This window comes from Mya arenaria, chromosome 16 (assembly GCF_026914265.1).
Source record: "Mya arenaria isolate MELC-2E11 chromosome 16, ASM2691426v1".
In the NCBI taxonomy this organism is placed as follows: domain Eukaryota; kingdom Metazoa; phylum Mollusca; class Bivalvia; order Myida; family Myidae; genus Mya; species Mya arenaria.
Genome location: NC_069137.1, coordinates 33,247,508 through 33,308,455, shown reverse-complemented (window position 1 = coordinate 33,308,455; position 60,948 = coordinate 33,247,508). Strand labels below are relative to the sequence as shown.

The following is a 60,948-nucleotide window of genomic DNA, read 5'->3' as shown; positions in this document are numbered from 1 at the left end:
CAGTAACTGCTGACAAAAATAGATCTCAGACTTTTTTAAGTTCAAAAATTGATGTTTAATGCATTTTTCTTAAACCGTTAGTAATGGCTTAAGCTATAAAACATTTATTTTCGAAGGAAATATGAAAATATGTAATTTGATCTTTTATCACTGGTTTGAAGATGTTTACACAAAAATTAACTCTTTACAAGACAAGAATTAAAAAAATGACAAAAACCATTTATCTGTGAGAGTGCAGCTCTAAAGATGCACTCTTACTCCCAAATAAGATGTACCACAATTGATACAATTGTTAATACAACGAAAAGGATGAGTTTAAATTGAAAGAAATGTGCAGAAAACATGATATTTCTCTCTCATTAGACAATAAAAGATCATTGTAAATCTTTTAGCTCTCACTAATCTTTTAATATTGTTGTGTGTTCACCTGTTTAATGAACTGTTATAATCCTGTTATCTGAAATTAATATTTTCCATAACTGCATTTTTTGTAAGTCTATACAGGTTTCTCATTCTTTTTCACACCCTGAGCTGTCTCCGCTTCCTAATTTTAAGGTTTGAAACCTTCTGGTGGGCCTTCACTTGATGCTCCGTAGCTTCGAGTAGGGTTGTTACCAGTTCAAGAGTGGCTGTTTGTAGACTAGGCTGCTGTGTAGGCAGGTCATTCACAAATGCAACACTGGGCTTGGTTGTTTTGCTGGCATCTGTTAAAAAAAACCCTCCACCATTCCACTGCTGAGCTTGGTAGTTTTCCACAGGTTTGCCATTTTGGAATGTCTGTTGCCATAAACTCTGCTTCCCTATGAAATTTGCTGTTGACTGGCACAAGTTCTTGCAAATATTCTATTGGAATACTTGGTGTCAAATCAATGCTCTTATCTGGAGTGTTCCGGCCAGTCTCTGTACCGCATCTTAACACAGCCATCATCTTCTGCTATTATGAAGTGGTGTGGTACAGAGATGCCTTCTATCAGACCTCTCTGACCTTCCATAGTCTTCTTGTAGTCAAATATTCCTTCAAGGTGAGTTGTGATCGGGGATGGGTGCTGGGAGTCTTGCATCTCCTTGTGCAAGTTCGGCAGGGTCAAGACTTCCTGCCTTCTCAGATGACTGGACACACGCGAGAAAACTTGATCAATGTCCTCGTGCGTATGCCCAACCATGAGGAAACCAATTTTCACCTGAAAGATGAAAATAAAAAAAATGTTTCATATGCAACATTACTAAGAGGACACATCATTCAATACCTGTAAGTAATGGATATCTTAATTAGATGTATGAGTGACCTTCCAATTCTTACAACTTCAGTGTCAAAGGAAAAACATAGGTGTAGATTCATAATAGTCTTTTTTCTACTTTCATGTTAAAGTACTATCACAATGACTGCATTATGTCCTATTTATACTTTTATCTAAACTTTCAATGTGTCCATTTTATTAATAATTACTAAATTAAGGTTATCAAATATAAAAAAAAATGTCGAGCTTCCTTTGCAATGGCATCCAACTATAATTGACTGACAGGGATGTGATTGACCCCAGGCAGCTGGAGGGCTGAAACCATTTCGACCATGGGTTCTTTGGGCACTTATGGGGTCAAAAGCACACTGTCGTAGAAGAAAAACTGCCTTTTTAAAAGCTCTTTTTAGGGGTTCTTCTGACTTTAAATTTGAATATCAACTCTAATAACCAAAAGAACTGTGGTAACTTTCTAAATCAGTAAAAAAAGAAATTTTATTTTTATTTTTTATTTTATTTTTTTTTTTGGGGGGGGGGGGGGTCCCTGGGGCCATTAGATCCGCGGACAAATCACATCCCTGACTGTAAATGCATTCCAATAGAATGCTGGAAACATAATCAAATGCAACTTCCACAAGCTTACAGTATATTACATATCAAAACAGATCATAGCTTTGATAATTACCTTCCGAAATACTCTTCTTCTGACAAGCCATGCCATAAACAAAATTATGAACACATTTTTGTTGTCCTTTCCGGAGTTATCCATCTGGATGTACAAAACTTCCGGTAGTCTGCCCGTTTCCTGAAATGATTCATACCACCAGTAAGTAACAACATTCATTGACAAACATTCTATGATGAAAATAATGTTTGTATACCCTTAAGTTAACCTAATTCATTAAAGCTTTAGCACATGCTGCCAGGTCTTCTGGCATGGATGTTTTGAAACCTGACTGATAAATAATTGATGATAGTCAAATGAATTCCTTCATTCTTTCACATATTAAACTTCCAAACAGTAAAAAAAATGCACATCAAAAACATCTCCAAGCAATGATTATTTTTAAGCATACCTTAAATTTTCACCACTTTTAGCTTTAATGCAGACAGCTTTATATTGTTACTCATATCTGTTTCCAGGAAACCAGTGCTACTGTCCTTTTTGAGAGGACATTACAAACTAGAGCTGTCACAGGAGTGACGAATACCCCCAAATGCCGCCTGGACACAGGAATGGCAAACCATTCCTTTGAAAAGAGGCCATAACTCCAAGGTTACTGCACACTGCATCTTCTTTTATCATGCATGTATTGTTTTATTTAAATCTGTTGAGTAATTTAGAAGTTACACTGCTGACAAGAAAAACTAGCCTTTCATGAGTTATCGTCCGGAACTGTTTTTCTACTTTTAGTAACAGTGACCTTGAACTTGGCCCCACCAGCCCCAATATCGAACTTGACCTGTATCTTCTGATGTTACACCTGTGTACCAAAAATTGTTCAAATCTGTCTAGCCTTTCATGAGTTATCGTCCGGAAACCGTTTTTTCTATTTTTAGTAACAGTGACCTTGAACTTGGCCCCACCAGCCCCAATATCGAACTTGACCTGTATCTTCTAATGTACACCTGTGTACCAAAAATTGTTCAAATCTGTCAAGCCTTTCATGAGTTATCGTCCGGAAACCGTTTTTTCTATTTTTAGTAACAATGACCTTGACCTTGGCCCCACCAGCCCCAATATCGAACTTGACCTGTATCTTCTGATGTTACACCTGTGTACCAAATTTTTTTCAAATCTGTCACGCCTTTCATGAGTTATCGTCCGGAAACCATGAAAACCGACAGACCGACCGACCGACAAGCTCACTCCTATATACCCCCTCAAACTTCGTTTTGTGGGGGTATAAATATTCATGGTAGGGATCAAACCAACAACCCTTTGGGTGAGAGAGCAACACTATTCAATTGGAACACTTTCATTCCATTGGAACAATAGTTACCCTTTTATACTGCACATATAAAAAAACTATAATGAAATTTATTTGTTCATAAACTTACTTTACTAATGTCATGTAGAACATGGACAAGGGCATTTATTGTCACATTGGCATCTGGATGAAGTGTATCAGTCCATGTCATCAGGTATGTCTGGTTTGTGTTGTGCACCTTGATGCCAGTAACATGCTGCTGCATTTTGTGAAGATGAGCATCGGCCTGAAAAATATGTTTGATATAATTAAATATTTGGAAACAATCATTAAGGAAGGATAGTTTTAGGTATTACCACTGAGCCAAGAAGACCACAACCTGTGTATGCTGAACTCTCTTCTGATTCTATTCTTCTTTTATGGTTCATTTATTTCATTTGTTACATTTGATAGTTTACAGAAATAACAAAGCTTGAAAGTAAAAATAACAAAGCTTGAAAGTAATAGCATTGATAGGTTGCTAGTAAGTGACCCAAGCACAACACTAAAAAATTCAAACTTGCTTAAAATTCAGTCCATTATTACTTATAGAACTTTGTGAGTTGAATGTGTCGCCTGACCAACTATTTACTGTCAACATAATAGCTGTTAGATTGACATTTTATTCAGTTATAGACAATGATGTTGCCATATAACCTTCAAGTGTAGGTGGCATTTAAGCTATAGTAAACAATGTTAAGCAGGACAAAATTTAAAATGAAAATTAAGAAAGGGCAATAACTCTAAAAATGGAAGCAAGAGTTACGGTTCTTGTGAACTGCACTTGCCTTCAATGCGATCTATCTACATATTCAGTTTCATGTTGAGACCCCTTTTATGCGTGTGACAAAATTTAACCTTGAAAATTAACAAAGGGCAATTACCCTAAACATATAGATGTAAGAGTTATGGTTTTTTGTGCACTGCACTTGCTCTCAATGATATCTATCTAGCTATACAGTTTCAAATTAATATATTTTATATTCTTCAAGATATGCCCTGGACAAAACTTTAAGCATGACAATTAACAAAGGGCAAATACTCTAAATATAAGTAAGCAAAAGTAACAGTTCTTGTGCACTGCACTTGCCCTTAATGAGATCTATGTAATTTTCAAGTTGTTACTCTAATAGTTAGAGATATGCCCTGAATAAGTGAAAACAGGATGCAAACGCCAACAAAGGGCAATCACTCTAAAATATTGAATCAAGAGTTATGGTTCTTGTGCACTGCACTTTACGATCTTTTGCATTGCACTTTCCCACAATGAAGACGCCCAATTCTCAAAATCAACCAAACCCAATCAAAGATTTACCCAAAAAAAACAGACTTAGCATCTAAAAAGGGAGCATTGTGAAGAGTAACAGATTACAAGTTCCTCAAGTGTCAAAGTGATAGCTTTAATAGTTGCTATGAAAGTGACCTAAACACAAAAAATAAGCAACAACAGTGACAATAATCAAGGAATCTGACGATAGCTATTCATTTTTTCTAAAAATCAGATGAGCTTAAAATTAATATGACACTACTATAAGGCTAGCACATGTATTTATAGTTATCAGTGGTCTTCAAATAAAAGTCATGTGTTTAACCCTATGCTCTTATAATTTAAACCCATCCAACTGTTCAATTAACCCTCAACCAGAGATACCAGTAGCCATATTCCTTCCAGCCTATCAGGGTTTTTTTAAAAACCAACAAACAGCTAGTCTCAGAGGCCGAATCAGAGCATCTTCGGTTACTAAAAATCAAACCAAAGGTTTAAAATACTTATTCATTAAAAACAACTTCTTTCTCATTGATGAGATACTTGATACGAACTCGTTTTTTACAAGGCTAAAAAGTAAAAATCATATTGTTCGGACAGCACGGCATTAATCTGTTCTATTGAGAAAATAAACCCTGTTTTATGACTAACTGTGAATCCTTTTCATGAGACAGCTCTTGGCAATCTCTTGGGTTTGAATCCCTGAAAATAACATCTGCTCAATTGGGTACGTTCCATATGATGGTGCCCCTGAACGAATCAAGAGCATATTTATTTTGCCTAATTCAATATTTTGGATGGCATTCGTTCTTAACACTAAGCTTTCAGGTTAATGGAGTATGACAAGTTATTAAAAATTTATGAGAATATTTGTTGTATGTATTCATTATGCATACAAATTAATTGTAATGTTACCTTTGAGTAGACACTGAAACGGGGCAAACGTGTCTTGGCCTGGTCCATACCGTCTATGATCAGCGATAAGTGGCGCCCTTCCAGTCCATCTTTGGCAGCCTTTCTTATGTGTTTGTAATATTTCTTGCGACATCTCCTGAAAATAATGTGCTACTGGATATATATTGCCTCTATTGTGTTCTTAATTTGGGAATCTCTATGATTTGACATTTGACATAGGTGTTGAGTTTTGACCAAAATTTGAACTTCCTGATACTTTTCTTTTGAAAATAAGATTCAGCCCCGTGTCCTAATTTCTGAGCCCATATGTCACCTAGTTTCAAACTTGTCACTGATCTTATCAAGGAAAATATTCTGATTAAGTTTCATGAATATAGAACAACATCTTTACCTCTTAAAAAGCTGTTCATAAGTTCTAAATTTCAAAACTTTTAAAATGTAAATTGTCCAGGGGTCAACACTTTCAAATAGACAGGATTGTTCAATAGGCACTGAGCTTTAAGTGGCAAAATATTATTTGAATATACTTTTAGATGATAGTTAAATATTTATTTGAAACATACGCTTGCAATTCCAGATGAGTTGATCTCAGATTTAAGAATTTCTCTCGATCTTGTTTGCATGGCAACTGCATGAGGCCGGTCTGTATTGTGGCACATGTCTGGCACTGTGGTAGATCATCTGGATCCTGAAAATGATGGAGGTTCTTGTATGAAACATTTTTGTCGCAATCTTTTTCTAAATGAGAATTAATTTCTTTTAACTATACTATACCAAAGAATATGAAGAAGTAAATGAGGGCAATAGTTGCCCGGGACTGCTGACCTGAGGCCTGTGGGGTACATTTAGGATCTTTGAAAAAGATCTCTACATGAGACCTCACTCCTTTAATTTTCACAGTCAGTTATTTTATACTTGCTGTTTTCAAGTTACAGCTATGACAAAGAAAAACAACATTATTTTGACCTATGTCCCACACATATATGACTTTAATCTACAGACCTAGAGACTTATCAATGTTTGAGTGTCTTCTCATGGTTAACATTTTTGTGAATTTAATTCAAAATTCCATTGAAATGCCAATGTTACAGCCTGAACAAGCTGGTTATATGGAAATAAGACTGCATTCAAGGCATTAACCTTAAAAAGCCTTTATAGTGAGCAATTGAGGGAAATTATAGGAAATTCATAGTCCATGGTCAACTTTCAGCCCGATAGACAAATCAACACCTTTGCCCAACAGAATTGAAGCATTCTACTGTGGTGATTGAAGTCAAACTATTAGCCAATCTAATTTGGCAATAATCAATCATATATAAACATTACCAAATATATACATACGGTGATACCAGAAATACTTCTACACAACTAAACTGCCGAATTAAATACCTTTCTGATTTTTACATTCGGCATCTGTTGCAACCAAATCTCGTGAAACCGGCTCCTTGAGACAGGTCGAATTTTGCCTTGCTTCATCTCATCTTCGTATGATTTGAACAGCATGTCTTTGGTCAGACATGCAGGAAGATGCAGCTCCTCACGGTCTGGCTGTCTGTCAGCAAAAAACCTGATGTAGTCCTCGAGCCATTTAGCTGCATGTACTCCTGCCTCAGTTGGTCTTCTGACTCTGGGAACTTCAGAAGCAGGAGCCTCTTTGCCTTTCTTTAGATTCCAAAACCTGAAACAATTAACATATCAAAAGTGAATTTAGAATTACTTGCCTAAAAAAGTAAGTCAAAGACTGTTACTATATTTCTACTTTTAGCAACATTGACCTTGACCTAGACCATATTTCATGGGGCCCAAAACACAATTTCATAAAAGATCTCTATAACCCCTTCCTCTATACCAAGTTTGATCACAACATGTCAATTCTAACTTGAGTTAATCAATACCAACCATTTATCTATAAATAATAATTTTTACTGTAACCTTGATCCTATGGGACCTAAAAGTTTGGTCACTATAGGTCAACCCAGGTATAATTTTTCTAACGGAAGGTAACTTTGGTGGTGCTGTCCCACCAGCCTGCCCTGACAGTGACACAAGTCATTCTAATAATTGATTTCCTGTTATGAAAACCTTGATAAGAATATTAAAATGTGCCTGTCAAAAACACAAACAAACAAAAATAATCAAGGGCCATACTTTGAATTAAAGGTTAAAATGGGGTTCTGTGACCATATCGTAAGATAGTCGTAATTAAATGTGTGAAGTATAAGATCCATTCAGAATGGTATATAAGTTTGTTTTTTTATCAAATCACAACTTTTCCTAATACTTTAATCTAGTTTTTTTTTAAGTCAATCAAGGGCCATATAAAGGATAATAAGGATTTATGTAACCTCATTGTGTGATGGTCCTAAACAACTGTGTTAAGTATTAAGTCAATTAATTTTAATTGAATTGATGTATAAAGGTTATTAATAAATCTTTAAAACTTAAGATCCATTATCAGGAGCTATAATTTGTATAAAGGATAATAAAATTATGGAGTTTTTGAATGAATCACCTCATTATGTGATGGCACTGTGTGAAATATTAAGTAAATTCAATGAAGGGTTCAATGTTTTTTTTAAGAAAACTTGATAGCCGAATCAGGGCAAAATAAGAAAAATTAATTGATCAAAAAAGTAAAATTTGGGCTCCATGTCTCTGAATGGACAAACACACAATTCAAAACTCATCTATTGATTTGAATACCATTTTGCACTGGAATGTTGAATAAGACATACATGAGGATATACAAAACTGTTTTTCATATAGAGCATTAAAATATCGCGTCAATTTCAATAATTAATTTAATAGACATAATGATTATGTTCTTCTCTTACATCTTGTACATCTATTTCTGCAATTAATGCCAATACTAGTTAACACAAACATAATCTTAAAATAACTAAATGCTGATCCAAACATTTAAACATAACTGTATTTAATTTTTCCTATTTCACATTTATAACAACAATTGAGTGCTGTATAACTATTACCTTCTTTTTCCAATCTTATGGATGACCAAGAATCCCTCTTCACAAATAACATGGCCATGGATTTTGTATAAGCCCTGTGCATCTCGAATTGTTTTTCTCAGCCACTTCCGCTGATCTGCTTGCCGTAGTGCCCAATATTCTGTCCGGCTTTCCTCGACTTGTTCAGGTGTGAAATAGCTGCAACATCTTCGCTGGCAGCAATCTATTTTCATAACACTGTGCATCTCCTGGGATGAGATTGCTTCTCGAGAGCGTTTGTTCCCTAAAGTTATAAAGATTGTATTGTATTTAAATGTGGCAAACAAACTATTGTCAGCCTCCTTTGACTTCTTAGTTGTTACATGTTCTGAGAGAACAGATAAGAATGTCAACAAGAGTTCTGCATGGAATTCATTTCTTTGAAGAATTTTGAAAAAGCACTGACTATGGATCACTCATATAAAGTTTCATAAACAAGAGGCCCAAAAGGGCCAATGCTCTACTGGGGTTTGTGTGGTCAACATCACTGTTGTCGAAAAGAACCAACCCTTATGGGTATCTGAATACTCAAAACTGAAGACTGTATCATGTTTGCAAACTTTTATTACACAATTATAGCATTTTTTTTACTATCAAGGCCCATGATCTAATCATTTCAAGGCCCATAATCTAGGCATGCATGGGCAGATCTAGCTGGTTTTTGAAAGGAACCCAGCTCTAATGGATATCCAAATACTGTACAAGTACGATTTTTTTAACGAGCAATTGTTTACTGACATACTCATTTTTTTACTATCAAGGCCCATAATTTGGCATGCATGGGCGGATCTGGCTTTTTTTTTAAAGGAAACGAGCTCTTATGGATATGTAGATTCTGTACAAGTTTCATCGAGATACAATAAAAACTGAAGGCTGTATCGTGTTAACGAGCAATTGTTTACTGACACACTGATTTTTTCATACTATCAAGGCCCATAATCTAGGCATCCATGGGCGGATCTGGCTAGTTTTCGAAAGGAACCAAGCTCTTATGGATATGTAGATTCTGTACAAGTTTCATCGAGATATAATAAAAACTGAAGGCTGTATCGTGTTAACGAGCAATTGTTTACTGACACACTGATTTTTTATACTATCAAGGCCCATAATCTAGGCATCCATGGGCGGATCTGGCTAGTTTTCGAAAGGAACCAAGCTCTTATGGATATGTAGATACTGTACAAGTTTCATTGAGATACAATCAAAACTGAAGGCTGTATCGTGTTAACGAGCAATTGTTTACTGACACACTGTTTTTTTATACTATCAAGGCCCATAATCTAGGCATCCATGGGTAGATCTGGCTGGTTTTCGAAAGGAACCAAGCTCTTATGGATATGTAGATACTGTACAAGTTTCATCAAGATACAATCAAAACTAAAGGCTGTATCGTGTTAACGAGCAATTGTTTACTGACATTATTTACCACTGATCATGTAAGTTTACAGCATCAGCTAAATCCTCTGTATATGTATTCATGTAACTGGGTTTAAAGATCAACATTAAAAAAAACCCACTAAAATATGTGTGTTTGAAAGCAGGAAAAGCCAGTGTAATTTTAGATGGACAATTAATGACGAAATTGTTGAAGTGGTGGATAACTTTTGTTACTTAGGTATTAACTTTTCTTATACTGGGAATACGGATAACGCTGTAAAAATGCTGAATGAACAGGCTTTAAAAGCATACAACCATCTACTATCTGTTTTTAGTAGATTAATACTAGATATTAAAACTAAACTATCGTTTTTTGATGCTCTAGTTGTACCAATAATTTTATATGGATCGGAGATATGGGGAGCATATGATCATAGCGAGCTAGATATACTCCATTTTAAGTTCTGCAAACATATTCTTGGTGTTAAACAACTGACATCTAATGTCGCAGTTTTAGGCGAGCTAGGACGGTTTCTATTGTCAGTTATATGTAAAGAAAGGGCATTAAAATATTGGATAACAAGAGGCACATCAGTGCCTGTGCTCCACTGGACAAAAGGTTCAAGCAAAGACCACCTAACGAACATTTTCGTCAAGTTTCATAGAAATACAATCATCAATTTTTGAGGAGAAGTTATTTAAATATTTTTTTACTTTAATAGCTCTGGCTGCCATGTTGTGCAGTGGACCGAAATGATTTGGGCAATTTGAGTAAAGGAGCACCAAACAAACATTTCTGTCAAGTTTTATCGAAAAAAGGTCATCGGTTTCGACGACAAGTCGTATAAAGTTTTTTTTATTTTTTAGCTCTGGCAGCCATGGTGTGCAGTGGATTGGAACCATTTAACAAATTTTGGTTAATGACCACCCAAGGAACATTTCTGTCAAGTTTCATCAAAATCTGATCATCGGTTAACATTTAATCTGAATAGATTATGAAGCAAATATCTAACCTGAACAAGAACTGACGAGATAGAATCGACTTGGTGTTTCACTTACACTTTTCGGCCATTTAAGTTACTAAAAATAGCTGTTTCATAAACTTTCAGAATGTCACTTAAACGAAAATTAATGTTCAGTCTATATATACTTTCCTATGTATAAATGTAAGGTTTTTAAATTGATCTTTTTGTGAGAACTTTATGCTTATATGTTTACTCATAAATTATTATTGTTTAAAAATTATTTAAAGATGCTATATGTGAAAAATTAAGACATTATTTTTTTTTTATTAAAGGGAGGTAATTTAGTAGTAAAATGTAATCAAAGCTATTAAAGCATGGCATTTCTTTTCTAACCATGTTGATATTATTACAGTCTATTCAAGCAAGATGCCTTTTGTTTTTACATAGTACCCATAGGTTCTGAAAAACAAGGAGCACTATTCCCAACAGAAGGATGTCACTCCCTATCACTGCATGAGCATCATAATAAAGAAATGTTTACTCAAACTGCAAGCTGCTCAATTGAAATAGGTATTTACCTCAAGCATACAGTTTTATAATGTGGCAAAATATCGGACTACTAGATTGTCATTCGGACTAGTAAAATATGCCATTATGCTAGTCCAACTGGCTAGTAGGTTAAAATGTTTTTCGTGAAGACTGCGGACGAGAAGTCCTTAAAGGTTTTCTATTTTTAACTCTCGCAGCCATGTTGTGCAGCAGACCGGAACCATTTGGGCAATTTTGGTTAAAGGGCATCCCGATGAACATTTATGTAAAGTTTCATCAAAATCTGATAATCGGTTTCTGAGAAGATGTAGTTTAACGTTTTTTTCTATTCTTAGCTCTGGTGCCCATGTTGTGCAGCAGACCAGAACTGTTTGGGCTATTTTGGTTAAGGACTACCCAAGTAACATTTCTGTCAAGTTTCATTGCAATACGATCATCGGTTTCTGAGGAGAAGTCGTTTAAAGGTTTTTCTATTTTTACCTCTGGGGGCCATCTTGTGCAGTGGACCAAAACCATTGAAGCAAATTTGATAAAGGACCATCCAAGGAACATTTCTGTTAAGTTTCATCAAAATCTGATCATCTGTTTCTGAGAAGATGTTCTTTGAAGGTTTTTCTATTTTTTGCCCTGGCAGCCATGTTGTGCAGCGGACCGGAACCATTGAGCAATTTTGGTTAAGGACCACCCAAGGAACAATTCTGTCAAGTTTCATCAAAATCTGCCTATCCGTTTCAGAGGAGATGTCGTTTAAAGATTTTGCTATTTTTAGCTGTGGCGGCCATATTGTGCAATGGACCAGAACCATTTGAGCAATTTTAATAAAGGACCACCCAAGGAACATTACTGTCAAGTTTCATCAAAATCTGCCGAACCGTTTCAGAGGAGATGTCGTTTAAAAAGATTTTGCTATTTTTAGCTCTGGCGGCCATATTGTGCAATGGACCGGAACCATTTGAGCAATTTTGGTAAAGGACCACCAAAGGAACATTCCTGTGAAGTTTTGTCAAAATCCGCTTATCAGTTTCAGAGGAGATGTCGTTTAAAGTAAAAGTTTACGCACGCACGCACGCACGCACGCACGCACGCACGAACTCACGACGGACAATCTGTGACGACATAAGCTCCATGGCCTTCGGCCAGTGGAGCTAAAAATTAATATGAATCCAAATTCATTAATGCACCATGGGTTAACAAAACAATCCAATATTTATCATAATAATAGCATAAGTCCTGCTAGTAAAAAAATATGGCACTCAGCTATGTCTGATTTGTTAAACAGAATGGGTTATGGTAACTTGTTAGTTGATTTTAATACAGGTTACAATTATTTTCCTTTGTTAACCCAAAGAGTACGGGATCAATATGTTCAAATGTGGTATAACTTAATAACTTAACTTAACATCCCAACCAAAAATGGAATACTATTGTAGATTTAAAAAATATTTTTTTTATTTGAAGAATAATTAATGTGTGTCAAAAATGATAAACACCGAAAAGAATTATCAAGATTTAGACTGTTATCTCATTCACTGGAAATAGAGACTCACTCAGACTGGTTGATATACAAATATTAACAGAGAAAACAGAAAATGTAAACTTTGTTCACATGATACTGTTGAGTCTGAATACCATTTTCTACTTTGTTGTACAGACTATTCAGACCTTAGAAAAAAGTATCATATTCAATATAATTGGCCAAATATGGCTAAATTTAAATATTTGATGTCAGTAAAGAGGGATTTATTTTTACAAAACATAGCTAAGTTTATATATAGTGCTATGAAATTAAGACAAGAAAAGCTAGAAGTTTAGCTGCTTCTATTGGTTATAATTTCGTATATATTATTAGGATATTGCTTTTGTAAAATATATATATGTAATGTTATCATATAATTGCTTTATAAATCAATATACTTTTGTGTCTTGGCCATAAGTAGATAGTTTGTAAATGGCCAAAGGCAAACATGCCGATTCGCCAATAAACTTAAATATTGAACCTAAAAAACTTGATTATTTTAAACATTTATAATGTTGGTCCCTCAATCAACTTTTGCAACGCTGCACAACCTTAAAGGAAACTTCTCACAGACTATTGCAAAAGATAATTAATTTATTAACCAAAGTAAACATAAACTATATTTGACCCTCACTCACAGTGAGACTCATGCTTAGTCTTTTGAAACCTGAGATCTATGTTACTTATCCATTTGCATAGTCTGTGAGTCTATTTTTGGTTATTAATATTGATATATGTGTGTACTAACCATGGACTGTATGCTGGCCATGTAATGCTTGCAAAGGGCCTGGCTCCCCTTCCTTCATTGTGCCTTCTAGTGTAGGTCTGAAAAAATGAGCTATCTTTAATAATATTTGCAATAAATTATATAATTTATTATATTATATACAATACTTGTTAAAAAGTAAGATCAATTTCTTTTTATTTGAAGATCAAGCATAAATTATGAAAAATGTAATTATTTTAATTACTTAAATCATGTTCATTATTAAGAGCATTACCTTGTGTTCCACAGGTGAAGCTTAAATAATATTTCCAAATATGAGTTCACTAATTAAGCTCAACTAATTATAAGCAATAAAAACATAAAAAACAATCAGAAAACAGTTATTCTCAACATGCCATCTCCATAAAAGCTGAAGAAATAGCCATGTCTGTGGACATGTTTTGTGAATGATACCATGGAAATTGAGATCAAAGTCCAAGATAACAGCATGATGCTTATGAAAGTTTTATCTCCATTTTGATCTAAGGCACTTGATCTATTTGAAAGAGGTCATTTATATCAATTGAAATATTTGAAGTTTTTTCTAAACAGAGTTGTATGAAACATATACATAAACAATAAATAATATGGTTATAATACAATAAATATATAATAAGAAAATACAGAAAAACAACTTGAAGTTAACAGTTTGTTATTAAGAGATCTGATCGAAGAATCATCCATTAAGATTGAAATATAGATGATTAATCATTTGATTACAGAAATTCTGAGCTATAAGTTGGTAATATAGTGATGCTAAGCTTAAATGGAAGAATAAGATCGAAAAAGAATTCTAGATTTCAATTACAATTTATTGTAGTAACACACAAAAATTAACCAAAAATTATAGGAAGTGCAATTATAAATTCATGCATTATGATGCAAATTGCAATCAAGCAAGTTATAGAAAGCTTAAAAGTAAAAATCTAAAACATTTTAGATATATTTTTTAATCTGCATGAATTAATAAAACCAGTAATTATATATCAAACTATTTATATACTGTAAGGTTTTCAAACATGAAAGATTATCTTCACAATGTTGATTGACAGACTTTTGATTAATTGATTTGAAGTATTGATAATTGTTGCTATTAACTTTAAATAATTTAGAAAGTAAGTTTAATATTGAACTTGTATAATTATCAATTCAAAAATTTAATTCTTATTCAATCCCCAAATCATGTTATTAATTTATTTATAGCTTTAAAAATATTAATTGAAATTGCCAACAGGTTCAGATCTAATAAAAACTGTAAGAAAATAACTTGAGTTGATTTGTAACACTGGGCAGCTTTAAGGTTGGTTTTAGGTTAAAAAACTGTAAACTTTCTCTTGAGGGTAAAACAGATGGATCTTAGCTAACTTCTTTTAGCAATGTTCACAGGCGCAAGTCACAAAATAAAAAATCGGCCTATATATATGTTTATTAAGATATTATAGTATATAGCCCATATAGAACATTAAAAAAAGTTTGTGTCAAGTACCTGTGGCAATGTTTTTTATGAACTTGTAAATGATGATAATTCTTATTTGCCGTGGTGATATCTGAGCTATATGATATTGAAATATTACTCTTATTTTATTCAGATGATAAATGGTACTTTTTGCAAAATCAGCTCTAAATCTCTAAAATTTATTCTAAATGATGTTAAAAATTACTGGGAAAGCGTGGGATTAAAAATAAATGCAACAAAGACGAAATATTACAACCATGACCTGTGAAAATTGGAGGGCAACACATACAAACTTACAGATTTATAATTTAGTTTCCCAATAGAATTTTGAATTCCTAATCAAATACTTATAGGAATACATTTTGAACAAATGGCAAATTCAATAACTCTCAAAAACTGATTGCTCATGCATCTTTTTCACTGAATGAATTGATCATCAAATAAATTAACAAAACTGACATTTCCAATAATTAGTATTATTTTGATGTGTTAGTGGGCTCTGAGTTCTGTTGTAAATCTGGGATATGTTTTTCTGATACTTGGCAAACTGAGGTACGGATAATATCCCCCCCCCTGGATGATTGCCCCCCCCCAGACATTAGCCCCTAGGACCATAGCCCTCCCGGAAGATAGCCCCCCCCCTTCTTAGTGAAAAAACGGACGATATCCCCTCCAATATTAAAATGCATATTATAACCAGTTTATTTAAGCAAATTTGCAAAACATAAAATGAAACAACCCAAAGGCATAAATCAATGAAAAAAAATCATGAATAGTGAAAAATAAATGGAAAAGCATGTGATTTTACAATGAAACATTTATTATTTTAAAAGTTAATTGTTTTCTCTGTTATTTGTTGACTAAGCACTTATTTAATAATCTTTGATCAGTAAGTTCTCACCTTTAATTATCATTTGCATTGACTTTTAATTATTTAATAGGGTGATAATCCTTAATGCGATAATGACATTATATGTTTTATTTGTTTTGAAGATGTTTTAGTGCAATCCAGTTGATAATTACTGATTGACCTAACACATTAATTCATAATAGTATACAATTCACATGGTGGAAACATCAAAGTTGTTTGCCTAATTGAACGTCAAATAATACTTAAATAAAGGGTATTTATCATTTGTCCAGTTTATAATTATACTTTGAGTCATTTACATTTCACAATCCAATGCTAAATGAAGATTTTGCTTGTCGCCCTATATAAGTCAATAAATATTGATAGCATTATTCATTTTTAATTGATAATTACAATACGAAAATTATAGACACATGATGCCAATTTAAGCTGCTACTCCAGATATCAATAATTTACCTAGATTAAGAACATATACACATTATTTAAACATGCTAGCTTTTATTACAGAAAAACACTTGAAATAAATTTCAATATGCTCTAGCATGTTTTACAATTTCCACCCATAACCTTGGAACCAAGACGAGCAGGTATATTACTTGACTCATCGGTAACTGAAAGGATACATGTATAATGCAATATGCGTTTGAATGTTATTTCCAACTACAAAAGGGGCACACAATATAGGGAATTAGAAACAAGTTCTTCAAGAATTATTTTTTCCACTCTGGCTCACAAATTTGTATTTGTGTTAAGTTGCATTTCAAGACATTAAAAAGACCACATATAGATTAGCAAAACATATTTACTTTGCTATACAGCTAAGAAGGATTTCTCATAACATAAGGCACATATTTCCTTTAATACCTGATTGAGTTGCTGCTATATTTCATGTTACTTTTCTAACAAATTTTTACATTTATAACCTCTTGCAACATTAGGATACTTTATTGTTCATGATAAATTGCAACTAAAAAGTGAATTCCTACACTTATTCAATCATATATAATTAAGGCATAGCTGAAATCTACAATAAAGTTATTTTTCTGCAAAACAAAAATGTAATCTTTTGATAAATCACTGTTGGCTTTCTTATTGTTTAAATGCAAGTTAACTTAATTGCAGCATATTCCATCCGAGGATATTGTAACCATTCTTTTATCAAAATATATGCCAGTAAAGTTTAATTTAAAAATAAAGAGTACATGTTGATATTCATAACAAGCTTAATGAGGCCTTTTGTTTATCCTTTCTATTGGGTTTTGCATTGTTGCATATATGTACACTGTACAACAGGTATAATTTAAGTACTGTAAACCTGTGTTAACATTAAACATTAATTCTGTTCATATTTTTCGAAATAAAAAAGGAACTTTGTTTTGAATCTTTCAACAGAACTAAAACCAAGTTTCTATAATAATATTATAATCATGCAAAGCATTGACAATGTTCTTGTAAGATTTATGGCATTTCCTGAAAATAAACTGGCTTCATACTTCAAAGCATTTATGGCCTGTTTGTATGGCCCTTAAAGTGTGATGATGGTGACACCATTCTGTGTATTAGTAACATTCAAAATCAACAGGAAATGCCCTTACACCAGACATGATGGTCATAAAAATTACTGTTAAATTGGTAGAATTTCAAAATTATGGTTTTTACATCTCATTAATATACTGTCAATTATAAAATAATAAATTATAATATTATATATATTTCCAATTTGCAGCAGCAGCGTTTTCATTTGGGAACATACAAGTGATAAAATAAGTCCAAAACAAATAAGGATAATAAACACTAATTTTCCTTCTATTTCAAAATTTTATTGACTAATTTCCTCACACCTACACACATCCAGTCACCTCATGTTTTTCATGATTTTATTTTTTTGGGAATAAATTAGGAATGTTGTTTTGGCTTGGGTTAACAGACAATACTCAGCAAAATAAAACCAACTTAAATTACTAATTTTTATTTTAAATGAAATATGATATAACATAATTTTAAATTATTATTCAAGAGTGCAGCTTAAAGAGTGACAATATTAATTTTTTATCTATTAAAAAAATCCTTATTGAAGAGAAGTTCAAAACATTCCACCCAAATCTGTAAATGTTTTTCATATAAAGATATTTTTTTAACATTAATACAGAAAAACAGACTCTGAATACTGTTTTCTTCATCCTAAATAGGGTGATGTAATAAAAAGAAATTCTGTTTCAGTCGTAATAAATTGTAGCTTAAATTAGATCTTTAAACAATTTTTGATTCAGTTCAGGCTACTTACAACTTAAGGTACTACAATTTTCATAATAATTATTGTAAACAAAGATATGTTGATTTTTCATATGGTAATTTAAGGGAATTAAGGAAAGGAGGAGAGTTTAAGTTGTCACAATGATAATGAATACAATAAGAATTGATTTTTTTTGTCACTTATAAACTTTAGGAATTCATTGATCTGAATTTTGTCAACCTTTAAGTGATGATTCATTCAATGATCATATTTGTAATATGAACAATTAATGATCACAAAGAGAAACTGGATTTGTTATAATTTAAAAATTGTTTTTGCATAAAACATTATTTGTTACTAAAATCTCCCCGCCTCCATTTAGTGTCAATCTTTACATCAGATAATCTGGTTGGCTAAATTTCCTGACCAAGAATAAAAAGCTTTCGGAGTTATCCAATCAACATCCTACAACCTAATACCAATAAATCACACCCACTTGTGGGTTAGATAAATATCTAATGAAGTGCCTTAATTAGCATTTACATCTACATTGTACAATCATTTGGTATGAAATAAAGTGTGATTTATTCCTACATTTTTGTTAGGAAATAGTATTATTGATTTGGATTAATAATTTGGTTTTAAACTTAATAAGTGTTAACATATTATATACTCATCAAACAAGAGTCCTGTTATTATCAGTGAACGAAAGATGGAACAAGATGATTCCTGGTTCTTTGAAACAGTAGCCAACCCGTGCCCAGGGAAGAAAGTTCTAGCAATGAGGTTGTTATTTTTCACAATATATTTACATCGGTGTTATAAATTTTGTATTAAAGGGTGAAAAGGAAAAGGGATATCTTCTATATTTAATAAGGAAAAGGGTCTATATCTTCTATATTTAATAAGGAAAAGGGTCTATATCTTCTATATTTAATGTAACTTCGTTGAACCTTTTCGCATTCCTCCTTCAATATGCTGTTTTTATTTTAGTGTTATATTTCAAAAGGATATGTGTACCATTGTTGATATTGTACTTATAATGTACAAATGTAGCTTCTGAGCTGAGAATTTACAATTGCCTAAAACATTGAAAAGGATTACGTCATTTTAATTCTTGCTAAGATAAATATATTCTTTATATTTAGAAACAGATCATTTGGTATTGAATAATGATAATATATATGGTTAATTCAACCCTTCATCAATACGGTCCTATGTCCTAAGCATGACCTTCACCCTTTCGGCCCCACTTTCCATGATTTTAAAAATGACAATCATATTCAAATTCAATACATACACATGTATAACATACATGAATTTTGAGTAATACTCCTAAAATGACTATTTCCATTTATGGAAAATAACAAGAACTACATGCATATTAAAAAGCTGAACACACCAAAAATTTTAAATGATTACTTGTATACTGCTTAAACATGCTGATATGTTGCAACTTAAAATTAAATGATGTTTATGATCAATTCAAAATAATGATACCTTCAATTTTAATATATTTACACCAACAGTCTTATTACCATATTGCATTCTTTGAGAACTTTATGAAAAGGGACTATTATTTATTTATTTTTTTACTCTTTGATATCACAATTGTAAACAAATTTTAAAATGTAAAAAAATGATTGTGTCAGTGATTAGGTTCAAACTGGTGTTGTCAAAATTGCAGTTTGTCCTAAAATGTATCCACAATGCGTAACCAAGGTTTACCCTTGTTGGAATATTTAAGCTATTTACCTAACTTGGTAATATCACCTGATAACATTGACTAGTTATATAAGTCACTCAGCTGATCAAAAATTAGATAGCATATTATTACATTTAAGTTAAAAAATTGATGTTAGTAACAGTTTAAGCCATAAAACATTAATTTTGAACTGAAATATGAAAACCTGTGATCTGATCTTTTGTCAGCCACCTTTCATCAATGGTTTGCAGATATTTACGCAAACATTAGCTCTATTTCAAAGACAAAAAAAAGTTGTAAAAATGGTATATCTGTGAGAGTTCAGCTTTAAGGTTCGGTTCATTGGTACAAATCATTTGTGTAAGGACTCATTATTCAAATAATACTATTTAAAGCTGCACTTTCACAGATATAAGATTACAGTTTAAGAAAAATGCATAAAAAATTTGAACTAAAGTATATAAATCTGCGATCTAATTTTTTGTCAGCCGTTTTATATTTATAACGGGTTTCCATGGATTTTCGCAAAAATTGGCTCGTTCCAAGACAAAAAAAAAAAGTTGTCAAAATGTTCAATCTGTGAGAGTGCAGCGTTAAAACAAATATATTATCGGATGATTTCTTTCGCTTAAGATTTCAAGAGGCGCAAGCTGAATATGACATACCAGATCAAAAATTAGTCCTAATAATCCTTTTATTATATACATTACTAGTTTAAAGATCACTAGAAAGCCACATGTTTTTATATTAAATTTTATGTCTTCAATATTTTTTTGCATAGTAATGTTATGACATGAAATCACAAGAGTGTAATTTTAAATATAGGGTTGGGCATGAGCCTATTGTGAGAAAGGTTGCAGAGATTAAACCTCAAGGAGAAGACAGGGTTGCAGTAACTGCATATGTTGTGAGTAAATAAAACAGTTGGTTTTTTTATAGTATTGACTTAACTCTTAACATGTGAAATTTGATTATTATTGTGATTTATTCAAAACTTATGTCAGAAGTGTATATTAAACCTTAAGAAATCTGTTATTTTTTTCTTCACAAATTTAACAGTAAAAGTAATTCACAAAGTAAATTAAAAATATCAATAGATCTTTCCAGCATTATGTTTAATACATGTCTAAACATGGGAAAATGTGAAATAATGATTTTCAGGGCATGATGGCAGAGATCTTTTTGCTGCCAATTTCAACATTTCTGCCAACAAGCTTCATCTTTATGGCATTGAGCCACATCTCTGAGTCCTTGACCTTCACAAAGATGATTAAGCACATCATGGATGAGGCTCAACTGACTTTTTTCAGTCATGGTAATTAAAAAAAATATTGTTGAAAATAAGTCCTTTGTATAATCTCACTATAATATCACTAACTAAGCAGGCCGGAAATGTGATTTTTTTATTTAATATTGTTTTGTGTTAAGGTACAAATACAATTTTATTCTAGACTAAATCTAAGAAATTCTGATATTATTGGCTTATTGGAAAAAATTGCAACAGTTTGGTTCATGGACTTTGGCAATACAATTTAATGATTATAAACAGGTCATTTATAGTTTGGTTTTTAAAGAAATATTTTTATATACTATGACTAATTTTCAGATGCCGAATCTCCAATCCCACGACCAAAATACAAGTGTCCATTTACATTCAGCCATCGTGTCAGGGTAAAAAAAACATGATGAACTTATATAAATAAAACAAAATGAAACCCTATCAGATTTAGTAGCATTTAGATTATTTATATAGAAATGTTTAAAACATAATTTTATAAATTGAAATTTGGGTAAATGATGTATATACATGTTTCAAATTATAAACATGACTTGGCACCAATTAATCACGAAGCACAGAAACACCTTATCCTTCATCAAAGAAGGATGCAAGTTGTTAATATAATAATTGACACATTTAAAAGCCAATGTGTCCCAACATTTAAAAGTCCATGACAAAAACTTGCAATGAGTGTCAATGACCATGGTGTCTGCAATGTTAAATATTCAACATTTTTTTCTAAAAATTCAAAAACATTATATATTGATAGAAGAATGAACATGTTACATTTTCAGATAATGAGAAACCTTCATCCTGATGTGGGCAAAGCAGGGGATTCAGAGATACTTCCTACAAAACTGACAAAATGGCGACGGCAATGTGAGCAGGCAATGAATTACAATGTATGAACTTAATTGAAAATTAATATATATATAGCTTGAAATAATAAGTGTAAATCCCCTTTTCTTTATTGAAAGGATATGAACCTCTAAGCTATTGAACTTATAGAGAAACTACAGTTCATGGACTTATGTTTTGATGAATTCTGTGCAAGAAAATTGATGTTTTTATCATTATAGCATAAGGTTCATGAACTTCTTTTGATGAACTTGATGAACAGTTCATGAAAAAATCATCAACTTTGTTTTATGAACTGTTAATTAACTAGTATATGTTGATGATTTTTTTCAAGAACTTGATGGACAGTTCATGAATGTTCATAAACAGCTCATTAATGTTCATGAAAAGTTCAACAGTTCATGAACAGATTCTCAACAGGGTTACATTGGAAACCAAATTGTTTTAAACTTTTTAAATGTCTATTTCATACTGACCCTATAATTTTATAGACTTATTGATAATCACTATTATAATATTAAACATTATTCGATTGATATTACAGGGGTATGGAACACACAGCCAGTTTGGAGGGTTGTTCAAGGAGGCTCTCTCTTGTGCTTGTCTGTCACGCCGAACATACAAGCTTCTGGACAATATCATGACCAAACACAAGTACTTAATCTTATTAGCGTATAGCAACATAGAGTTCATATATAAAATATAGTAAAACAATTGCAATTCCTGTCAACTTGAATGCACTTCATGTAAGGTTGAATATATGAGTAGTTTTTCAATAAACAAGATAATAACCCAATATATAAACAATAAAGCTGCAGTTCATGAGTAAGTTACTAAATTTGTCACATATGACCAAAATATATGGTTAAAAGACGAGTCCATAATTTTGTATATAAATTAATATATATATACCTTTCTGTTTGTATATGTGCTTTAAATAAAACAGCATTTATTGAACTCTAGGGAGGTACAGTAAATTATTTTATGTTATTTTCAGTGATCTTCACATATCCTTTAAAGGAAATATGATACGGGGAATATCAGGCTGCTATGATGAGTTATACATCTTCTCTGTCCTGCGACAGGTTGACGACGGTGTTATAGGTCTCCAAGAGATGAACGAATCTCTGATAAAAGAAAAGGTATACTCCCAAAATAAGACAATGAGTCTGGAGATTAATTAAATAATGTTGATGATGATGGTGATGAAATTTGTCTTAAAGTTTCTTACAACTAAATGAAATAGGAAGAAGACAACAGTGCCGTACCTGAAGGAGGTACATTTTTAGAAACCATCATTAATTTCAATGTTAGTAAAAAAAAACTTTTTTTTTCAGAAGAACACACGAGAGTGTCGACCGAGCCCAGATGACCCTGATGCCAAACAGGAGCTGGCAGTTCTTAGAGCTGAGGTGGCAAAGCTAAGGAGGGAGTTGGTATGTCAAGAATAATTGCATGTCTGCTGAGATTGTTAATTAATTATATTTTTTACATTTCTTAACACTTTCTATAAACATGTATAGTAAAGATGAAATCAAGCAAATGGAACTGCAGAATACCACTTCAGCTGGTACTTGTAATATTCTACTTAATTATTACGCGAGAACAATACTTTACTTAAATCTGGAAGAGAAGGTATTATAAAAACACTGCTTTGAAAGTGAAATATCTTCCATATGAATCCATTATGATCTATTTTACAGCCGCAGAAGGCACAGAAGGTGGCATCCCTAGAAGAGGAGCTTGCAAAGAGAAAGCAGACTGGTCACAACGGTGAGGTTAGGACTGATAACAAATTGAATTACTTTTTAGATGGAATGGTTTTAATTGTTATTCACTTTAATTGGTCTCAAAGGGAAATTAAATCTCTTTTTTTTGCCAAATTGTAACCCATATTGATATGAGGCAAGGCATTTTAACAATAATGCTACATGTAATACAATTAATGAAATATTTATTTTATAATTATACCTAAAAACAATTATTTTGCCATAAAACTTACCCTATCACTCACTAGATACTGCTATAAGTAAAAAAGTGATTTCTGATGAAATTCAGAATGGACAATGAGTAAAATAATGATAAGAAGATTTCATTATTATTAACTAAAACTGTTTCAGGCCCGAAGAGACATCTTCAACTTTGAAAGTCCAATTCCTGGAAATCGGACTTGTCGGTACAGCCGCCCGCCCTGTATTTGCGGTAAGTTTTTACTGTCCAAGTTTTTCAACCTTCTTTGAAAATTTAAGTCAAATTTTATGTGCATTAAAAAATCTTGAATACACTGTATTCATGTGGGAATATGCCATAATTTGGAAGGACTGTTTTGATGGATCCTACATGTTTTCTTTGGCAGCCTGACAGTGACAGTGATGATGTCTCACTTGGGGCAGGGTCTTCCATCTCAGATTTGGAAAATACTAATGATCTACACGCAAACACCTTCCTTCAAGACAATGACATCTTCACCAACAACTCTCTACCAGATATTAACATGGAGCCCGAAATGTCGTCAACACCCACCAGCAACTCTATTATTGATGAACATCACAATGAATCTTTAACAACAACCAACTGCAACATGATCTCCAATCCAGAACTTGATGACATCTTCTTAACCCCGGAAGCCACAATCCTTAAGCCAATACCATCAGAAACTGTTATCAGAGGACAGGCCGAAAGCAATACAAATAGCAGAACCAGACGCTCATCAAAAAAAAAGGTAACTTAAAATTGGTTTACAGTGTTTAGAAAAGAAATAAACAGGTACAATCTAAAGGGATAAAATATTATGTAAATGTTAGATACCTTGGTTGTATTATCAGACTTGTTGCAATAGACCAACCCAGAATGGAAGCTTGTTATTAAAGAGATATTAATAATTTCCAAAGCTAAGCTATAGGCAAGGTTATTTTCAGAATAGTGTGAATGATGTTTTTTCTATGACACTCGTGAAATAATATCATGATCTTACACTGAAAAAAAAATTACTTTAAGGAAAAATTCAACGTCGGTGACTCAGTCAACGCCTTGTTTAAGAATAGGGCGCCAGGGGACAATTTTGAGGAATTTTACCCAGGAAAGGTTCTTGCAATCCTCATGTCTGGTATGTCATTTTTATTTAATTCATTGATTCTGTGCTAAATCATTTATTCTTTGTAGACAGCCATTAAAAATATTTCTTAGATACTCAATACTCAAAATTGTTTATAGATTAGATTGTATTAGTTTTAAAATGTAACCGAAACTAGAGTTATTTATGCAACATCATCAAGTTCCTTGTATAACACTTGATTTGGGTCAGTGTTATAAATTTGCATCAATTTATAAAAAAACTTGAGCAAAATTAACTATGACTGTGTTTTTTCCCTTAACAGGTGATATGCTGAGAATCCAATTCGAAGATTGTACAAGGACAGTTCCTAGTGATCATGTTCAACCTAGATAAATGACACTGAATATTATAAGCACAAAACATTTACATGTAAAACCATGCTCCTGGTAATAATTTAGGACATAGAAATGTTTAAGTTTCAACATGTAACATTTTTCATCCAGTATAAGAATTATTCTTGATTATAATTAATCATATAATTATAATTAATTATTATAAATGTGATAGCCAAACATTTGCCTAGTTTCTTTCGCTTTTGCCTCAATTAGGCAAAATGTGAAACTGGCACTTTTACACTTTTAAACCAAAATAATAGAACTTAATAATATTGTTTTAATATCATAGAATGGATGGTATACATATCCTTGTCTAATTATTTTGATTTCGGCTCAATTAGACACTTATTGGCTTCAATAACAATTATAGTTTGATGTTAGGATTGTATGCACTTCTGTTATAAATTATATATTAAGGTATAATTGAACTCTGTTATCAACATGAAATAACTAGCACATTTCTTTTACATGAATCCATATTAAATGACTTATAGAAGTTGAGGTTTCATTTCTTTTGTCTTTTCACAACCATGTTCCATGTACATATGTACATATTTAATCTCACCTACAATTGTTATGTGAAAGTATTTAATGCTTTGTTCAAATTCAATTCAAGGGAGGAAATAATGAAATATCGGCATTAAAAATCTTAAAACATTTTGACATCAAACTACATATGATGTGTTTAATGCATATGAACTGGTTTTATTTGAGACTATACAAATAAATCAAAACAATGATTCTGTGTTGTTTTGAATGTTAATTGATGGCTTAAATAAATGTTTGTAATAATTAAGTAGAATAATTGTAAACAGATGGCCAGTTAGCAGTGCCGTAGCTACACTGAGGCACACCGAGGCAGCTGCCTCGGTGTTTTTCGGGGCAAATAGAAATTAGCTTGAAAAATAACTCTTTTCGAGAATGCAGGAAATCGCTTCTTGCAAAAAAAATCAGGGGTGGGGGGATGGCCCCGGACCCTGGACCGTTCTGCCTCGGTGTTTTTTTTTAAGTCTGGCTAAAGCACTGGTTAGGTTTAATTGACTCAGCTGGTGGATATTTTGTATGTTTAAGTTTATGTCTGGAAGATGCCACATTAACCAAAGATGTTTCATACGAACTTAATAAAACAAAAACTCTTCAAGATAATTGTATAAAAACTCGAAAAGTGTTCGGATTTGTGACTTTTAGCCAGTACAATTCAAGATGCAATTCATCCTCCATAAGTGCTGGTGTCAAGTAAGGGTCATACTGATGTATATTTTTCAAGATTTAAACTCAGGTGAATAAATGATATGAAACGCTACGTACCTGTTCATAAAATGTGAACAAACAACCCATGATTCTAGTCTCTGGCTGGCTTGGGGCTTGTTTTGCCAAGTGATGATCTACTTGGTTGAAGTGATAAACCGGTTTTGATGAAGATGCGCTGCACAGATCATCTGTATTACTATATAGTACATACATTTCTACATAAGTTTTGGGAAATACTATAAAATGGATTCAAATGTGTTTTTTTTTATCTTCATAAAATCTAAAGGCCCTATGGTATGCTGATTATTTACTTTTTTAATTGGGTTATCAAACAGGTGTACACAATGCATAATATCTTGAAAGATTGAGTGGTTTAATTGCTGTGATATTTCCGATGATATAGCATTTATATAGTTTAAAGGCATGTTTAATTACTTCAATGACTGAAGATTATAGTATTGTAAATTAGAACTGATATATTAGATATGTCGAGAACAGCACATGGTAATTTATCTCATTTCGCATTGAGATCTTTCCCCCGGATTTGCCTTCATATGAGGTTACTTCACCAAGAACTTGTCTGTTTCTTGCAGTTGAAAATGCACTTAACATCAAGTATTATAAGATGCCTTGGCCTTATTAGACAGGTTGTATTGTAAATGGTAGCATGAGTACTGTACTGGCCCGTATGCATCTTTTAAGTATTTGGAATGTTTTACTTATTGCTTTTGCATTTTTAATAGATTGAAAACGGGATGGAGGGCCCTATCATAACAAAAGTCAGAATTACGTCTTCTAAAACATTCTGTAAATGGTAGTATATGATTCGGTTTTAATTAAAATCAGCTCTCTGTATTAAAACCGTTTTGCTTCATGCCTAGAGTACTCTGTAACCTTCAATCGATTTGGTTTACTGAATTGAAATGGGTAAATCGAATGCATATCCAGGAAGTCGAAGAAGGAATTCTAGTTTTAATTTCTTTTATTTTAAAAGCGATTGTGCGTTTGGTTGAAACATACGGATACTAAAAACACACATCTGACGCAGTTTAGCATTAAAACTGCGTTAGATTGCACACAAGTGAAGCCGATGTTATACGCGAAATCAGGTTACAACTTACATTGTTTATTTTTGTTATTTTATACTTGAATTCTCTATGATCTATCTCTGTTTAATGTCAACTCCTCTTCCGAGTGTTACTGACATGAATTGACCAGTTAGCTACATAAAAATAATCACCACTGTGTGTATACAGTTATACTTCCCCCACATTATTTTCCCCCAACTTTATTTGCCCCCAGCAGCTGCTATACTGTGGAAATCTCCAACTGGTGCCTTCTCCAACTTCTGTGTTCTCCAACTTCTGTTATCTCCAATTAGTGAATTTTATCAATAGAATTTGACTGGGGATTTCTCCAATTGGAAATTTCCCCAATTGGAGAGCCATATTTACAAAATCAAAATATTTGATTTTTTTTAAAATATTAATACTGTTTATTAATCTAATACATATAACATAAATAGAAATGTAATTTTCTGTTCCCAATTGTAATATTTGATTTTTTCCAATTGCTGATTTTTCCCCCCGTTTCGGCTCATGTGGAAAATTCTCCAATTGGAGTTTGCGAAAATCCCGCAGGGGACCTGAAATCCAATTGGTGGCCAACGGGAGAAATCACTTTTGGAATTAAAATTTTCATACTTCTTAAAACTTTTTTTTTAAAATTACTTAAAATATTTCTTATTTAAAGCACAAACTTTCTATGTGCCATTTTTGAAGTTGATATCTTAGATAATAAAAATTCTAGGTTTGCAAATAAACCGGATTTGCAAACTTATACCGGATGCTGTTACAATACATTTTGCAAATAACGTAACACTCAACTTCAACTTTGCACTGCAGCTTCACTCACACATATGGGTCGTGCATGTTTCCAGCATTTCTATTGACTCGGTTGGTTCAATACTTGACGAACGTCGATTGATTGAAATGGGTAGGACATATTTACTAGTTAAGTGTGCAATATGAATGACAAGTTGAGGGTGCATTAGGTCCTTACAGTATTACACTTGTAATTATCAAACGAAAGATGATTTTTATAAGATCCAACAACAACAGTCTGAGGCGGAAATACAGTATTATTTCTTGTCCAAAATATACATATAAGCAGCTTTGTGTGGTTTTATCTAAAATAACATAAACTTCATGTTTTCAGTTAGTTTTGTTGTCGAGCATAGTTCAAATCTTTATGCGAGCTACAAGTTGAGCCATTATTTCTTCTAGAATAAAACATCATTGTAATGCATTGTTACATATACCATAGCGGTGTAATAAGTTGATTTGTCTTGGCATATGAGTTTGACATACTCAAGGAAAACGAGTACTTCATGATTTAAAATGAAAAAGAAAGTAATTTATTCATCATCTTGGATAGCAAAAATTAAATATTTCCTTGAAATCTTTAATAATATAATGGGTAGTACTGAGCGCTTCCATGAACAATTAGTTTTTGTTTGAATTATTTACCTTAACCATTTTCTGAAGAAATTTAAAAGTGAATAAGAAAATGTTTTGAGAGTGCTCATTCAAAGAATGCATGTTGTCATCGACAAGCTTCTGTACAACACAGAATCCTCCCAGTATGGATCGGGCGTTGGCCATCTAAGCTTGGGATACTCTAAGGACAGTAAATGCACATTCTGGATCATTTTGAGAACAATGCGCACCAAAATGAAACAATATGTACTTGATCTACCGTTCGGAGCCAATAACATCTGAAAATGAAATGCAGTAACGCGATGAAAGCAAGAGTTTGTTAAGAACGTTAATCGATATGTGCATTAATGACAGAACGTTACTCTTCCTTTGGTAAAAATTATGACAGGCTGATATTTGTATTCCGTAGTTTGCAGTGATATTATCAATTTGTACTTAACTGATAAAATGGCCTCCTTCACCGAGAAGTGAAGAAGAAATATAATAAAGTAGCCTAGACTTGCAAACAACTACATTTCATGAATAACAATAACGTTATCGCATAACTTGCGAACCAGATTTTGTGCGTTTAAAGACATCCAGTTTTCTATCAGCACTTTATATATATGGTTATTAGCCGTTTCCATGACAGACAATCGACGTGTATCGACAGCTATCCGTTACATAACAGAAACCCGTATGCGTCGGCTTGTGCAGTCTGTGTAGAATCATGACACATGAACCCCCTGTTCATTGAATAGTGGAATGCAGACATGTTCAACACGTTTGCTGAAATATTGTATCACGGCCAGTACTGTAAGTGAGAATGACATCCTATCTGATTGCTTTCAAGAATTTAGAACGTAGTGGTTTCAAAAGCTGACGTTATCATTTATACCACAGAGATTTGCACAATTATTTATAATGCTTTTCATATTCTTAAGACCAGTGCAGTAATACAATGATAAGAGACAACGTTCCTTAACCTAGTACTACTATTAATCAATGTTTTATCGCAAATATGATAACTAATTCTTCAAAGCTATACTATCATGCTGTAATACTCTTATTTTGAAGTTTTCAATATCAAGCACTCTTTGTGATGTATATGTTCAGATTATATGTACCTTTAACTTAACTTTTGACATTGAAATGTAGCTCTTAGTACTTAATAATGATAAATATAAACCACTTCATTCGAGCATCCTTAGGTTTTTAATCAACAGGTGCGATAACAAGACTAGTTCACTGAAACCTTTTTAATCGGTTAGATGTGCTGAAAAAGGTGTAGTTGATTCACAGTAGGAAGGGATTGAAACAATCCCTGAAGCAAGCACACATTTCTACTTTCTTATAACGCTCCAAGAAATAACAAGATCAGTCGTAAAACCGAGTGTTAAACTGAGTGGTTAAGGCATACATTCGGTTATCAAATATTAAAAGCAGGACAAACATGATCCGTAATTTAAAGCCATCTGAAATATTTTACTCACAGGATTCAATCAACAATGTATTTGATAGAAGGTCACAACACTGGAACATACGGATTGGTGAAACTCTGGATGATATTTGTGATGGGAGGTTAGTTTCGTATCATATTATGTTTTATTACCAGACAAATCGGTGTTTAAAGTTATCCACCATTGATCATGGTACAACATTGCAGCAATGAATGAACGTATATCACAATAGTTACCAATCGGATACTATAGATAAAGTTATAGATACATATATGTGCGTGTTCATGGCTTGTGAAACTATATCCTGTGGTTGATTCCACTTTTATCCGTTTAACTGTACAACCTAATTTACAAATTGAGCATGCCAATTATCACCTTTTTCATACAAAGTGAACAGTACGAGGACCATTCCAAAATAATGTAGACTTTGACGAATTCTCATATTATAAGGTTGAAATATAAATTGTGTTTAGGCATCCGGTTAAAGTCCGTGTAATAATAAAACATTAAATGCATTGCCTTTTTGTTATTCTGATGACTGGTTAACGATTGAAGGGGAAGGTGAAGCAAAAGGTACAAAATGGGGTTAAATGTATTTGTTTTAAATAATTAAATATGTAGACATGCATATAATGCTACCAAACTTTGTGACTGAATGCACTGAACATGACATATTGTTACAATGCAAATGTTTTCGTTTTATTTGAAGCAGACTTTTCCAAATCAAGCTTATATTACTGAAATGCCCTAAATTACAATTATGTGCAGCAATACCACTTTTATAGTCGTTTAATATTTCTTTTAGAATTATCATTTTCTCATTTTCTACACCAACAAACTCACAAACCCGATGGAAAATTTAAAATCATGAAATAACGACGTTTTCTCTTGAACTAGTATACTCTTCCTTTGCTCGGCAAAACATGCCCCGGTCTAAAAAGAAAGCCGAACTGTTCATCCAATTCGGTCTAATTACACAACGGATGCTTTCTGCTCCATGAAAACATACCTGAATGATCTATTTGTATATTTCGCAGATGCAGCGTCCTGTCAATACCTCAAATTGCCGTAAAGTCAGAAGGCGAAAAATGGGTAACAGCGGACAACCGTCGACTGTGGGTATTCAAACAACTAGAGCGTCTCGGAAAAATAGAAACGATCAACGTGTATATAATCGAGTACATACCACCGGCGAAAATGACGTCAAATAACGGTGGAGTGTCCATAAGGGTGAGAGGGGCGCCTGGTGGGCGGTGGTATTTGGAACCCGATAAGCTGTCAAAACAAAAGGAACAGAAGACTTATCTACTCAATGCACATTCAGGGAGTGTAACAACTAATTTGCGTAACACGAACAGGCGTCCAACAACAGCTTGTTCTGAACCAAATAAGAATAATATTGATTCATTGCTTGAGAAAAGCTCATTCATGTATAAACCCTCGTCTGCAAACCAATACGTACAAGACGTTTTACCAAAACAACGTCACCTCGCTATCATCCGAGAAGATGAGGGCCATAATAAAAGAGAAAACAAGCCTTCCCCTACAGCAAGACAATCCGTACATGACGAATCACTTAAACCATGTACCAACGCTATCGCCCGAAAATACGACGGCCACAACAGATTGGCAGACAAACAATCCTCTACAGCAAGCCAATCCGTAAATGACGAATTACTAAAACTACGTACCAACGCTATTGTCCGAAAAGACGACAGCCACAACAGCTTGGCAGACAAACAAACCTCTACAGCAAGCCAATCCGTACTTGACAAATTACTAAAACAACGTACCCGCGCTTTCAACAGAGAAGACGACATCATTCACAAGAGGGCATTCAAACAATCCTTCGCAGCAAGCCAATCCGTAAATGACGAATTACTAAAACTACGTACCAACGCTATTGTCCGAAAAGACGACAGCCACAACAGCTTGGCAGACAAACAAACCTCTACAGCAAGCCAATCCGTACTTGACAAATTACTAAAACAACGTACCCGCGCTTTCAACAGAGAACACGACATCATTCACAAGAGGGCATTCAAACAATCCTTCGCAGCAAGCCACTCCGTATATGACGTATCACGTAATCAACGTACCCATCAATTCGCCCGAGAAGACGAGAGCCATAGTACAATGACAAACAAACAATCCCCTACATATATCCCAGCCGTAAATGACAAACGACAAAGCCACACTATCGCCCGAAAGGACGACAGCAACAACAGAAGGGCATTTAGACAAACATGTGCAGCAAACCACTCTGTACATGACGAATCACTTACTTGCGCTTCCCCCCGAGAAGACGACAGCTTTATCAGAAGGCGTGTAAAAAACTCCTCTTCAGCAAGCCAATCCGTTCATGACGAGTTACTGAAGCAACGTACTCGAGCTATCCACATGGAAGACGATATTATTCAAAGAAGGGCATTTAAACAATCATATGCAGCAAGCCACTTCGTACATGAAAAAATACCTAATCGACTTGCCCGTGCTAATGTCCGAAAAGACGACAGCCACAACAGAAGAGCAGAAAAGCAATCCTCTTCAGCAAGCAAATACGTACAGGACGAATCCCCTTCTCAGCATACCCAATCAATAGCTCGTAAACACGAAACCATTCACAGAAGGGCATTTAAACAATCATATGCAGAAATCCATTCTGTTCATGACAAATCACTGAAACAACGTTCCTGCGCACTCGCTCGAGAAGACTTTCACAGAAAGGCAGTATAACAGTCCTCGGCAGCAAGTCAATCCGTAATAATTGATAACTTATACAACATTCCCGCGTCATCGACCGAGATTCCGACAGAATCCATAAAAGGGCTATTAAAAATCCACTGCAGCAAGACATCTACACAGGATAAATCATCTCTATATTCCCGCAAAATAGCCCAAGACATCGACAACCAAGGTAGCAGGTTGTAAGACAATCATCGGCATGCTATTCCGGTCCTGAAAAATTATTTATCTAACATATCCGTGCAATAGACCGAGACACCGACAGCCAAAATAATCAAGACCGGTGGGTAGTTTATGAATATGATCAACAGCGGTAGCTAGGTTGCTTTATGAATATACCAACAGTGGTAGCTAGGTTGCTTGATATATTAAATCAACAGCGGTAGCTAGGTTGGTAGCTTGATGATTATAACTAACAGTGGTAGCTAGGTTGCTTTATGAATATACCAACAGTGGTAGCTAGGTTGGTAGCTTGATGATTATAACTAACAGTGGTAGCTATGTTGCTTGATATATTAAATCAACAGCGGTAGCTAGGTTGGTAGCTTGATGATTATAACTAACAGCAGTTGCTAGGTTGCTTGATATATTAAATCAACAGCGGTTGCTAGGTTGGTAGCTTGATGATTATAACTAACAGCGGTTGCTAGGTTGCTTGATATATTAAATCAACAGCGGTTGCTAGGTTGGTAGCTTGATGATTATAACTAACAGTGGTAGCTAGGTTGCTTGATATATTAAATCAACAGCGGTAGCTAGGTTGGTAGCTTGATGATTATAACTAACAGTGGTAGCTAGGTTGCTTTATGAATATACCAACAGTGGTAGCTAGGTTGGTAGCTTGATGATTATAACTAACAGTGGTAGCTATGTTGCTTGATATATTAAATCAACAGCGGTAGCTAGGTTGGTAGCTTGATGATTATAACTAACAGCGGTAGCTATGTTGCTTGATGATTATAATCAACAGCGGTTGCTAGGTTGGTAGCTTGATGATTATAACTAACAGTGGTAGCTAGGTTGGTAGCTTGATGATTATAACTAACAGCGGTAGCTAGGTTGGTAGCTTGATGATTATAACTAACAGCGGTAGCTAGGTTGCTTGATATATTAAATCAACAGCGGTTGCTAGGTTGGTAGCTTGATGATTATAACCAACAGTGGTAGCTAGGTTGGTAGCTTGATGAATATACATCAACGGCGGTAGCTAGGTTGGTAGCTTGATGATTATAACTAACAGTGGTAGCTAGGTTGGTAGCTTGATGATTATAACCAACAGTGGTAGCTAGGTTGCTTGATATATTAAATCAACAGCGGTTGCTAGGTTGGTAGCTTGATGATTATAACTAACAGCGGTTGCTAGGTTTGTAGCTTTATGATTATAACTAACAGTGGTAGCTAGGTTGGTAGCTTGATGAATATACATCAACGGCGGTAGCTAGGTTGGTAGCTTGATGATTATAACTAACAGTGGTAGCTAGGTTGGTAGCTTGATGATTATAACCAACAGTGGTAGCTAGGTTGGTAGCTTGATGATTATAACTAACAGTGGTAGCTAGGTTGCTTGATATATTAAATCAACAGCGGTTGCTAGGTTGGTAGCTTGATGATTATAACTAACAGCGGTAGCTAGGTTGGTAGCTTGATGATTATAACTAACAGTGGTAGCTAGGTTGCTTGATATATTAAATCAACAGCGGTTGCTAGGTTGGTAGCTTGATGATTATAACTAACAGCGGTTGCTAGGTTGCTTGATATATTAAATCAACAGCGGTTGCTAGGTTGGTAGCTTGATGATTATAACTAACAGCGGTAGCTAGGTTGCTTGATATATTAAATCAACAGCGGTTGCTAGGTTGGTAGCTTGATGATTATAACTAACAGCGGTTGCTAGGTTGCTTGATATATTAAATCAACAGCGGTTGCTAGGTTGGTAGCTTGATGATTATAACTAACAGCGGTTGCTAGGTTGCTTGATATATTAAATCAACAGCGGTTGCTAGGTTGGTAGCTTGATGATTATAACTAACAGCGGTTGCTAGGTTGCTTGATATATTAAATCAACAGCGGTAGCTAGGTTGGTAGCTTGATGATTATAACTAACAGTGGTAGCTAGGTTGCTTGATATATTAAATCAACAGCGGTAGCTAGGTTGGTAGCTTGATGATTATAACTAACAGTGGTAGCTAGGTTGCTTGATATATTAAATCAACAGCGGTTGCTAGGTTGGTAGCTTGATGATTATAACTAACAGTGGTAGCTAGGTTGCTTGATGAATATACATCAACGGCGGTAGATTATTAGAAATTTATTGTAAAGGTATTGTAATGACCCTGTCATTATGCAGGTTACTCACCTGGACATGTACTTGCCATCTTTCCATGGAACTAATATACAATACTGAGAGATATTTAAAGACTATGATATTTTTATAAAGTTGCACTTATCTTAGGTCATGTCTGTTTAAATTCCATCCAATCATATAATTCCTGTTGCTATGTACATACAAGGGGGGGGGGGGGGGTCTCCACCCGCCTTACATATACGTGTTGAATGTATTTGAACTGATAAGTATAACTGTTTCATCATCTTCGTAATTAGATAAACATTATTTATTAGTAGTTGTCCTATAATAATCATATTTTATATTTTGAGCCACTTCGCTACTGCTTGATGTTATGTCTGGAATTTGTATTTTTAATAATGTAAACAAACTGTCATGGCTGCCGGACCGCCCGGTGGGCACTGTGAGTACCGCCCTACCGGTCCTTCTGTTCTGTCAGGGCGGTCCTCCGGTCCTTTGGTGATTGGTCAGCGTTCCTCCGGTCCTCCGGTCCTCCGGTGATTGGTTGGACGTTTGACCGGTCCAGCCGCCATTGGTCAGTTTTGATCACGTGGGCATATCTGGTTCTCTATATTAACAGCGTTCCTTTCGGGATCAGCAGCTTGATCTTTGACGTCGGATAGCTCGTTTTGGGTAAGGTTACCCTCGTATGTTTGAGCTGGGTTTTTGATGTCGAATAGCTCGTTTGGATTAGAAAACACCCGTAAATCTGATCTATTAGTTTAGTACTTTGACATTACTTTAATATTTATAACAAGTTGTTTTAACAAAAGATAATTAATAGTTGACAAATATAGAAAACTAGAGAGCCCATGCAACTTAAACTGATATCTATTGACTACACATGTGTTTGATAGTTATGATTCAAAGTTAAAGAATACACTATAAACCGTTAAACATTCAACTAGGTGTTCGTTGTATTTCAACGTCTTCCCTGACTTGAAAGAAGTTTTGCCTTGACTTCGTAGGTCGTTACAGTATTTAGATCACTTCTTTATAAACGCTGAAACATACGTTTAGAAAGAAAAAATGGCCATTAACAGAAAGGATGATAGAAAGAATTATAATCAGTAAACACTAGTTTTGGATGAGCCCTTGCATTATTATTTTATCATGTATACTGTTATGCTTTTTCATTCTTTAATCTAATTGATTATTGGTTCGAAATGTGTTGTGTTTATTTGTTTTTATGATTATCATAATTCTGCATTGCTTTAATAAAATATTCTGTATTTATATCTTATGTTTGGCCGGTCTGTGGCTATATGTAACAGAATACGATCAGCCTATCAGAATGTGCCTTTATAGCTGATGATCAATATGGAGAACTATTTTTGTACAGTAATCGTGGAAGATGATTTATACCTTAGACACATCATAAGCGTAAAATACGTTTATTTATCGTGTTTTGGTCTATGAATAATATTCATTGGTGCATATGAGATATTTGAAGATCTTTGCAAATTTATTTGGGGTTTTATATTAATTGAAATAAAAAGTTGATAGTTATCAAACATTTCAGTTTGTGTTTTTCTGCTCTAAAAGTTGGTAAATTCGCCATTATTTGGATATCGATAGTAATTTGCATTGGTTTAATTCAATTCATGACTGATTTACATAAGATTACCGGTGTCATAATTAGATATTAATCAATTTAATAAAAGTAGATAAGATGTGCAGGCAAACAAGGTTTTTGTGATTATTTTCTGGCTTGTTTTAATGCGCAAATGCATAAGCTGAAAATGACACGTTTAGGACAGACTAGATATAAGTAATTTTCCAATCTCACTCATAACGGCAAAACTACATTTTGGTATTTTCTGACTTGTTTAATCAGCAAATGCCTATGCACAATAGAGCAGACTATAAGTATGTATTTGACACCCAAATCGACAAAACTACATTTGATATTTCTTTTAAAATTATGTCTCACCTCCTACATAAATGACGCTATCTCGTCGGTCTAGAGAGATAGATTGGATTACCTCATACCACACAATCAATCTTGGTGACAATGCGCTCAATAAAACAACGAAAACTACAGGGACAAACCCATGAGAAGTATTAAAAAATAAGCCCTGTTTAGGGGCACAGAGCAAGGGCCCAGCCACAATGAACTTGAAAACACAAACATTTAAACACAGCACACACACAGTCACGAAAACGACAAACAGACTACATGATCATAGAATCATTTGAACAAATTTAGTAAGTCGATAGAGTGAAGTATGTTATTGAGAAAGAATGATGCAGTATCATAAACAGGGTTTATTCATACATATAACTCGTAATAATAAACACGTGTATAAAATAATGAAGAAGATTTCAAATATGTTACACATGTACTGATTTTTATTTAGCATTTCATTTATTTTTAAGTTTGTTTTGCTAAAACTGAAAAGTTGCAATTTTCATAATATCTATGAAGAGTAGATGATTAAATTTACAAAAAAACTGTTCCAATATCAATACGAGAAACTATAACTTACTTATCTGACAATGCGTGATAATATAAATTTAAAATGGCAAATGTCTTGTTCAACGAAGCACTTTTTCAGTAAAATTGTCGTAAAATGACCTACGACGATTGTACTGGATAAAAGTGCTTTATTTTAACCGTAACTTTGTCATGGAATATGGTATGTAAAATGGCACAATATGTTTGTTGAGTTTATCAACAATTTAATTTCTTGCAGCAGTGAGGAAAAGCAAACTGCACTGCACTTTACCCTATAAAATCGTAGTCGGTTCACGTCGATTCAATTTTCAATGCAAATGTAACTTTTGTCATAAAATGACCTTTGCTCTTGATGTACCTAAATTGGAAATTGTTGAACAGGTTCATATCTGTATTTTTTAATAAACTGAAGAAAAAGCAAAAACTGTTTTACATCCAAGATGGTGGTTGTTTGGTTACAATTTGAATGGTACGATGCATGACGATTACTCGCCCTATTACACCCTGCTACAAAATGGCTTAAATGTTGTCCTGCATTAACATATTGTTATACTCATTCTTATCTTAAGGATATACTTGTTATTTCCCCTGCATTAGTATTAAACATTTTATAACGACGGGTGATTTGGAAGTATGTGACTTTTGTTTTACTATAAATACAAGAATTTTCGGCATAAAAATCGGCAGTATGCATATATTCCTATACTCCAGTACCCATTATCTGTCAAAATGGTTACAAAAACAAACTGACGAGCATAGTACATATATTTTGCTATGTGAAGGTCACATCTAAGGGTTAAAGCTCCATTATTCCTGTACCGATTGAAAACAAAATAACACACATCTAAAACACATTAAGCTGACGTGTATAGTACACATTAAAGTCACACTTAGTACAAGTCAAAATAGCCATTTTATACTTACATGTTATTATTTCCCTGACGATGCCATTATTCACCTTCGGGCTTTTTCAGAGGCAATAAAAGTTTACCCTCCATATGTCCTTCCTAGTAAAAAACCTGACGCCGAAATATCTCGGGAAGTATGCATGATTTAGGTAATTGTTTATCCTTATTAAAGACAATAAATATATTGTGCAATCTATTGTTGTGGCCCTAGAGATATACTTTACTTAATATAGTTCTAGGAAATACATTGTTTTGTTCACATTCACACGGAAATCAAATGAATATTAAGCATTTACGCTCTTGAGGGTAACGAAATGGTTGAAAGCTGAAGTTGTATTCTATTTCATAAAAGGTAGCAAAGGGAAACAGTTTTGAGATTGTAAGAGTGACTATATCTATTATTATGTTTCCTGTCGCGATAGATCACGACACGTGGTCACGCGCGTACGCATCGATTCCGGCCACACAGCGTGCCAGGGGGGATGGATAATTTGATCCAGACACATATAATTAATATTTTTTCCTAAGCTACGTTTCAATAGAAAGCACGTGTTATGTTGTTTACTGACTTGACATGAATTATTTCATATCAATGTAAACGTAAAATAGACCTTAAATTTGTGATTTGGGCGATTATTTGGTTTCATATTGCATTATTAATTATCGTATTATCATATATTAAATTGAAATTCATTTAAATGTCATACAGTTATTTTCACAAACAAAACAGTAAAATAAATAAGAATTATGGCGTTGTAGCACGTGACTGATTGGTTGCAGAGGGCATTTTCAAGCATACCCATTTCTCCAGAAATGCCTAGCCGGTGTGCTAGAACAATATTTATAACCATTTGTGTGTTTCAAATACAAAAAATCAAGTCTTGTTTGTTGCATTCAGTATTCCATATTTCTAAATGGAATAGGTAAGACATTTGTAGTTTCGCATCAGAAACTGTTTGAATATGTCATATAATTATATCGATGTTGAATTTTGAATTTACGCAAAGAAGTGACTTTCTAATTGGAGGGATTTTCCAACATTGAAAAAAACAAACACGAAAAAGTGGAAAATTTGTAATAACATTAAGCCAAGCGAGTTTTAGAAAACTGTACAGTATTGCTTTATTAGTACGGCATAGGTCGTATGATTATTATATTTAACATAGTAGGAAAACAATGTTTAATCTTAAAAATGTTAAAATACTTTTGTAAGTTTAAACTAATCAATAATGTTGTTTTAAAAGTTCGCTAGTAAAGATTTAAGAATTTGATATATTTACTGTAAAATAATAAGGGTTTACTAAGTCTTTGTCATTAATTAAAACAGATAATTTATTGATGAGACCCTATGGTGACTGAACAGACCTTAACATCAATTTGTCCAACCAGTTTGAATCGCCTAGTCTGGTCACTTTACCAAATAAGTTTTAATACGACAGCTCACCGTTGTTTGGCCATACTGTTGCTGGCTGTTGCTGGTGAAACATCCTGGATGACTTATGTTTAGGTAATTCAAATTGTATATCTTTGATACAGTTTAAACACTGCTTGTCCTATTGGCAAGTAAACATATTAACATCTAGCAGTTGCATGCTGATCTATCTATCTTATCAAGAGGTATTTTTAGGTATGAGCTCACGAGAATCAAATTGAATAGCTTATTGGAGTCTCTAACTATTGTCAGGGTGAAGCTCATTGCATTCCATCATTAAGTGAAAGTTATAACAAGAGGCAAGCAAGGAGAACAATATCTTTTGTTCATTGGTTTACATGTAAAGTTAAATAAGAATAAATAAGTCTAATATATGTTGATTTAGCATTCATTTAACAACAATTAGGTCGATTTTCCTACTTATTTAATATTAAGGCTAAAAATAAAATACCTGTGTTTCCGGTAACATTGCGAAAAAAATAGGGTATGTCGGGGTCGGGATTTTTGTTTTTACAGTTTCGATTTCATGCAAAATTCTGTTGCATCAAATCAATTATATGTTATATCAGCTTTCTATAATTAACAAAGTAAGAAAAAAAAGATTGTTTAATGTTTGAAATCATTTCTTTACCTTCGACTACTGTATTTTCCCGCCAATTTTGCCCATGAAATTTGGTGTTTTCTGTATACATTACTCCTTTATATATAAGACATAATCAGGAATGAAAGTTTATTCTCCTGGAACAGAGACAGAAAAACAATGAAAATAACGACGATATATTTATTTTTTTACTTTTATGCCTAAAAAATATTAGGGTCGGCGAGGAAAAAATAAGGTCGGTCGGGTTACCGGAAACACAGGTATTTATTTTTTTTGCCTAATCAATTGGAAATGTACCCACGAGATTGCTATATAAAGCTGATTGCAGCCTTGTCCCAGCATATTACAAATAATCAATAGAAGGTTATTATTTTTGTATAATTTCAAAACTACGATATATTTTCTTGTTGTTTTTTTGCAATTCACCACATTATTAAAATTTCATTATACATATTATACAATATTGATTATGTTGATTTATCGGAACTGATAATGATAGCAATCTTGATAGCTATCAGACTAAACTCAGCACAACCTACCAATCTTTGTAACATTTTGGATGACTTAAATATGTAGACAGTGAATCCGTTTTGTTTTGTCACTCGTGCTGTCCGTTTAATTGCCATTCGTTTAGTCCATGTAATCTGCATGTTTTTATAATGTTCTGTTTAGAGTGGTGTCTTAAACAGGTATTTCTTATTTACAATTTCATTGGTGATATTTATATCATCACCGCACCAGGCTAACTTTCTATTTTCATCTATCCATTCTTGACCTGGATGTCATACTGTAAAGTTCGAAAGTACATTTAGAATCAATTTACCTCCTCGGTCGGTAGAGTTACTTGGCAGACAGATAGGGAGTACATTGTTTTTTCGCCATGCCTCGTTGAACGTTACGGCGTTGTCTCTCTTTTGTTTGCGATAATTTTTACAGGACTTACTGCGAAGGTTTTAAAACTGAGAATGTTTATTGGTCATGGTGCGTAGATGGTGCCTATTTAGTATTAAGCCAGTTGTTTAAGGAACAAGGTCAGATGTGTGTGTGTAATATAATAAGATCCAATTTAGTCTGATGATGTGTGTGTTCTAATGTACAACAAATGTTTTGTTGTGATTTGTATTTGTTTATTAGTGCTGATCCAATATTTATATTGATTGTTTTGTTCATGAGTGAAAAACTTGTTTAAGCGTTAAATGTTTGGAAATTATATTCAAATGTTAAAGCAACTTTGAATATGAATTTCTTGTAGAAAAAAGGACACTCACAAAGTCTAAACTTCCAGAATATCTTTAATAGCAACCACAGTTCAGTGTTTAGTCTACATACTTTTGACTGTATTTTTAAAGCAAGCAGGTGTATCAAAAAGAACAATAATAAAACATATTGTTTGAAAAGGGACTTTGCGAGTACGCAATAATAATTATTTATAATACTTGGATAATTTATATGAAGAAGGGTTATTTTGAACAACTACAACTGTTTATCTTCCTTACTGTAAGGCACTTTAAGATTTTGCGAAGCGTAATGCACCATGTCTCTACATGAACGCATTGTTTGGCTCTTTGTATTGTTTTTGTGGTTGAAAAAATAACCTAGTCGCTATTTTCAAAACAGAATTGTCGTGAATCCGTAGGACGAATAATCAATAAGATGTGGCCGAAGCAGTTTGGCGATAACTCATATCTTTTTTTGTAAACAAAATATTTTGATTTTGCGTGGAAACCTCACCGAAATCATTTTTTTCCCATTCAAACACCGCATTGCAATTGAAATAACACTTTTCAACACATCAGCTACGAGCTTAAAAATGTTGACCATTGATTATGAAGTACTAGTCTGAAACTAAATGATTTTTCACATAGTAATTTATCTAAACACAATTTAAGAAATATAAAGTTTGAATAACGTGAACGTTTGAACAAGAAACGGTTTTCAACAAACAAAGGTATAGAACAGCAAATATAGACAACCGACGTTCAAGTAAACGTTGCCATTGCTTCTATATCCACTGTTTGGCTGATATGATGATTTCTCCACACAGACGCGAGCAAACTGTTCGTGTTCCCTTTTCAGGATCTGAAACTCGTGTGGAAACAAAATCTTATGTTCCGTCTTTAATGAAAGCAGTTTCCCGTTCCCCAAAATTTCAAATTCTGTACTATTGTATTCGATCTGTTTACAGAAAAATAACTCGGAAAGATACAAATACGACTGTGTGGTATGAAAACTATTCCTTCTACAGAATGGGCACCCAACGACTTCCAGGTCAAAATCCAATGGCTTTGTCTGAAGCCACACAGGGTAGAAATGATCGTTCTTATAACCCAATGATTGCAAACAATCAGGTTTGTTGTTTTCCTCTGTTGATGCATCGTACAAATCGTAATGAAACCTTTGTCCTAAACTCACGACAGTACCATCAATGGTAATCTTCCACTGTTGTTTTAAGGAGAGCATAGTTATGTCCAGAAATTCATCATACAGAACCTCTTTTAATATCCGTCCTATTTCGACTACTAGAAACGCATCGCTGTCATTTTCTCTCTTGTGGCATATATTGAGAGTGACAATAATCCATTGTTTCCAAGGCGTTTGTACACGACCACTATTAAGGAGCTCAGGGAGTTGGTTATATAGCGTTTCTAACAGAGCCCAGTCCAGTTTATCAGAAGAGTATAGCTCCAAAATGACCAGGGCTTGAAATGATGTTAATGTGTGGACAAGTGGATGACATCGACCCGATTTCATCACAAACCCATTCTGACAATGAAGTTGTCGACAATCACCAATTTTCTAAAATAACGAATACAAAAGATTAATGAAGCAAACTGTTATAATTTGTACAATTATCTTAATGCGAATAACAAAAAAAAAACACTTAATGAATATGTTAGCAATTTTAGTTATCCAATGTTCAGGTAAACTTGATAAATAATCGAGCCAAAATGGCCAAAATGGCGTGTTTATTCATTATCAGAAAGCCTTTTTTACCATGCCTGGAGCCTGCATCCCTTTTTCTATGGCCTGGTTTTGGAATAGATGATGATGATGATGATGACGATGATGATGATGCGAATGTCTTTAGTATACACATTTAAAAATATAGTTTACCTGTGAACATCCAACCGGATATTCATTCCCTTTGTCTTGGTAGTGGATGTTTTCAGTATTCAGAAGCATTTGAAGTTCAAAGTTATCTGTAAAAAGTGGCTGTTCCCGTTTACAAGAACGTAAATGGACAAGATGGACGTCCAAACTAAAAACAAAGAAGTCAACGTGTGAACAGCATACGAATAAAACTGTAGAAAACGCGTCAATTAATTGACAACACATCCATTTAGCTTTATTTTCAAAATAAAAGTAGTATAGAAAGGATCCACCTTAAATTTTGCAAATCGCTTCTAAGGGTTAAGCAAAGTACATATACACCGGCTGTTTACGGAGATTTTAGGTGTTATCCAATATTTATTATAGCAGATACGTGCTGATTATTAAATATTGGTTCAAATTACAACAGTCTAATACTAATTTATTAAATTTTATGTCGTAAATCGGTTGATTTAAGCGAGGAAGGCCTCACAACTTGGACATCTAACGTTAAATGTTTAAATGAGGACAATTGATTTTAAAACGTCTGGGTTAATTTGGGGAATTATTTTGCAAACTATTTGCTCCAGTCTTTAAACAACGTTTAATTGATAATTTTCTACAAGAGTGGCGTGCTGATATTGCCAACAGTATAAAACTTCATATTTTATACTTGTATCTGCATAGATCGTTTGTTATGGCCGAATAATAATTTGTTATCTAACAAAAACAATAGGAAATACCATATACACTTACGTGTACCAGCGAATAGGTTACATATTGAAACTGGTATAGACAAAACAGACTACCAAAAAATGAAAGATAATGTTAATTATGCCATATACAGGCAAATGAGAAAGAATACCATTTCGTTATAATATGTAGTTGTTTCGATGACATCCGATCAATTTTTATTAAAAACATTTTTATGTAAAACACAGCATGTTTAAATTTATTCAACTTGTTAGTAGTAATAAAAAAGCAACTATTGTAAATTGATGTAAAGGCAAATTATAGAAAAAATCTTTTAATCAATGATACTGTTCAAGGTTTGATTTTATAATCACTGTTGTAACCACTAACCATCTGCATTTCCATCATGTATCTAATTAACTAGCTATAAAGCTTCTATATATAATGTTATTTACAATATTGATATACATGAACATTTTCAATTGATCTTAAGCTGTTCTTGAATTGTAATTGATATTAGCTACCTTGTAACGTTGATCACGTGAATGAAAATTGTGTTTACTTGTATATATTTGTTTTATGAGATGCTTTGTTGCAGAAGTCGAAACAAACTTCTGTTCTGTTCTGTTCACTTAGCTCTTAATAATCAGAACCAACTTAGTAACCTGCCCATTTATAACGATTCTAATGTGGTTGAGGGCTAGTTTCTAGCGGATTTACCATGACCTTTGAGCTTATTACATCAAAATCAATAAGTGTATCCAGCCCAAACCTCCAAGACAAGTTTGAGGATCATAAATCGAAGCATTTTCAAATTATCTCTCGGACAAGATTTTGCATTCAAGGTCATTGTGACCTTGATCTTCGATCCAATGATCTCAAAAAATAGCGGTGATTTATTGATCACTGAAAGTTACGTTTCAGGACTAAAAGACAAGGCATTCACATGTAAATACTTGGGCAAGCTATGACTTACCGACATACCGACCGTCATGTGGAAGGAAATTAATCCCACCTCCTTCGGAGGCGGGCATAATAAAATTTAAAGAAAACAAAACAACACTTATATTTACAATCAATGTATGTGAAACAAACGATTCGGGGATTCAGCACAAGACGGTCGTAACATTATAAACAGATAGGAGTTGTGTCTGTTTTGTGCGAGACCCAGTTTTGTTCGCTATTGGTCTTACCTGCAAAGAGCACAAAACTCGTTTTTGTAAGCATCGCTGGCAGAGACATAGAAAGGAAGATGAAGATCGCCTTCACATTTCTCCTGGAGTGTGGTGAAATTTTCTACAGGGTTATTACATCCTGGTCTAGGCAGACTGAAATTGCAATGTAAACAAACTATACAATATTTTAAATGTAACCATATCATAAACGGTTTAAAACACTCTCTTGACAGTATATATTTATTGACTCAGTGCACAATTGGTGTTTCACCAAATGTTTAAAATTTGACAAATATACTTGTTAGCTTGGTACAGAAGATATATTTTGATATTTAAGTTTTCGTATTTGTTAAAAATGTATTGCAAAACTCTTTATACCAAACAAGTCCAATCTTTATCATTTCGTTCCTTCTTCTGACAATCAAGACAACTGTTTGACATGTATGTGCAATTTATTTTATATGTCTATATCGTAAGCCTTACCCGCATTGTCTAAACATATTTGTTGTACACCTAAAATGTGCAATTTTCTCTGGTTCAGGAAATACGTAGACTACCTTACACATGGAATGGTCGTAAAATGCATCTTGAAGCCCGTACAAAATGTTAGCAGGGGCATTCCGGAGACCGCATCTGACTATATAGAGAGCATTTGCGACAGTTTATAGTCCGCTCTAGATCATAATTATGGATGTATAATAATAACAATGTACAAACCACAGTTGTTATACGATGTTCGATGTTCGCTCAGTAAACAGTTGTTAAACGAAAAGTTAATTTTTTGCTAATGTTACAAATGTAATATAAATGTGACATTACTGTTCAGGAAAAAGACGTTATACGACATATGTAGTATATATGTGGTTATGGCCTATTTGCCCAAAGAAGACGAGAGCGTGCACAATGACGTCAATTTTGTGACATCAATATTGCTGACAAATACCTGGTTGGCAAAAGTTACACAAGCAAAGTTTTACGAGGGATGAAAACGGAGCTATTGGTGTCAAGAAAGGGAAATTAGTTTTACCGTTAATGAATCGTTCAGTGATAAAGTAACGAGTACTACGGCGAACCACAGTACCGATATTTATTTATGTGAAATTCAGATCATGAAGTCTTTTGATGAAAAGTTTGACTTACTTACAGTATATTTGCCTGCTTACTCTCAATCATTTCCAATTTTTCTATCTGTTATTTTGACCTGGCCAGACTGTATATTATTCTCTCTATTCTCGACCATTTCAGAATCTGTCTATTATTTTGACCTGGCCGAACTGTATATTTGTCTCTCTATTCTTGAGAATTTCAGACTTCCTGTCTATCGTTTTGACTTGGCCGAACATTTTTTGCCTCCTTGTTCTCAAGCGTTTCTTATTTCCTGCCTGGTATGTTGACCTGGACAGTTGGTTTATTTGTCTCTCTATCCACGAGCAATCACGAGCTTTTACGATTTCCTGCCAGTTATTTTGACCAGACCGAACTGTATATTTGTCTTTTTATTCACGAGCTTTTAAGATTTACTGCCCATTATTTTGACCTTGCCGAAGTGTTTATTTGTCTCTCTATTCACGAGCATTAATGATTATCTGCCTGTTATTGTTACCTGGCCGAACTGTTTATTTGTCTCTCTATTCTCAAGCGTTTCTAATTTTCTTGCGTGTTATTTTGACCTGGTCATTTCGTTTATTTGTCTCTCTATTCACGAGCATTTAAGATCTCCTGCTTGTTATTGTCCACTTGCCAAACTGTATATTTGTGTCTCTATTCACGAGCATTTAAGATTTCCTGCTTGTTATTGTGAACTTGCAAACTGTATATTTGTGTCTATATTCACGAGCATTTAAGATTACCTGCCTTTTATTTTGGCCTGGCCGAACTGTATTTTTCTCTTCTTATTCTCAAGCGTTTCTAATTTTCCTGGGTGTTATTTTGACCTGTCCAATTTGTTTATTTGTCTCTCTACTCACGAGCATTTAAGATTTCCTGCCTGTTATTGTGAACTTGCCGAACTGTTTATTTGTCCATCTATTCACGAGCATTTATGGTTTTCTGCCTGTTTGTTTTAACTTGGTCGAACTGTTTATTTGTATATTTATATTCACGAGCTTTCATGATTTTCTGCATATTATTGTGATCTGGCCGAACTGTATATTTGTGTCTCAATTCTCCAGCATTAAAGATTTCCTGCACGTTATTTAAACTTGGCCGAACTGTATATGTGTCTCTATATTCACGAGCATTTAAGATTTTCTGCCTGTTATTGTGACCTGGCCAAACTGTATATTTGACTATTTATACACGAGTATTTATGATTTTCGGCCTGTTATTGTGACCTGGCCGGATTGTATATTTGTCTATTTATACACGGGCAGTTACGATTCCCTGCCTGTAATTGTGACCTGGCCGAACTGTATATTTGTCGGTCTTTTCACGAGCATTTAAGATGTCCTGCCTGTTATTGTGACCTGGCCGAACTGTATTTGCGCCACCTTATTCTCAATCATTTAATATTTCCTGGCTGTTATTGTGACCTTGCCGAGCTGTATTTTCGCCTCCTTATTCTCAAGCATTTCCCATTGTCCCTGCCTTCTAACATGACTTGGATAGACAGTAAAATTGTCTTTCTAATCTTGAGCATAACAAGTTTCCTGCCTATTATTGTGACCTTGGCGAACTGTATAGTTGTCTCTCTATTCACGAGCATTAACGATTTTCTGCCTGTTATTGTGATCTGGCCATACTGTATATTAGACTTTATATTCTCCAGCATTACAAGATTTCCTGCCTGTTATTGTGACCTGGCCGGACTGTATATTTGCCTCTGTTTCTCAAGCATTACAATATATCTTGCCTGTTTTTGTGACCTGGCCGGACTGTATATTTGACTCTATATTATCGAGATATTCCCGACCTGTAAATGCGACCCTCTACTCTTCTTGAGCTTTTTAAGTTTTCCTGCCTGTTATTTTGACCTGGTCTGACTGTATAGTCGCCTCTCACCTCTCGAGCATTTTAAGTTTTCCTGCCTGTTATTTTGACCTGGTCTGACTGTATAGTCGTCTCTCACCTCTCGAGCATTTTAAGATTTCCTGCCTGTTATTTTGACCTGGTCTGACTGTATAGTCGTCTCTCACCTCTCGAGCATTTTAAGTTTTCCTGCCTGTTATTTTGGCCTGGTCTGACTGTATAGTCGTCTCTCACCTCTCGAGCATTTTAAGTTTTCCTGCCTGTTATTTTGGCCTGGTCTGACTGTATAGTCGTCTCTCACCTCTCGCGAGCATTTTAAGTTTTCCTGCATGTTATTTTGACCTGGTCTGACTGTATAGTCGTCTCTCACCTCTCGAGCAAGTTTTCTTACCTATTTTTGGTGCCTGGTCCGACGGTGTATTTGTCCGTTTGTTCTCGAGCATTTCAAAATTTTCTCAAGTTCTCCTTCCTGTTATTATGACCTTGCCGGACTGCCATTTTTTCTCATTTTTCTTGACTATCTCAAAATTTCCTGCCTATCATTGTGATCTGGCCGGAATGTATATTTGTCCCTCTTTTCTCGAGCTTTTTTATTTTTTCTGCCTGTTATGATGTCTTTGGCGGATGTTATATTTGCAACTATTTTGTGATACATTTAATGTTTTTAAAGGTAACCAGTGTGCCCAAAATCAAAATCTACTTCATATAAAACATGGGTTTGCAGTTTTCTCCTTTTTTGCTGAACGGGGGAAAACGGTCTTCCCCTTGATGATGGCGATTGGCACAATCATTGTTTTTTTGATATTTTTTCCGCGAGAACAATATCAAAATCTATTTCTTATTTATCTGTGTTTGTCTCATACTCTTTACCATGTTTTACCTTGCATGTTGAACGGCGTAAGATTTTGGTCTTCTCCATGGCATTTAGCACATTCAAGGTTTTTAAAGAGTCGTCGTCCAGACCAAACAGGGAGAAGTGTAGGATTTCCAATGTGTGTTACGTTTCTTTCACCACAATCTGTTGTAGTGTCGTTAAGCACAATTGGCTTGAATGAAAGACAAATTAGTATTTGATTATTCAACAGCGCAAGTAAATTTGGATTGGATCAATGACATAAGAAACATTTTTTAGTTTAACGGGTGAACATTTTTGGATTGTCAATGCATCAATCATAAGAATATTATCGATATTTCGAAATGGCAATAACATCTGCGTGGAATAAGACACAAGAACATTATTGAATTTTCGAAATGGCAATAGCATTTGCTTTGAATAAGACACAGAAACATTATTGATTTTTCGAAATGGCAATGACATTTGCCTTGAATGAGACACAAGAACATTATTGATATTTTGAAATTACAATGACACTTGCATTGAATTAGACACAAGAACATTATTGATTTTTAGAAATGGCAATGACACTTGCCTTGAATAAGACACAAGAACATTATTTTTTTTTCGAAATGGCAATGACACTTGCCTTGAATAAGACACAAGAACATGATTGATTTTTAGAAATGGCAATTATAACAGATGCCTTGATTAAGACAACAAAACAGTATTCATTATTTAGTAGCGCAATTACCTTCGAATGACTTGAAGTATCATTCGAAAGAGTTCAATGCGTAATTGAGTATTTTGGGAGCTTTGTGAGCAAATTGGTATATATGAAAAGAGTTCAATGTGTAATGAAAAACTCTTTCGAATGATGCCAAAACTTACTTTAGGGTCATATTTGTAAGTAATATAAATGAATACCTAAAATATAAATGTTCACATCAAATTTCAAGCAGGCTAACATTATTGAAACGTTTTTGTTTTTTTTATTACGATTACCAAATGAATATAAATCAACAATGTCATGCATTATGAGGTTTTTAAGCAATTTAAATCTGTTTAAGCCGACTTAATAGTTTGGGAGTTGTATCTGCATTTTAACATACTTAGTTCATTTCTGAGTTTTCATCATTAAATGAAAAGTGGAACTACTCATGTATTTAGCATTTATATTCGGCCAGACAGAAAAATCAAGTAACTATCATAATATATGAGCATGGGTCAAAAGGTCTATTAGGGATCCGATTTACAAAAACCTCAGCATTTAGCCACTGGAAATAATTGTGGCTTCCTGGTGATATCATTGGTCGGCTGAACACAAAAATGTCAACTCAATGACCGAGTAAACACTTCAGGTAATCTATACTTCATTAAAATACAACATACAACTGCAAAAGATTCATTTAAAAGATAAAACATGTAAAGTTTTCAGCTTGTTTATATAGACATACATATATTTTTAAGGAACAAAATGATTAAATTGGCAAAACAATCATAGTCAAGTTTCATTTAATAACCTCCATTTAATATACCATATTGTATTTGTAGTGACATTAAGGTTGTATTAAAGAATGAAGCCCATGAAAAAAGTGAAATGTTTTTAATCGGCATAAATTAAACATAGAAATATTTTAAATATCCAAAAAGGTTATACTTAATGATGGATGGCTTACCTTTGACTATTAATCAAATGGCTTTCCTATTTTAAACTTAATATATACTGATTTAAGTTTGCGTTTTGGTTTTGATGTATTCTGTAAAATTACAGATTTTGCACACTTCAAACGTCCAAAAGTTCGTTTGTAATATTCTGTTAGTTACTGTTTCCAGCATTTTTTCTGCTGATGAAACCGTTTTAAAATATATAAGACTGGTATCTGGTCACAAGGCACCCATAATTCACAGAATGGTATTTAGTAAACCGTAATACCACATATCATACCGGGCACTTATCCACCATGTAGAGAGGTATAGGTCGAGGTCTGGGCGTGTAGGAAGATGCATACGGGAAAATGCAGCTTAGGTTCTCTGTTTCAGCTATTTTGTAGAGGTCGAGGTAATCGTAACAGCAGTTCAAGGTCAACCCACAGTCGTAAGAACAGGAACATTCTTAAAATACATATGCGTAAATATTGAATCAGGTTTGTAATGGATGTATCGTAGATTGAGAAAATGAACAGAAGTTAGTAAATAGATGATATTTGTTTGTTTCAGTGTAAGATCATAATATATTTTGCAAAGTGACAACAAAAACTTTCAGTGTGCAAGAGATGAGATACGTTGCGAAACCATACTGGAGCAAACATGCTTTTCTGCTTTTATGACATGATTAAAAAGGATTTAAAATGTGTAGGTGCTTAGAGAAGCGGACACATTGTACACAAATGAAACGGTACGACGTTGTTGAAAATGTGTCCCAGTCAGTAGCGCCGACATTTGATTGAAAAATAAAAGCGGGCTTAATTTCCACTAATATATGTCTGAAACCACAGGTAAGTACAACAAAACTAAAAAACACGATAAAATCTCATGGATTTCTATAAATGAAAAATAAAATAACTTGTTGATATCCTCGGCATAACCAATATGATGATAATCATATAATTGAATTTCCTTAAAGATGCGGTTTCCAGAATGAATTTTATTTTATTTGTTTACCTCATGTATGCATTGTTTGACATTTTTGTAATGATCGTTAAGTGTTTCTCGTGTTGGATATATGCTACTTGTAGATTTTAGTTTTGTCATTACACGCCACTATATAATTTGTATTAATTGAGCGCTGTGGATAACACTGGTAAAAATGACGAAGGTTTGGTTTGTGAAAACGACCCATTCACAAAACTATATTAACTAAACCCAATGTACAGGCCAAACTACCTTAGGCAATGAAATGGAACTCGAATTGGAATACAATTTCTAGTTTTGCTGGAACAAGAATTAGACGTCTCTGCAAACACTATCAATTTGTTAAAATTTAAAGCTGCACTTTCACAGGTAGAACGTTCTGACAACTTTTTTTTTATTTTTTGTCTTAGATCGAGCCAATTTTTGCAAAAATCCATGGGAACCAGTTACATAAGACTGCTGAAAAATATAAGATCGCTGATTTGTATATTAAGTTAAAACAATTATGTTTTATGCATTTCTCTTAAACCGTAAGCCATAAAACACTAATTTTCGAACGGAAATATGAAAATCTGCGATCTGATATTTTGTGTGCAATCTTATATTTTGGTTCACAGATACTGACGCAAACTTTTGCTCTTTCCAAGACAAAATAAAATAGTTGTAAAAATGGTAAATCTGTCAGAGAGCAGCTTTAAGTCGAATTGTCATTTAAATACAGCATAGTTTTCGAGTTGTAATTAATTTACATAATTATATAATAAATCAAACAGTATGTTTCATAGAAGAATAATCACGTTAAGCATTTAATGTTATCATTATTAAATGGATATTATTACTAAATATTTCGAACAAAGAATACAAGCAATTGATCTCATGATTTTAGACTGCAGCGATTCCCCTGCGGATTCCCTTGTGCTATATAAACATTATTTTATATTTGCATTCGATTAGTCCTTGATTGAAACTTGATGTTTATATTGTATGACAATAGGAGTTGTGACGTCATTGTTTGTTTCAATATTGCGCTCCGAATGAATTAGCGCGGCGTTATTTAACTTATGATATACGACGTTAAAATAAGCAATTGTTTTTAAACAAACGTATGTAATCGGATCGGTTATATTTCTTTTAAAACAAATACTCAATTGTGGAAACTACTGATAGTTTTTTATCGTAATGAATAATTATTATAATATTTCAATGTAAGTATTGATGATATTTTTCTTCCGTTTATGCTGTATGAACCCAGTAGGGCAAATGCGCAAGTACGCAAACTGACACAGAAGCTCAATATGTGTACGCTATCTTAAGTGATGAGAAGAATAACCTTTTAAAACAGTAGGTAGAAATATATTTAATATTAAAAAAACTGGAATGATACTTGTTTTGGTAACTAGCCATCCTGTCGTAGAGATCAGCATGTATATCCTAGTGCACTCGTAGAAATTAATTTTTATATAATCCAATATATATATATATATATTTATATTTATATATTTATATATATATATATATATATATATATATATATATATATATATATATATATATATATATATATATATATATATATATATATTTTTAAACTTAAAATATGTTTATAACTACAAACATAATTCACAAATTTGGCAGTTAAAGCCTTATATTATTTCAAGTGAACACAATTTCAATCATTTCCTGTTCATACATAATTTTCACAGCCCCCTTTTCCCCTAAGGACCCTTTGCCTTTTCTGCATCATCCGGATCTTTATTTCACCTTGCTGAATTCCTACCTTAGTCACCATTTATTGTGTAATAGCTTTGATGATGTGCTATTGACGATCATTAAATCTCTTGCAGTATTAGTTCTTTTTAAGTCTGCAGAATGTCGTAATTGACATGAAATCAATTTCAGCTGCTATGGTAGTGGAACTTTAATTGATAGGGTTATCACATTTGAATTATCTTAGAACATGGATAATAATTACTGCATGTATATGGGTGGAACAGTGGAAAATATTTGTTAATTATAACTTTACCACTCCGGCTGGCCTGGAGTAAAATGATAACCATGGATAATTTTCACTCTTACAAAAAGGGAAATATTCAAACTATATAGCAAAGTAAGCATTTACATTTGGCAAGGCGTAAACATGATTGATGATTGTTTCCGGTTTCGCGAAATTCCCGAAGGTTTTGATTTCATAAAGCGCTTTACTTAACGCTAAGCCAGAAAACATGTCGACGATTTTTAGGATTGTATCAATATAATTCATTGAGATTGCTTCGTTAGAATGATAGTTTGTTAAAACCAGAGTAATTGTAATTTGTTATCACAACTTTCGGCTTAATGCAAACTAATGAGAACATGTTCTTAAAGAAGCATGTCATACCTTTTTTGTTGTCTGAACAAAAACCTTTGCCCGATTCCAAAAGCATGTACAACGATAATTTATGTAGATATATTATTTTAAAATCAAATAACATGTGTTCGTCAATAATTTATTAGAGTTTCTTTTTTAATATCGAAGACATTAAAGAATTGAAATCAAAATAATTTACCTGAGCAACAATCCTCTGGAATAACCTGTCCCTCTACTACCTCTTGTGAAGTTCCATTGCATTTGTAAGATTCGGGACAAAGGTGGAAAAAGCTTTCTTGGCCCTGAAAACTTTTGGCTGCCACAGCAAGGTTCGCGCTCGCTCTGTATAGGATAAACAGAACTATTGCAATGCGATGCATTGTTATTGACGTTTGCAGACAATCGTAAAGAAAGTCAGGGAAGTCGCAGACTTTTATACTTCAATACTCACAGAATATAACACCACGTGATACCGATGGCATAATTTACACCAGTATTTCTGCGAGGCGTATACTTGTATAATGATAAATCGGCTGTGATTTAAATTGATGATATTCGTAGCCAAACGTGCTCTGTCACAGCTAAGATACATTTACAAATACCTTTGAATGTATATAGCATACAATATTTATATACAATCAATGAGGTTGTCCAATTTGTTTCAAATGCTTTAATGAAAAGGAAAACATGAAAACAACTTAATCTAGGACGAAAATTGTCCGAAATTATGTTCCAGTCTGAGGTCTCAACATTAGCGCCTTTAATAAAATGTCCAAGTAAAACTTGTGTATGGCAACACCGGATAACCAGACAAAACATGAAATGCCACAATTTTAAACTTAAATAGTTAAAAGCTCCGAATATGCCAAATATTGCGCCAAGAATTTTAGCGCTAATGGTAGTTATACGTAACTTCACGTTGTCTGTATATCGTGAAGTGTTTTAGAATTATTTTCAAAATAAGAACATGTTCCGTGTTGATGTATCATATATCTTTGTTTCTAAATATTCTCACAACAAAGCCATTTTACGGCCGCGTCAATTTAACTCTCAAATAATGAAAATACGCCGAACAAAATACTAAGTGAGTGGGAAAATTAAACGAAACAATAATAATATTTTACAATTCCTTTTTTATAAAAGGGGCGAAGAACAATCGTTTCCTTTATAATTCGTTATTTTGAATTATAATCCTGGATTCTTTTTTTCTTTATTTTCTCGTTCAAATGTAGTCTGAAGAATATAATAAAAGGAATATGTAATTACAACTGTTTCAGTCTTAAAGGAGTTGTCACAGGCTTCAATACTTCTTTTTTGGTCAATTCTCCTGAATAAAAGGACCATTGGCTTAGAAAAAAAACCGTGCGCTAGATCCGTTGAAATCATCGGCACATATCGGCCATTTCTGCCATTCGACAACCCTCTGAAGTATGCCCGTGAAGTTGTAGAAGAAGATGGTAAAAAAAGTGTAATAATTGTAGGATTTTAACGAATAACTTACATAACTAAACTCAAACTCATTCTCAGTGATATGTATAATTGAATAGATCCTTAAGATTCCTAAGAGTTAAGTTCTAAGGCTTACCTGCTAAATTAAACTTCCTACGCAATTTACTTGCTACATGTGAAAGACAACCCCAACCTTTATCATTTAAGATATTTTAATGCATATACGTAATCAACCTTAATAATAATAAAACTGTGGTGATTATCTTTTAAATTTAAACGCTTTGTGTTTTTCGTAAAGCGCATGTATAAACTTAAATATCTGGCCTCAACACAGGGTAAGCTTAGAATATGTATTTGCTTCTAAACTTGTCCATTTTATAATTGATGTATTATTGTTTTAATACACAGGGATCAAAGTATGAACCGGCACAACAATTAACAGCTTCAGGGCGCATACTTTGAAATTAATTTATTATTGTATAACAAAACTTTAATTGTTTGTTGTTAAATTGCTACCATAAACAAATGCTGATAAAACAATGCAGCTTGAGCTACACAATTAATGTTTAACTAATTACAACTTTTGAAAAGTACCACTAAGGTACCGTTTATTATAAAATGACATATTGCTAGGCGTATATCAATGGCTCCTCATTTCAAGCAAAAAAAAACAACAATGAAAATCGGGAAACATATTCCAAAATTACTAATCTTATCAAGTATTGAACAAAGATTGGTAACAACAATATAATTGTTTAAGCAAGAGCGTGAAATGCCCAGAGGTGCGAAGATGAAGTAGAAATGCAACTTTCTTTGTAAATGCGCCTTGAGATGTTAAAATTTCTATCAAATTTCTGCCAAGGTCGGTGTATGAAAATGAAACAAAAATCTTAAAATTGAAACGCAGACCGTTTTATAACGTCATGTAGCAATTGAAAACATTTAGCCAAATAAATATGTTGCTGCAAAGCATCGGTGAGTTGGTATAGTGTGTTTAGGAATGATGGCAATTCAATCGATGATAACAGACTCCAACAGAATCATCATAAATCATTCAAATCTGCTGAACAACCATTCAGAATGCCAATGGTACAAATGATCCCAGGGAGTTTACGCAAGACCTTTGTGTTTCCCCTCAAGAACTTCTAAAACGTTTCAGTGGTTGAAACTGTTCCGCTCCAAATTGCATTACTTCCCACCCCACCCCACCCTGCAATAGAACAAATAAGGGTGTCGTTAAATTGTTTATTCTAAGCAAACTATCCACATCTATCACATATACTTTTTATATAGTAAGATGTTATGGAGACGTAAAACCAAGGTCATAATTCCTCTGATTACATGATGTACATTTTCAAATCTGTAAAATACTGCATGCACGACATTACTTTCCCTCTTACGTTTACGTTAAAATCCTTTTGCCCATTTATTTATTTTATCTGCAGCAAAATGAGTAAAATGAGTAAACATCGATCCAACCTTTGAAAAATATCTTAACAACAATTTTGTAAATTTATCTATATATACCTTTAAAATATAGTTGCATATATTAAGGAAAATTAAACGAAACAATTTTGAATTCCTCATGGTTTCCATTTAAATGAATAGTGTATTACTTTGTTTCTTGGAAGTTGAACCTCCGCTCACCAAACAAGAGAGAGAAGAAATATGCTTTAGTTTTATGTAAGATGGAATGGTAGAATAATTGTTGTATGATGACAGTGTTCTCACAGTATTAACTGACCTTTTATTGCAAGGAAACCCAAACTTGATCGATGCGGAGAAATTAACTACTTAAAGCGGTGTTCATTGTTAAGTATCGTCGGTGTCTGAATCATTGCTTTTTCAGAATGGTCAGAATTCAAAAAAATCATTATCCTTATCCTTAGATATGCTTCAGTGATTCCAGCCAGCCTATTTGACAGTTATTTAACAGTCAAATCGAAACAATCAGACCCTCCTCTAAGTCAGATCTAATTTGGATATTAAATAAGGACCCAGATCATACAAACGACTAATGTCCTTTTATAACATGTACATGTTTTTGAATCTTACCTCGGTTGTTTTATTCACGGCAAATGAAAAAGGTCACAAAATAAAAAAGTATATCTTGACTAAACAGGTGATTTCTAGTAAATAAACATACATTGAATATTCATTGTAAACAATCGAGTTAGTCCATTTGTGAAGCAGGTAACCTTTTACAGCTTTGCAAGTATGCTATGATTGTTTGCGTTTTAAAACAATTGCCAAACTTTGTAAACACATGAAATAATTAGGGTTTTATTTTCAAAAATATATCTACCATATTTTTACTTTTAGTTAATCATATTTGAGAAACAAACCTAAGTAATTTGTATTGACAATTGCAGATGGTTAGGATTTTTGGAATAAAAATGTAAATACAGTTAAATATCAAATAGTATTTGAGTCTGAGATATTGCCTGATACATTAAAAATCAGGTCTCAGCTGTTCAAATAGCCCCTAATTGATACCGTGTTACCAGAGTGCCATTTTATGATCTGTGCAATACCACACCCTCGTAACATTCAATATAGTTTCATGTGGTGTTATGTGCTAGTATAAACATGTTAATAGTTTTCCTTTTTTCAGTATTCTACATTCTCATATTATCAATGAATATAAAATTATTCAAAGTTTTTTGTTACGAATATAAAGAAAAGCATTAAAACATAATTTGGTACCGATTGAGAAATTTATGACAAAATGTGCTTAGTAAAGTAATTGACAAGGTTTAGAATAAGATGTAACCTTATTCCATAGACCATCTGACCTTCTGCATTTGCTATCAATACATTCATCACATTATCTATAAAACAGGTTTATAACATAAGACCTTACATTTAAAAAGGTATAAGTGTTGAATATTGAAACAATATTAAATGGCTTTAGTTATCGAAACTGAATGCGCACATCCATTAAATGTGTAATGTAGATACTTTGGTTCAAAATTATTCATTTAATAAGTTTAATATTTTACTAATCATTTTTACCACATGCTTCCCTGGTTTCAAAAGGTTAAACTTAACATTTGCCCACGTATGATATCAATATTTCCATTTTGATAATGATTTAAAAAGAAATGCCAATATGCGCAAACACGAAGTAGTTAGCTTTTCCAAAATGTTTACTAAACTTTTATTTTTAAAAAGTTATACTTTACTAATATACAATGAGCATATTGATAGTATTTGTAATGTAGGTGATTTTTTTTCCGTATTAGCCTGGCAGATTAGTGAAAAAATCGTTCACATTGTGGTACAAGCACCAAAATTGACATGGAGACTCTTTTGTATCTACTTATTTGGAAAATCCCGTTAGCCACGAAAAATTCAAAATGGCCGCTATTTTTTTTTAAATGGCCGCCTTTCAAGTAAATCATTACTGTTTTTATTATTTAACTTGACATGCATGACCAAACTAAACGGGTTTTGATCAGAAATTATTTATTTAATGCATATTTAAAAAAATAAGATTTACAAAAAATAAAATATTGATTTCACAGGTGTGATGTATATTTTTGTAAATTTTTTTTGTATTTATGTGTAAAATATAAGCTTTTTTCTCATTTGTTTCGGCTTTTTCTCTGTTATTTTCTCTTTTTTATTTAAAAACAAGTCCTGACTTTGAATACGTTCTAGCCTGCACAATTGTATTGACACAGAGCTGTATGCGGGAGTTTAAATCGATAACACTTCCACTTGGTGGAAGTGCTATCCAAAAGATTTGCCACATATCACCGTGCTTTTTCCAGCCCTTGTCAGCAGGGCTTTTGATTTCCATTTGACATATAGTTGATAGGCATCTATATGCAAATTGCTTAGTATGCAGCACGCTTAACATGTTGAATAAAAGTTTCTTGCATTGGAGGAATTGACTCATGTGACCTTTGTTTTTGAGCAAACAATGTCAGTCTTGCTTTGTCAATACTATCAGTGGCACTTGAACTATCACATAATTATTCATGAATATTATGATCCTTTTTGTCAATTGTTGGTGAGTTTTATAAAAACAGTAGAAGCATACATTCCATGTTAGTCATGCACTCTATTTCCCTTGTCAATAGAATGCAGATACGACATCATATTCAATAAAAGTATAGAAAAAAGGCCGTTGGATTTCTGGGCCAATTGACACACTTATATCATGTATGGAACCTCAAGTGTTATCCTTGACCAAATACATCCCGCAGCTTTTCTACATCAAGAACTGTAGAATTGACATAACATTGAACGCAATGACAAGAACGTCTGTGTAGCTGGCTTATATCATAATGGTATTTTAACCGTCTGCTGGTGTGTGTTTTGCATGCAAGAAGATTCATGCATCTGCTTATTCATGCAATGTTTGGGTCCTTCAAGACTTATTGACTGATTGCAGACAATACCATCTTCTTGAGTGACTACAACTGTCAACTATTAATTGGACACATCTTCACAAACTTATCCACCAGAAAGTTAAATAGCTCAGTCTTGTTGCATGTTATCTCTCAAGACGCTACGCCAATATTGTGGGATTTTCTTTGTCAGTCACTCTTCGTCTAGCGCCTATGCCTCGCATTGTTCGTGTTTCAGATTTTAAAGTAGAGGACCAGTATAAGTCAAACAAAATATCAATTCCTGCGTAAATACAACAAC

General features: G+C 33.5%; 2 protein-coding genes across 4 annotated transcripts; one reads left to right on the top strand and one right to left on the bottom strand.

The window, feature by feature from the left end:
* Positions 1-519: 519 nt before the first annotated feature.
* On the bottom strand, positions 520-26,787 carry LOC128221568 (uncharacterized). The gene is made up of 10 exons (XM_052930173.1): positions 26,732-26,787; positions 13,554-13,630; positions 8,381-8,642; positions 6,780-7,068; positions 5,954-6,078; positions 5,391-5,526; positions 3,300-3,455; positions 1,924-2,043; positions 986-1,181; positions 520-800 (listed from the first exon to the last, which is right to left on the bottom strand). Exons 1-10 carry the CDS (start codon positions 26,737-26,739, stop codon positions 520-522), a joined length of 1,650 nt encoding a protein of 549 aa, XP_052786133.1. The 5' UTR covers positions 26,740-26,787.
* An 851-nt stretch (positions 26,788-27,638) lies between these two features.
* Positions 27,639-34,381, top strand: LOC128221941 (uncharacterized). Of its 3 annotated transcripts, XR_008259034.1 has the most exons (3): positions 30,494-30,732; positions 31,649-33,785; positions 33,820-33,831. XR_008259034.1 is itself a non-coding variant. In XM_052930654.1 (2 exons), the coding sequence occupies exon 2, from the start codon at positions 31,809-31,811 to the stop codon at positions 33,345-33,347; it is 1,539 nt and encodes a 512-aa protein (XP_052786614.1). In that variant the 5' UTR covers positions 27,639-27,783; positions 31,649-31,808; the 3' UTR covers positions 33,348-34,381. The 3 variants fall into 3 exon arrangements, 2 of the variants coding, with proteins under 2 accessions (XP_052786614.1, XP_052786613.1); XM_052930654.1 differs by lacking the exon at positions 30,494-30,732 and adding an exon at positions 27,639-27,783 and having other exon boundaries at positions 31,649-34,381; XM_052930653.1 differs by having other exon boundaries at positions 31,649-34,381.
* Positions 34,382-60,948: the final 26,567 nt, after the last annotated feature.

Excerpts from the sequence above, each read along its gene's own strand:
- LOC128221568 (XM_052930173.1), bottom strand. Across the intron at positions 3,456-5,390 it reads GTTTCAGTGTCTACTCAAAG|GCCGATGCTCATCTTCACAA; the intron begins GTAACATTACAA and ends CATATTTTTCAG. Across the intron at positions 1,182-1,923 it reads GAAGAAGAGTATTTCGGAAG|GTGAAAATTGGTTTCCTCAT; the intron begins GTAATTATCAAA and ends TTCATCTTTCAG.
- LOC128221941 (XM_052930653.1), top strand. The coding sequence starts at position 30,605 with ATGATCCGTAATTTAAAGCCATCTGAAATATTTTACTCACAGGATTCA. Across the intron at positions 30,733-31,648 it reads GATGATATTTGTGATGGGAG|ATGCAGCGTCCTGTCAATAC; the intron begins GTTAGTTTCGTA and ends TATATTTCGCAG.